Here is a 72,089-nt window from a genome sequence, read left to right as displayed (position 1 = left end):
GGCAAGTGCTTTAATAAGCACCTAGTAAGGCCAATGCGGCACACTAGAGGATGGGCCCCATAGCAATAGGTACTTGACACACCACATGATTACTCATTGGTTTTTTCGGTAAAGTCACGTATTTCTACATACGTTACTTTACCGAAAAAACCAATGAGTAATTTTATGCAGTCACGAAAGCTTTAATACTTTATTAACGCCACATTATTATTTAACGCTGTTGGCCTATGTCCATTTCAGGGATTCGTCAACACTCTTGGTGGTAAGCGGGAATCAAACTCGGGTCACGAGGTTGGTAGCACAGTTCACTAACCACTACGCTACCACTCCCCACGGTTCTCCCACAGGTGCAGGGCAGTGGTAATGCCTTGGCCCAGAAGTAGCACGTTTGCCTCCTGGTTCAAATCCAGCCACCCAGTTTTTACTTGCGATGTGTACAAACCGTAAACTACGACGTGCCGTCTGCTTTATTCGCAGTGGATGTAATGATCCCATGACGCTACTTGAAAGGAGTCGGCCATTGTATGCACGAGTTATGGTCTTGCAAGTGTGCTGGATGTAGCTTCAAGTAAAACCTAATTAATTTCTAAACTTGATTGGAAGAATTGTTCTTCAAATTACTGGTGGTGAGCCTAAACAGCAAGGAGCTGTTTAAGTTTGTGCGTGCACGACAATTTATTATGTTTGGCTGTGTCAGAAAATGGAGGTAAAAAATATTCCCAAATCATTACATGACCAAGAATCTATTATCATTCACGAGTGAAGTGCTGTGTGGGCAGTACCTCCATGCAGCACACTAACTGGTCATCAAAGTTCATGGGGTTGAAGATGGCTGTTCCGGTTGCCATCTCCGCCACGGTGCAACCCAGAGCCCACATGTCCGCTGAGCAGGTGGACGAGTAACCCAGGTGCCCCTCCGGAGCCATGAACATGAGGGTACCGAAGGACACGGAGGCTGAAAATCACAAAGACAACGATCCCCATTTAACCTTTAAAAGCATCAACTGACACGTCATTACCCACACACGGTCACATGTACATACGTGTGCGCAAACACAGACACGGGGGTTTACAAAGGCAAACAGTCCCCGTATAGCCTTTAACAGACTGTTGGGACAAGTGGTGTTAGCGAGTACTTATTAAGGCCGGCACGGTACACAGGATGGGTGGCTACCACCACGCACTACCGCCTTTCTCAGAAGGTGCTGTTTACACTTTGCTGCAGGTATTCATTTGATGCTGAGTTGGTGGTCGTGGCGGCTGTGGTGTCACTGCTGGGCCATGTCACTGCTGGGCCATGTCACAGTAGAGATGTGCTCATGTGGAATTGGAGGATGTCGAGCCGGTTGGACTTGGAAATGACTGTTACCAGCGGCGTTGAGATCAGTTTCGTGAAATACGACACAGGGCAGTGTCAGGCAAGGTGCACTTTGAGACTACTTGGCAGTTGATGGCAAGTCACCACTCAGGCCCAGGAGGAGTTCAGATAATCGTCACTGGTGTAGGTGGTTGTTAGCGGGAATGGAACCTGGGTCGCTAAGTTCATAGCGCAGTGTGGTAACCGCTACTAGCAATCTCAGGTAAGGGCACTCACTTTGACAGCCCTCAACGAAGCTGTGTCCAAAGTCTGTGACCTTCATGGTCCCTGCCACGCGGTCCTTGACCAATATGTTTTCCTAGATGAAGAACAAAAGAAGGCATTCACAGAGGGTGTAACAGCATTCATCCAGCAGTCCAGTGATCATATACCAAAATTGCAAAATATCTACGAAAGGTGAGTTAGACTTGGTGACTCTGTCATAAAGGTTAGTTGCAACGACAGGATATGTTTACCGACAGCTGCCACTGGGGGTGCCCTTTCAAATGTTAGATGAGATGCGATGTAAGTCGATTATTGCTTGTAAAAAGAGACCCTAAAGTAGCTAAAAGCTGCTCGTCCATGTTAACAAGTTGGGGAAAATCATGTACACGCTTGGATTGGGTAACACTTTCCATCACGCGTTTGTCTTGGAAATAATGTATTTAGTAGGATGGAGGCTGATGAGTCGCCCTAAAAAGGAGCTTAATAGCTCAATGGGCTTCATTTGGAAAATAAACTTCTGATTCTAAAATTAATTTGTATATTTGCAAATTGAGTAATACCCCAGGTTCCTTCGGGGATGCGTTCCAAAAAGGTGTAATGACGAATATCCAATCAATGTAAAAGGGGAAGACATAAATCAGAGAATTACTGGAGTTATTTCTTCTCCTGGTGTGTGTCCGCCAATTGTTTCTTTCTCAGCCAAGTCAGTAATAGCAACACACAACTTTGGCCAAAGTCTGCTTCACATTCGATCATCTTTATCAGAGTTACCATGACTCCCCCACCGCCCATCCCAGACAGATGAACATAGCTAATACATTAAAACCCTTTGATCAATGTGGCTGGGGCTTTCTCCAGGTTTACAGTGAGGTTCCGCCAAACACTGTGTCCACTCACAGGCTTGAGGTCACCGTGAATAATTTTCTTCGCGTGGAGGTGAGACAGGCACTTGAGGATCCCTTTTGTAAATATTTTCACCTCCTCCATCTGAAGGGGCTCGGCATTCTGGCGACGAATCAGGTCATCCAGGGTTCCGCTGTGAAAGAGGCAACAATACAAAGTCGGTGCCATTCGGTGATGTTCTGATTCATATAATAACAATAGATTATTATGCTTTAAACAGGACATCCTCACGCCTCTTTTTCAGGAGGGTCCTGCCAAGTTTTGACAGTAGAGGGGGCGATGTTGCTGCTATGCATTATCCCAATTTAGTAACGTGTCGGTAAAATTCAGCCATTGGGGTGATTGGCCAAGGACAGTCACGTTGGGTATTTATTAGAAACGATACACGTTTTATTTTACCAACTGATTGAGAGGATATGGCTATGTAAAAGTGAGCAGGGCTAGCAGAGAAACGAAAATGGCTTCCAGCTCGACATGTGTCCCAGTTTAGTCTTAAAACGACACATTGTCGCAAGAGCACGTCAACGCAACGATGCTACCTACAACGTGGTACGTACCTCAACAGCTCCAAGACGATGGTGTAGTGTTTTCTGAAATGAAACCAATCTAACATCTTGATGATGTTGCAGTCGTCGGTGTCCCCCGCCTGAACTTCGATCCCAATGTGTATCTCCCTCCTCTGGAGATTGTCATCATTGGCGCTGCAAATACATAGTCCACAATTAAATATTATTGATAATAATGTAGACTTATATACCATGTACACTCTCAAAGACAGAGACCTATTCAGATGCGTAAGCATCCGCATACAAGTGGGAAGGCAGCCAAGCAGTAAGCTGGCGCTTACAATTTCCCAAGCTCTGAGATCCTTTGTATGTTAAGATGAATCCGCCAATTAATATTCATGATAAAAGATTGGGTCGCGACTATGAATATGGCTCTCAAAATTCAAGGCTATCGCAAAGAGAGGTGCTATGATTCACAGACACAGCCTGCAGTAGTTTCAGGGTAGGGGCCTATGTTACTTTAAATTCGGTTGTAATTTTCAGCATTGGGATGTTTAGGTAAGCCTGCTTAAATTGTATGGGTTTTTTTTATCTTCGAGAGGAAACTGGAAAATCTGGAGTAAACCGATGCGAAACATGGAGATATAAACTCAGAAAGGCACTCGGGCCATTCATGCTGTGCGGCACAAATGTTACCACTGTGCCACCCTGCCTTCCCTTTTAGTCACGTTAATAACATCAGCCTGATTATGGCATGGGCCAGTGTGGAGTCTTACCTCAGTGGAATGCTCAGGATTTTCACCGCCACCAGGGTGTTTGTCTTGTGGTCAAGACACTTGATCACTATGCCTTGACCGCCCATCCCAATGATCTTCAGCACCTCATACCGAAAGTTGAGGTGCTCGTGTTTAACCTGCGCAACAATCACACAGTGGTTAAGTGCCGATTCAATTGAGGCTCATTCAATCAGTGCTCGTTAGACAATGCATAGAGAGACTTAATCCATGCAGTGACAAGGAGCACGAGTTACTGAAGTAGCCGAGCTTTGTCAATTCTAGTGAAGGGTGAAGACAAGACTTGATGTGCTCATTTGCCATGCTAGATAACCATTTTCAACACACTTTTGGCACACAGCACGAAGGGCCTGGGTTAAATGTGCAGCTCAGTCTCTTTTTGCGTGGAGTTATTTTCTACCCCTCTTTAGAAAATTGTGAGTGTGTAGAGTTTGTATGCTTTCCCCTTGTTCTGCATGGCTTACATGCTGGTTCTTTGAAATCTGCCCATTGGTAATAAACACTCACAATGTAACCGGTGATGACCAACCATGCTGAAAACGTACCTGCAAATTGATCAATTGGTTTTACACACAGCAACCTCGCTAAATACTGCAATAAATTGTCAGAACCGTCCTGAAAATTTAATGGCAATGTTGCTATCAGAATCAAAGTGTATTTCTAGAGTAAATACATTGACATCAAATACCAACTGCATATATGCAGGTAATTTTTCAGCATTGATATATTTGGCCAATACCAGTTACAACGAGTGTGTGACAACACCGTGGTGTGAGGACATTGTCGTTGATGATGGTGTACCTGATAACGCGATAATGATACCGTGTGCAGTTGATTATGCTGAATGTGATGACGATGCTTATGATGATGATGACACCCGAAGTAATAACCAGGGTGGCCTGCCGTATTTATTCCACAGACTTTTGCAACGAGCAGCAAGCCCACTACCACCGAGCCATGGCATCGCCTCCAAGGCGGGTATTTTGTGGAGTGCCTTACCGGAATATAATTGTCGTCTCCATCATCGTAACCATTATTGTAGAAGCCCCGAGCTTGATTTTGGAGCCCAAAGTACCATATCTCCTGCATGGCTAAGAGCTCTGTTCGCTCACTTTCTTTCAGGTAGCTGCCGTAGAGCTGCAAAATTTCTGCAGAAATGGCAACAAAAACAATAATTAATACATTATTATTACTATGCTTGTTTCTTATCTTAGATTCATATCGCGCCTTATTCCAATGTGCATTACACCAATTACAACATTGTGCATAAGATGATAATAGTTGAGACAAAAAGCAGGGTTATTAAAAGTGGTGGTGTAGGTATGGTGACAGCAGAACAGGCATGAGAGGTTAAGGAGGGGTGAGGGTAGGCCTGGTCTTGAATGAGGGTCGGGGGTTAGGGAGCAGCAGTAGAGGTAGTGATAGAAGTGATGATAGGGGTCGAGGTAGTGATATGGGTTGAGGTAGGCTTGATCGCAGCTGAGGGACAGAGTCAGAGAGTAGCAGTAGGATGGGCAAGGGAGAAGAGATGGCTTTTATTTAAGGGAGGAACGGAAGTAGGTTTTCCACGGACAGCCTTGTTCTTGCCGAGTTATTACAATAGGGGCTGATGGTGTAATCAGAACTGAATAGCTGCTGGTAATTGTTAAGTCTTTAAAGTTTGGCCAATGACTGTAACAGTTCGTTTTTTTACGTGAGGAAACTGGAGTCCCTGAAGGAATCTCGTGCGGAACAGGTCGAGAACATAAACTCAACATGCAGTGACATCCGAGTCAGGAATCAAACCCACGCCTTCTTGCTGTGTTACCACTGTAACACCTTGCTGTCCAAACTTTAGATGCCGTGTGAAAGCACATTGGGACATAGGAAATAAATTAATCATTTTGTCATAAGTCTGGTTGACAACGAAGGAGAAAACAGACTTACGTAAATATGTGAGTTGTATTTAAATGGTAACTCTCACTTTTATAAGCACGGTTGCTAGGTATTACAGCAACACTTTCACTACACAGGCCAATCAGCTGCCAATCAGCTGAAAGCAAAATTAAGCACCCATGCAATATGGCTGCCTTCACATCCCCCAACCAACATGGCTGACGCAATGTCCTCAATGTAAAAAATGGACAACTTGACATCACCCGTACAAGAAAACCAGCACGATGTCACCCATGCCATATGGCTCACTTAAAGTCACCTCTAGAATATGGCAACCAGGACATCTTCCATGAAACATTGCCGCCGTCACATCCGCACTCCACGATGTAGCATGGCCGATGTGACATCACCAATGCAACATGGCTGATATGATGTTCCCCATAATTGTTATTACCATGCGGGGTTTTGCACTGGATGGTGGCTCCGTCTTGTGAGTCTGAGAGTGCACTCCATCTCACGTCTTTCCTCTGTATCTTTCTCGATTGGCTTGACTACACACACAAAAACAAATGTCCACAATATAGCGTTTAACAAACTGTTGGAGCAAGTGCAGTTATTGAGTACTGAGCCAGCATTTCTGAAATCTTTGCTTCCAAATTCAGGAGGGTCCTTGCATGTTTTTTTAGCAGTGCGTAATGTTACTGGGTGTAATCCCAATGTATTCATTTGCAGATTGTTTTTGGAAGAGGAACACATGGAATAGAGAATATACGCAGGTGAATGACAACAGTCAAACTCTTAATAAAAAGGACACATTGTGGCAATAAGCGATGTTGACCAATGGTCAAGGAAAATAACAGTGACAGCCAAGTAATGGAGCACTTCCGAGAGATCGTCCAACTGGAGAAGGAGCGATAAAATCATCTCAGCTAGCAGGAGCTGAACGGAATATTATATCACAGGATATTTAGAGGTGTCATCGGCTTGGGGAGGCCTTCATTCAGCAGTGGAGAGATAAAAATGCTGTAGATGTTCTGGTTAAAATAGACATTCAGGTACACAGACAGGATCTCAGTCAGACACTGTTTGATACCTAGACACAGGCAGGTAGACACACAGCCAGGCAGAATTTGTGAGGAGAGAGAGTAGAGAACACAGGCACGTGAATCACATATTCGCCCATACATCACCACGCGAGTTGAGGAGCCGTACCTCCATGTTGGCGACGTACAGAGCAAGTTTCGTAGAGTGTTTGTGTCTCACACCTTCTGGGTTTCTGTGAGGAAAGCGGGAGACGAGTCTAGGGTCGTACACAGTCTACGATCATTTCTCAATAAGATTCACATCTCTATATCGTGAAATCCTGAACATTTATATAATTACTCATTTGGGATTGCACATCGCCCTCTACTGGCAGACTAATGGCCACTTGCAGACCAAGTTCTGAGCCACCTTGTGACCCACAGGGATAGCTATCACGAGAGGTTGAGAGGGGTGAGTATGGGGTGAGACAGAGCAGCAAAATCCATCATTGTACTGCACTTCTATGCTCCCCCATCCCATGATTTAACCACAGCTCCAACACAAACCCACATCGTCAAAACGGACATCCATCATCAACACGAACCCACATCATCGACACGGACTCACATCATCAACACGGACCAACATCATCAACACAAACACAGTTTAACACGTAGGCTTTCACGACTAATATCATCCATAATAGAGGGTTTTTTGGGTTAAATATATAAATGTGTCGTTAAAACCCGCCACCACCCGACACAGACAACTAGTAAGGGTTGTCACTTAAACAGAACATGCCAATTCGTCACTAGTACAGAACACCGGTGCGTTGCAGAGCCAAGCCACAACATTTACAATTTGAGCACGACGTTTAGCCACTAAGGGGCCGTCCATAAATGACGTCATGCGATTTTGGACGATTTTTGACCCCCCCCCCCCCCTCGTCAAACGGCATCACAAAAAGTCAGACCCCCCCTCAAATATGACATCACAAAGCTCTGCCCCCCCCCAAAAAATATATAAACATGCTTCAAATCGCTTTAAACTGTCATTGTAGTGCACTGATGTTGTAGGAGAAAACATGTATTAAAAAGTCTATTTAATTAAGTAGAATGTGTTGCCTATATTAAAAGTTTCGCATTTTAATGTGGCGTCACATTTCTGAAACCCCCTCCCGCCTCGTTACACATCGTCACAAATGTCTGACCCCCCCCCCCCTCCCCAAGGTGCGTGACCTCATTTATGGAAGGCCCATAATTACCACAAGTTTCATCAGGCGACATACATATTTGTGGAGAAGTCTAACTGTTCCGTTATTTATATACACACATTAACATGGACCCAAATCATCAGACCCACATCATCAATACAAACTCATATCGACAAAACGGACTCACATCATCAACACGGACTTGCATCATGAACACAAAATCACATCCTTAACACATGAAGCTGCCGAGTGTAACCAAGTCTCACTCTGATTCGTTCCAACTCTGCTGCTCTTTCCCCACACCTCTTCCACTCTCACCTGTTCGAGTATTCGCTCGGAGTGGCTTCAGCTGCTGTCTTCTGCGTCCGTCTCCTCCACGTGTCTCTCGAACATTGAGGGCACGTGGTCCGAGACCGGATGTCGTAGGATATTGCGTCACGGTGACGTCAAGACGGAGATCCCCGCCCCCTTTTACAACTTCCGGCGCCGCGCGGCCACGTGGGTGTGTGACGTTTTGGCAGCCCACGTTCCTCTTCCGGGTGTCGTGGCCGTCATTGGTGACGGTCCTGGGCCCCTAGCTCTGGGTCGACTCAGGCCGCGTGGCTGACGGGATGTGTACAAAATACTTCGTCACTAGAGGGGTGAAGGTGCAGCCCTGCAAGTGCTCGCTCTCGCCGCTGCTGGAGGACGGGTACGACGAGAGCAAGCTCTGGAGAAGCGCTTCTGGAGGTGTATTTATTGCTTTTGGCCTACTCTTCCACGTCGGCAAGTACATCCTTGGGTGAAGGTGAGAGAGTCCCGACACTTTACCCACCGCACAACGCGTGTTGGCAGAGTGGACTTGCAATGCAGTGCCTGAGTCGGCCCTTCAATTGCCTTTCTCATTCACCCACTGCGTTCACTCGGCCACAAGTTCTTTGACCTACGTAGAGACTCCTCGACTCGCATAGAGACCCGCAGTCCCCAACTGATCGACTTAATGTCCCTCACTTTGCAGGCCTGTGTTGTGTTTAACTTCGCTTAGATCCCAGGTTCCAATGCGGGAATCAAACTGCGCAACCGTGATTAATCCGGGTTCTCACGTGTGGCAATTTGATGGTCTCTGCGCTGATACCAATTACTGTACCTATTTAGAAACCCATAGACTCATAGAGACCCACATGCTGACCCAGATTATTTACGAGATGCTCAGACTCACAGAGATATCCCCAGACTCGCCTAGAGACCCATCGACTTGTGTGGACAGCCCTACACTTGCACGGAGACGCATTTAGACCAATAGCCTCACGCAGTCCGTTCCATTCTTGTGTCTGGCAATATGTTCAGGAACTAAATGCCGACGTCAACGTCTGCTCCTCGCGACGGGAGACTTTCAGCAGACAGAGTTCGTGTCGTTTTGCTGTTCCTCCGTTGACGGAGCGCAGACTTACAGTGAGTACACTGCACTCACTGTACATAGTCTGGGTTGCATTGGCCACAGTCGCACTGCTGTGGCTCGCGTTTTTAACTTTACATTGGCGAGGGAGATGGACGCAACGGCCTCCTGGTGATGTTCTGACTCGGCTGATGATCGCACCGCCAGTGTCTGCGAGGAGGAATGTTTGAGCCAGGAGGTGCGATGCTGTTGGTCTCGATCCAGGTGTTTATTCTTGGAGGCCCCTTCATCCCACTGCCATATTAAGGTTGTTCTCAGCGTTTAACACCAGTAGTAAGTTTTGTTATGAAGGTCGTCAGCTGTGATCTTGTCCGTTCCTTGCGTTGGATAACAACCTATTGCTATACAACAACCTATTGCTATACAAGCCCGTAAGTGTATAACTTGTGTAAAGCCCATTGAGCTCTACAGCTTTGTTCTCAGACATACCTCTCAAAGGCCATTATGGCCTCTAACCTGGCCATTATGAACCTGAGACACCCAGACCCAGGGCTTGAGGCCAGGATCTCAGCAGTGTTGGCTTAGTGTCTGACCTAGCCATTATGAACCTGAGAGAGACACCCAGACCCAGGACTTGAACCCATGATCTCAGCAGTGTTGGCTTAGTGTCTCTGACCAAACCATTATGAACCTGAATGAGACACCCACACCTAGGGTTTGAATCTAGGATCTCAGAAGTGTTGCCTCAGTTTCTCTGATCCAGCCATTATGAACATGAGATAGACATCCAGACCCAGGGATTGAACGCAGGATCTCAGCAGTGTTGTCTCAGTGTATCTGACCCAGGCATTATGAACCTGAGAGACACAGCCAGACCCAGGGCTTGAACCCAGGATCTCAGCAGTGTTGCTTCAGTGTCTCTGACCCAGCCATTATGAACCTGAGAGAGACACCCAGACCCAGAGCTTGAACCCAGGATCTCAGCAGTGTTGGCTCAGTGTCTCCGACTCAGCCATTATGAACCTGAGAGATACAGCCAGACTCTTTGATTCTATTCGGTAAAGTCACGTAGGTATAAAATAAAACAACAAAAATCACGACGTTTCGGCCACAACACAAGTGGCCTTCATCAGGTGAAGGGGACCAGACTGTCTCGAAGACTGCACTGGAGTGAAACAGAGCCAAGCTCAGACCACGGCTTTTCAGCTTTGTTAGAGGGATTAAGGTGCCTTGACAAAGGAATTAGCATAAAAATTAGCATTTAATTGGCGGACCTAGCATGATGAAAGGTGTGGAGAGGGTGAACATGCGGGTGCACATGCACCCGCATGTGCTGCGAAAGTTTGGGGTACCACTACTTGAAAAAATATACTGTGCCATTGAAAATTAGTTTAATGTTTGGTTCGATTTAGAACATCTTTCCAATGGTTGCTTAATTTGAAACCATCTTCTCGTTTGAAATTGTGTCTGTGTTTGTAGATCTGAATTGCCTCGTGAACAAATCTCTAATAAAAACCCGTGAGTTTGCAAAGAACCTTGGTATCAGTGATAGCCAATGTTTTCATGGAGAAATTTGAATCGGACGCCATCCAGACTTCCACCCTCAGACCTTATTTTTTCCTACGTGACTTTACCGAATAGAACCAAAGAGTGTGGATCCTTGCAGTCACGAAAGCTTCAAATCTAGAATAGATACAGCCAGACCCAGGTCTAGAACCCAGGTTCTCAGTGCTGCTGGCACTGAGCATGCACACATTCAAATACACATCAATTTTTGCTATAGATTCAACGTAAAAAATATACAGGAAAACAATACAGTACTTGCAAATTGAACTTAACCTATTTTGGCAGAGTCTGGCAGTGCTGAGACATCAGAGTTCAGTTCTCGAGTACTGTTGCGAAATGGAATAGGCTACGTACAGAGACTGATGTCGTGGGGAAGAGTTGGTGAGGTCATGATGGGGTCACTCCTACAGCATTGTTAGTATCCCGAACGTGCTAGCAACGAATATGCACACGTCAACTTCTCCACCTCACGATTGTATTAGAACTTCCTCTACCGGATCCTTTAGCAAATAATATTTTCATTTTACGCAATTGCCATCCCACAATGCTGCAACATCAAATTAGGCGATCCTTTATGCAGATGATACAAAAACAAAAGCACCACTTCGCAAATCATAAAACTAAAAGATGAATAGATAAATAACTAGAGAAAAAATGGCCAAGAGAAAATGATCATCACATACTCTCATTTACAGGAAAAATAATTCATTTTTTAAATTAATTTTTTAACGTATCAAACATCGGAGTCCCGGTAGACTCTCCTTGGATCTCTCCCGGGCAGCACGTCCCACTCGGCAAAGACCCCAGGGCTGCCCAGGACAAGCTGGTGGGACAATGTCGCTCGGCTGGCCTGGGAATGCCTGGAAATTCTCGAGGAAGAGCTAGAGTCTGTGTATAAAAGTGTCGTGTATAGTTGTTTAGTGTAGTAGTGTAGAGTAATGTAGTGCTGGAGTCTATCACCAGGGAAAAGGAGTCTGGACCACCCTACTCAACATGCTGCCGCCGCGACCCTCACCAAAACAAGCGGATTGAGAAACGAACGAACATTGGGTTACATTGGTGGCATAAAATGCCGATAATGACATTTAAAAAAAAAAGCTAAATATCGACCGATGTATATGTCGGGCTCTAGTTTTGAGGATTTCGCCAGCTTTCCAGATGCACCAGGGCACTTTACCTTCCCGTGTAATTTTCATTATTTGCCAAATTAATATAATTTTCATTTGGGATTAATTTCAGGTATTCCAAAACAGCCCTTGCACTCTACCAAAGTGCCCACCGTTTCGTTCTAATTATAACTCACGTTTCTTCCCCTGTGCTTTAAAATGGTAGTTTAACTATTCATGAAATTGAAACGTTTATTGCGTGTAATGCCTTTTGTTTAAATTTCACAGAGAGTAGAGAGAATGTTTCATAATTGCTGGAAAGCACAGACACGCTGGAAGGGCAGGCAGAAGCACTGCCAACAATTTCCCAAGCGCTATGGCCCGACAGTAGGATGTTTCGCCAACTCCATTAATGGGTGTTTATTGTGCTCCTGTAAGCGAGTGTGTGTGTTATCAGGCTCATGTGGAAGAGGCTCGTGATGGACACTACTGGGCAGTTGGATGCAGCGTCCAAGGATAGCGGAGGGCGCAGGAGTGACGCTCACAACAACGAGAGGCTCTCCAGGTGGCTAAAACTGAACGAGTTGGCACAGTGGGGAGCATAGGTGGTTCATCTGCCTGCCATCTCAGTCAGTTAACTCACAGCATCTTGGTCTGTTTCATGACCTGTCAGTGGGCCTTCGGCACGTCACGTGGCTACAACATGCACGTAGCCTGGCACAAGCACTGCGGTGATCTCACTGCCACATAGTCGTGAATGGTGGCTGTAGTTTTGTAAGAATATTTGTATAACTTGCATTGGATGCGTCTTATAATTCAGGTGAGGTGTGTTATAATGTGCGTTATTACAAGGTATGGAGGTGTATTGGTTAACTCAGATCTTTGAACCCTGTGACCCGAGTTAGATACCCGCTCACAGCCAACAGCAGTGATGATTATCTGAACTGATGCCTGGCCTTTCCCTAGGTCAACTCAGCCTCCAATGAGTACCTGGTGCAGTGTGTAAACATCGCGACTGGGGAGACAAATGTGGTTGGGCGTGGTGCTTGCCACCCATCTCGTGTGCTGTGCGAGCCATCATAGGCGCTTGCGAACAGCACCTGCCCCAACTGTCAGTTAAGGCTCTACAGGGGATATTTGTCTTCGTATTACAATGATTGGAGGTTTAATTACATATGTAAAGCTTAATGCAGCTGTGTAATAAATATTTTAATTGCCAAAGGTTTGACGGATATTTTTTGATATATTGATGAACTGTAGTACTGCCTTCCCATCGTTGGGAAACGAATTGATTCCTGCAAGATGAAAAAAGAAATTACTATATATTTTTTACATTTTAATATATGCATAACGTGAATCAAATCAGAAATGTGGACACTGACGAAGCACAGAGAATAAAAGCTGAAGGGCACGGAGATGGTCCGGAGTCTCAGCTCCGTGAGGGATTCCTGGGTAACCCAGCGTAATCATATTCATTCCAAAATGACGCTCCCGTCTGGTTATGTGAGACCGATGGAACGAATGGGATGAGATTGGGGGATATTGATGCACACATACACACAAAGATGCCCCATATAGCCCTTACAGACTTGGGACAAGTGCTATTAGCGAGCAGCACCTATATGGAGGCTGGCATGGCACACAGCGGGGAAGGAGGGGGGGTGTTGGCCAGCACGACCCAAAAATCCCCATCATGGTGGTGAATGCCGTGCAGTTGTCATCCTCAGGCAGTTCGCGTGCACGTGGTGATGGTTGCTCGTGGTGGTCGTGAACAATGGTGTGGCTTTGCTGAGTGATGGGAGTCGATGTATGAGTTGAAGCAGTCTACGCGGGGGTGAGAGTCTTAGTTCATATTTAATACGAGAATGCCTTCGTGTTAAACTTTTACAGTTCTCCCTAGCCCATCATACTGTTGCTACTCCGGCGCACCAGCTACGACCAGGCCTACCCCAACCCCTATCACTACCCCAACCCCAACTCCTATAACCACCCGTATCACCACCCTTACCCCTATCACTACCCCAACTTCTATCACTACCCCAACCCCTATCACTACCCCAACTCCTATCACTACCCCAACTCCTATCACTACCCCTCCTTAACAGCTCCCGCCTGTTCTTGTCACAATAACTACACCACAAATTTTAATAACCCCGCTATTTATCTAAACCACTATCATGGTACGCACAATTTTATAATAGCCATCAATTGTTTATGAATAAGGCGCTGTATAAATTTATATAATATAAGATAGTACATTTTCTCTAAGCTTCATACAATTGCATCTCAAAGAGCTGTACAATGACAGAAACAAAAACCCTCCTTCCCTTCAGCCTCCCCTTCCTCCACCAACTCCGTCCTCTCCTCCATGCTCTCCTCCACAACCTCTGTCTTCTCCAAGACACTTCACACAAGCCAAGACACATTGAACCCAGGCTGCACCAGCAAACGAGGCAACATTGTTTAATGTATATTTACAAGTAAATTTTACAACGTATATTACAATAACAATCATAATGTATGGTGTGTGTGTGTGTGGGGTGTAGTGTCTTCGCTGCAATTGTCCCCTGGTCCATCGCTGGCGTCCGCGGATGAGCATTGTGTCACTGCTGGTTCGGCGCTGACTGCTGCCAAGGATCGTCTGCGCCATTTTGCAACGTTCAGGGTGTCCTGCCTGTGATCCATCCTGGGATTAACCAGGCGGGATTACAGTTCCAGGAACTCACAGATCCTTGAAAGTTCTGGACATTGGTGAGTTCCTCTGGCAAGCGAGGCTGGGTTGGCTGGGTTGTGAAACCCGGACGACCAGCCATGGCAAGGCCTAGCAGCCCATGTGTGTGTAGTATGTGTGTGTGTTGTGTATGTGGGCGTGCGGTGTGTATGTGGGCAGGCGGTGTGTATGTGTGTGTTGTGTGTATGTATATCTTGGGATGGGAAGAGGGTGAACTGTGTGTATGGGGGGATAGTGGTGGTGATGATACTAATACACATCTATCATCACCACCCCTTGCGTCGTCATGGCTATTCTGCGGTGGACACTCCACCACAAAGCAGCCGGCGGCCGAAGAAAGAGCAGATTGCTCGTCCCACGCGAGCAAGTCGCGACCGCTTCTTCTTCTTCTGCTCTCTCGTCTCCTGCACCAGCAACTCCGTCTTGGCCTCCGTCTTCCCCAGCTTCTTCTCGAGCTTCTCCTCCTTCCCCTCTTCCTCCACCTTCCCCTCAACCTCCCCTTCCTCCTCCACCAACTCCGTCTTCTCCTCCATGCTCTCCTCCGCAATCTCCGTCTTCTCTGCAGAGGCCAGGGTGAGTGAGGGCTGCGCAGGAGTTGACCTGTGAAGGGACAGACACGACACCATTTCATATCCCGTCTATCGTTTGTTATTACTCTACAAGGTCACAACTCCCGGTCATCCGTGCGTGAAATATCCCCGTTGCATTTTCACCTTGCTTTGCAACATTCACAGCATCTTAAGACACAGTAGGGCTTTCCTTGGTAATTAACGAAAGTGCTAAGAAGTAATAATATAAACACACAGGACACACACGCAGAGCGGCTTACGGTTGCACAGCGGCTGCAGAGGTTCTGTCGCTCTCCCTGTCGCACAGCGAGACCAGTCCCAGGTCAGCGGTGGCGACGACCGTGATGGTGGTTGCAGCGGTGGTGGTGGAGGCGGCCGTGGTGGCCGTGATGGATGCAGTGGCGATGGTGGTGTATGTGGTGGTGATGCCGGCAACAGCGGTTGTGATGGTTGTAGTGGTGATAGTGGTGGCAGCGGCGGTGACGGTGATGCTGGCCGCCGTGGTTTTAACTGCAGCTGCTCCGGGTTGCCCGGGTTCACCCGTGCCGATATCCTGCAGCCATTTATGTGCCAGCGCCTGCTCCGGTGTCATCCGAAAAGCCGGGCTCCATCTGTTGAGACACACAGACAGACGCGGCACACGCCGTGAGTGATGATGATTGGAGGGTTTACATTCGTGTCCTCCCACCGGGTCCTAGAACTAATGTCAGCAGTAGTAGCAGTCATCCACTTTTGGTGATGATCACCAAAATCATCATCATTGAACATTTGCTGCTGTGATCAATGGCAGATGCACCACCTGTGCTCCCAACTCTGCCACTTTGCTGCGTATTAGACGCTCGGTGCTCTGCTCGTTGTGAGCGTTGCTCCTCCACCCTCTGTTGTTGCTGAGTGGCGACTTCCGTCCAACTGCCAATTAGCCTCAAAGTGCACCTTGCCTGGCATTTCCCTGTGTCGTATTTATCGAAACTGAACTCGACGCCGCTGGTAACATTAATTGCCAAGTCCAACCAGCTCCACATCCTCCAATGCCACGTAAGCTCATCTCTACTTTGACATGGCCCAGCAGTGACATGGCCCAGCAGTGACAGGGCCCAGAATGAGCGCGTTGTTTACCGTGTGTTGCAGAGGGTCACAGTGCACATCCAGTGGCCGTCCCGGTTAATGCAGCGGGTGTGTGAACCGTAAAAATACTCACTGTTTGCTTCATAGAGAATGTTAAAGATCCTGTCATGTAATTTGCAAGAGAAGGCCATTGTATGCTGACATCACGGTCAAAATTATACTAAAGAATGTACTCCTTGTAAGCAGGGCCGTCCATAGGGGGTGTGGGTCCACGGCCAATCTCACCGTGTGGGCCCACCGACACCTTCAAACTAAAGCGGAAGTGTTACATCTGACACCACCGTGACATTGAAGCATGGCACCCCTCAAGTTACTCGACTTGAATGTACAGTGGTACCTCGATATACGTCGTTAATTCGTTCCAAAAGGTCGAACTTATACTGAAAATTACGTCTTCCAAACGAATGTTTCCCATAAGAAATAAAGGGAAATGAAATAATCCGCTCCAGAGTATAATAAATTATATTTTATATGGCATATTATACGTTCATTTGGGTTGTATTAAATAATTTAGACACTACTTATTATTAAAATGCATACATAAATCAAAATAAATGCATAAATAAATTGAAATAAATTGAAATGAAAATAAAATTTTACATCACTTTACCTTGCTGAGAGGAGTTGAATGAATGTACAAAAAATTCACGTTAAAATGATAAAAAAAACACGTGAAAATGCACATGGATCTACTGTACAGGCGGACTGAGGAGTGGCGCTTTGTTTAAGTCATGAATCGGGTATACGCGGGTACGCGGTGACTTATCCCGACCCATACAAGTTCTAGCAAGCGCGTCGTATCCCAAGCAAGACGTCGTATCCCAAGACATTTTTTTCTCGTCAAAACACGACGTATACCAAATTCGACATATACCACAGCGGTCGTATACCGAGGTATGACTGTACGTAGAAATCATCGCCCCCCACTACACAAACTTGGCAGGACCCTCCTGAAAAAGAGTCTTGAGGCTCACTGAAGCTTTCCGAGGTAACCAAACGTCAGTAAAATAATAAAAGCAGTGGTCTACATTCCCCAATTCTATCTATTATCCTTGTTCGACCTTGAAATCATTATTGCATTGCACAGGGCGCTCGCCTAAATTCTACGGCAATGCAAACCACCGTATATCACATTTCATCCATTCCCGTGCGCTTTTGCGGTCTAACCAAGAGGAAAAAGCCAAGGGACGTGGTTGCGGACATGAGCAATTGTGGACTTTTGACTTCGAAGATGATAAGAGTCTAGGTCTCTGTGTAAGTATATGGATCATGTAAGTATATGCAATGATAGGGCTTCTGATTTTGCTTGAGAGGGATGGAGCTATTTGCTGGAGGAGAGCGGTCGCTCATCATTTAGAGCAGAGTGACCGATGCGAGAATCCTCGTGGGGTAGAGGGACCCTTACTGGAGGCAGCTGCTGATGAAGTCCACAAACTCCGGGCCGTAGTTTGCGAGCAGCATGCAGAGCGGGCGTCTCCCTGGCACTCGATGGCAACCAAACATCCTTGGCTGCTTGTCGGATTCTACAGGTAGCATGCACAGACAGGAGAAACAGTCACAACCTACGTAGCCCTTGCACACCGGCAGCGATGCCGCAACAGTGCGATGTTGTAGCACTATGCCATGGCCCAGCGGTAGCAATTTTGCTGCTTGTTATAGAAGTTTGTAGGGTGTATTAACCATACCAAAATTCACATTGTTTGCTTCACAGTGGACGTTCCAGATCCCACGACGTCATTAGAAAATAGTCGGCCATTGCGTCCCAATGTGAAAAATGAAACTGAAAATTACTCCATGAGAAGTGTAATGGAACATCGCCAAATACTGTGAAACTACAGCAAACTGTCTAAAATACAGCAGCACCTTAATTCTAGCTCATCTCATGCTAAAATAATGGCACACAAAATGTAATAATCATAATATTTATTATGAATTACTATTAATTATTGTAATAAACCATACATTTTAAATCGAATGTTTGGCATCATCTGGCATGGGTGTTGGTACGACAAAGGAGCATATGCATGATTCATTATCGATATTTGGGTCAGGCCGCTTAATGACTGAGCCACATTTTCTGCTCCAGGACCCGAATGTCAGATGGACAAGCATTTCAAGGCTAACTGCCTGGATTTCAGTCCGACTTCTTGCATCCTGCCCTGATGATGCTTGACGCAGTTTCAAGTGAAAAGTTGCATCTAATTACGAAAGTTGGTTGTAAAAATCGAAGTTGAAATATTTATGGGTGGTTAAGCTTAAAGAAGAACAGTTGGCTCGTGAAACACTTTACACATTCAACTTTCATTTGTTTGCCTATGTCGGGTGTCGGAGGATCTTAAGGACCTAAATGGTCATATCATTACGTGGTTTTGCCAGAAAATCTATTACGAACCATGTGCAAACATAGCCCCCCTAAAATATAACAGTTCTGGGGCACCCCCTCAAACGTAATCCAGTCAGCCTGTCCCTTCAACTTACTAAAGTATTTGTTTCTTCTAGGAGCAGCTTTCACCAAGTCGTCCGGAGGCAGCCCCAGGACCTACGCACGGTTCACACAAAAAACAAAGATGCCGCATATAAATGTAACTGACTGTTGTGGCAAGTGCTTTAATAAGCACCTAGTAAGGCCAATGCGGCACACTAGAGGATGGGCCCCATAGCAATAGGTACTTGACACACCACATGATTACTCATTGGTTTTTTCGGTAAAGTCACGTATTTCTACATACGTTACTTTACCGAAAAAACCAATGAGTAATTTTATGCAGTCACGAAAGCTTTAATACTTTATTAACGCCACATTATTATTTAACGCTGTTGGCCTATGTCCATTTCAGGGATTCGTCAACACTCTTGGTGGTAAGCGGGAATCAAACTCGGGTCACGAGGTTGGTAGCACAGTTCACTAACCACTACGCTACCACTCCCCACGGTTCTCCCACAGGTGCAGGGCAGTGGTAATGCCTTGGCCCAGAAGTAGCACGTTTGCCTCCTGGTTCAAATCCAGCCACCCAGTTTTTACTTGCGATGTGTACAAACCGTAAACTACGACGTGCCGTCTGCTTTATTCGCAGTGGATGTAATGATCCCATGACGCTACTTGAAAGGAGTCGGCCATTGTATGCACGAGTTATGGTCTTGCAAGTGTGCTGGATGTAGCTTCAAGTAAACCCTAATTAATTTCTAAACTTGATTGGAAGAATTGTTCTTCAAATTACTGGTGGTGAGCCTAAACAGCAAGGAGCTGTTTAAGTTTGTGCGTGCACGACAATTTATTATGTTTGGCTGTGTCAGAAAATGGAGGTAAAAAATATTCCCAAATCATTACATGACCAAGAATCTATTATCATTCACGAGTGAAGTGCTGTGTGGGCAGTACCTCCATGCAGCACACTAACTGGTCATCAAAGTTCATGGGGTTGAAGATGGCTGTTCCGGTTGCCATCTCCGCCACGGTGCAACCCAGAGCCCATATGTCCGCTGAGCAGGTGGACGAGTAACCCAGGTGCCCCTCAGGAGCCATGAACATGAGGGTACCGAAGGACACGGAGGCTGAAAATCACAAAGACAACGATCCCCATTTAACCTTTAAAAGCATCAACTGACACGTCATTACCCACACACGGTCACATGTACATACGTGTGCGCAAACACAGACACGGGGGTTTACAAAGGCAAACAGTCCCCGTATAGCCTTTAACAGACTGTTGGGACAAGTGGTGTTAGCGAGTACTTATTAAGGCCGGCACGGTACACAGGATGGGTGGCTACCACCACGCACTACCGCCTTTCTCAGAAGGTGCTGTTTACACTTTGCTGCAGGTATTCATTTGATGCTGAGTTGGTGGTCGTGGCGGCTGTGGTGTCACTGCTGGGCCATGTCACTGCTGGGCCATGTCACAGTAGAGATGTGCTCATGTGGAATTGGAGGATGTCGAGCCGGTTGGACTTGGAAATGACTGTTACCAGCGGCGTTGAGATCAGTTTCGTGAAATACGACACAGGGCAGTGTCAGGCAAGGTGCACTTTGAGACTACTTGGCAGTTGATGGCAAGTCGCCACTCAGGCCCAGGAGGAGTTCAGATAATCGTCACTGGTGTAGGTGGTTGTTAGCGGGAATGGAACCTGGGTCGCTAAGTTCATAGCGCAGTGTGGTAACCGCTACTAGCAATCTCAGGTAAGGGCACTCACTTTGACAGCCCTCAACGAAGCTGTGTCCAAAGTCTGTGACCTTCATGGTCCCTGCCACGCGGTCCTTGACCAATATGTTTTCCTAGATGAAGAACAAAAGAAGGCATTCACAGAGGGTGTAACAGCATTCATCCAGCAGTCCAGTGATCATATACCAAAATTGCAAAATATCTACGAAAGGTGAGTTAGACTTGGTGACTCTGTCATAAAGGTTAGTTGCAACGACAGGATATGTTTACCGACAGCTGCCACTGGGGGTGCCCTTTCAAATGTTAGATGAGATGCGATGTAAGTCGATTATTGCTTGTAAAAAGAGACCCTAAAGTAGCTAAAAGCTGCTCGTCCATGTTAACAAGTTGGGGAAAATCATGTACACGCTTGGATTGGGTAACACTTTCCATCACGCGTTTGTCTTGGAAATAATGTATTTAGTAGGATGGAGGCTGATGAGTCGCCCTAAAAAGGAGCTTAATAGCTCAATGGGCTTAATTTGGAAAATAAACTTCTGATTCTAAAATTAATTTGTATATTTGCAAATTGAGTAATACCCCAGGTTCCTTCGGGGATGCGTTCCAAAAAGGTGTAATGACGAATATCCAATCAATGTAAAAGGGGAAGACATAAATCAGAGAATTACTGAAGTTATTTCTTCTCCTGGTGTGTGTCCGCCAATTGTTTCTTTCTCAGCCAAGTCAGTAATAGCAACACACAACTTTGGCCAAAGTCTGCTTCACATTCGATCATCTTTATCAGAGTTACCATGACTCCCCCACCGCCCATCCCAGACAGATGAACATAGCTAATACATTAAAACCCTTTGATCAATGTGGCTGGGGCTTTCTCCAGGTTTACAGTGAGGTTCCGCCAAACACTGTGTCCACTCACAGGCTTGAGGTCACCGTGAATAATTTTCTTCGCGTGGAGGTGAGACAGGCACTTGAGGATCCCCTTTGTAAATATTTTCACCTCCTCCATCTGAAGGGGCTCGGCATTCTGGCGACGAATCAGGTCATCCAGGGTTCCGCTGTGAAAGAGGCAACAATACAAAGTCGGTGCCATTCGGTGATGTTCTGATTCATATAATAACAATAGATTATTATGCTTTAAACAGGACATCCTCACGCCTCTTTTTCAGGAGGGTCCTGCCAAGTTTTGACAGTAGAGGGGGCGATGTTGCTGCTATGCATTATCCCAATTTAGTAACGTGTCGGTAAAATTCAGCCATTGGGGTGATTAGCCAAGGACAGTCACGTTGGGTATTTATTAGAAACGATACACGTTTTATTTTACCAACTGATTGAGAGGATATGGCTATGTAAAAGTGAGCAGGGCTAGCAGAGAAACGAAAATGGCTTCCAGCTCGACATGTGTCCCAGTTTAGTCTTAAAACGACACATTGTCGCAAGAGCACGTCAACGCAACGATGCTACCTGACACGTGGTACGTACCTCAACAGCTCCAAGACGATGGTGTAGTGTTTTCTGAACTGAAACCAATCTAACATCTTGATGATGTTGCAGTCGTCGGTGTCCCCCGCCTGAACTTGGATCCCAATGTGTATCTCCCTCCTCTGGAGATTGTCATCATTGGCGCTGCAAATACATAGTCCACAATTAAATATTATTGATAATAATGTAGACTTATATACCATGTACACTCTCAAAGACAGAGACCTATTCAGATGCGTAAGCATCCACATACAAGTGGGAAGGCAGCCAAGCAGTAAGCTGGCGCTTACAATTTCCCAAGCTCTGAGATCCTTTGTATGTTAAGATGAATCCGCCAATTAATATTCATGATAAAAGATTGGGTCGCGACTATGAATATGGCTCTCAAAATTCAAGGCTATCGCAAAGAGAGGTGCTATGATTCACAGACACAGCCTGCAGTAGTTTCAGGGTAGGGGCCTATGTTACTTTAAATTTGGTTGTAATTTTCAGCATTGGGATGTTTAGGTAAGCCTGCTTAAATTGTATGGGTTTTTTTTATCTTCGAGAGGAAACTGGAAAATCTGGAGTAAACCGATGCGAAACATGGAGATATAAACTCAGAAAGGCACTCGGGCCATTCATGCTGTGCGGCACAAATGTTACCACTGTGCCACCCTGCCTTCCCTTTTAGTCACGTTAATAACATCAGCCTGATTATGGCATGGGCCAGTGTGGAGTCTTACCTCAGTGGAATGCTCAGGATTTTCACCGCCACCAGGGTGTTTGTCTTGTGGTCAAGACACTTGATCACTATGCCTTGACCGCCCATCCCAATGATCTTCAGCACCTCATACCGAAAGTTGAGGTGCTCGTGTTTAACCTGCGCAACAATCACACAGTGGTTAAGTGCCGATTCAATTGAGGCTCATTCAATCAGTGCTCGTTAGACAATGCATAGAGAGACTTAATCCATGCAGTGACAAGGAGCACGAGTTACTGAAGTAGCCGAGCTTTGTCAATTCTAGTGAAGGGTGAAGACAAGACTTGATGTGCTCATTTGCCATGCTAGATAACCATTTTCAACACACTTTTGGCACACAGCACGAAGGGCCTGGGTTAAATGTGCAGCTCAGTCTCTTTTTGCGTGGAGTTATTTTCTACCCCTCTTTAGAAAATTGTGAGTGTGTAGAGTTTGTATGCTTTCCCCTTGTTCTGCATGGCTTACATGCTGGTTCTTTGAAATCTGCCCATTGGTAATAAACACTCACAATGTAACCGGTGATGACCAACCATGCTGAAAACGTACCTGCAAATTGATCAATTGGTTTTACACACAGCAACCTCGCTAAATACTGCAATAAATTGTCAGAACCGTCCTGAAAATTTAATGGCAATGTTGCTATCAGAATCAAAGTGTATTTCTAGAGTAAATACATTGACATCAAATACCAACTGCATATATGCAGGTAATTTTTCAGCATTGATATATTTGGCCAATACCAGTTACAACGAGTGTGTGACAACACCGTGGTGTGAGGACATTGTCGTTGATGATGGTGTACCTGATAACGCGATAATGATACCGTGTGCAGTTGATTATGCTGAATGTGATGACGATGTTTATGATGATGATGACACCCGAAGTAATAACCAGGGTGGCCTGCCGTATTTATTCCACAGACTTTTGCAACGAGCAGCAAGCCCACTACCACCGAGCCATGGCATCGCCTCCAAGGCGGGTATTTTGCGGAGTGCCTTACCGGAATATAATTGTCGTCTTCATCATCGTAACCATTATTGTAGAAGCCCCGAGCTTGATTTTGGAGCCCAAAGTACCATATCTCCTGCATGGCTAAGAGCTCTGTTCGCTCACTTTCTTTCAGGTAGCTGCCGTAGAGCTGCAAAATTTCTGCAGAAATGGCAACAAAAACAATAATTAATACATTATTATTACTATGCTTGTTTCTTATCTTAGATTCATATCGCGCCTTATTCCAATGTGCATTACACCAATTACAACATTGTGCATAAGATGATAATAGTTGAGACAAAGCAGGGTTATTAAAAGTGGTGGTGTAGGTATGGTGACAGCAGAACAGGCATGAGAGGTTAAGGAGGGGTGAGGGTAGGCCTGGTCTTGAATGAGGGTCGGGGGTTAGGGAGCAGCAGTAGAGGTAGTGATAGAAGTGATGATAGGGGTCGAGGTAGTGATATGGGTTGAGGTAGGCTTGATCGCAGCTGAGGGACAGAGTCAGAGAGTAGCAGTAGGATGGGCAAGGGAGAAGAGATGGCTTTTATTTAAGGGAGGAACGGAAGTAGGTTTTCCACGGACAGCCTTGTTCTTGCCGAGTTATTACAATAGGGGCTGATGGTGTAATCAGAACTGAATAGCTGCTGGTAATTGTTAAGTCTTTAAAGTTTGGCCAATGACTGTAACAGTTTGTTTTTTTACGTGAGGAAACTGGAGTCCCTGAAGGAATCTCGTGCGGAACAGGTCGAGAACATAAACTCAACATGCAGTGACATCCGAGTCAGGAATCAAACCCACGCCTTCTTGCTGTGTTACCACTGTAACACCTTGCTGTCCAAACTTTAGATGCCGTGTGAAAGCACATTGGAACATAGGAAATAAATTAATCATTTTGTCATAAGTCTGGTTGACAACGAAGGAGAAAACAGACTTACGTAAATATGTGAGTTGTATTTAAATGGTAACTCTCACTTTCATAAGCACGGTTGCTAGGTATTACAGCAACACTTCCACTACACAGGCCAATCAGCTGCCAATCAGCTGAAAGCAAAATTAAGCACCCATGCAATATGGCTACCTTCACATCCCCCAACCAACATGGCTGACGCAATGTCCTCCATGTAGAAAATGGACAACTTGACATCACCCGTACAAGAAAACCAGCACGATGTCACCCATGCCATATGGCTCACTTAAAGTCACCTCTAGAATATGGCAACCAGGACATCTTCCATGAAACATTGCCGCCGTCACATCCGCACTCCACGATGTAGCATGGCCGATGTGACATCACCAATGCAACATGGCTGATATGATGTTCCCCATAATTGTTATTACCATGCGGGGTTTTGCACTGGATGGTGGCTCCGTCTTGTGAGTCTGAGAGTGCACTCCATCTCACGTCTTTCCTCTGTATCTTTCTCGATTGGCTTGACTACACACACAAAAACAAATGTCCACAATATAGCGTTTAACAAACTGTTGGAGCAAGTGCAGTTATTGAGCACTGAGCCAGCATTTCTGAAATCTTCGCTTCCAAATTCAGGAGGGTCCTGGCATGTTTTTTTAGCAGTGCGTAATGTTACTGGGTGTAATCCCAATGTATTAATATGCACATTGTTTTTGGAAGAGGAACACATGGAATAGAGAATATACGCAGGTGAATGACAACAGTCAAACTCTTAATAAAAAGGACACATTGTGGCAATAAGCGATGTTGACCAATGGTCAAGGAAAATAACAGTGACAGCCAAGTAATGGAGCACTTCCGAGAGATCGTCCAACTGGAGAAGGAGCGATAAAATCATCTCAGCTAGCAGGAGCTCAACGGAATATTATATCACAGGATATTTAGAGGTGTCATCGGCTTGGGGAGGCCTTCATTCAGCAGTGGAGAGATAAAAATGCTGTAGATGTTCTGGTTAAAATAGACATTCAGGTACACAGACAGGATCTCAGTCAGACACTGTTTGATACCTAGACACAGGCAGGTAGACACACAGCCAGGCAGAATTTGTGAGGAGAGAGAGTAGAGAACACAGGCACGTGAATCACATATTCGCCCATACATCACCACGCGAGTTGAGGAGCCGTACCTCCATGTTGGCGACGTGCAGAGCAAGTTTCGTAGAGTGTTTGTGTCTCACACCTTCTGGGTTTCTGTGAGGAAAGCGGGAGACGAGTCTAGGGTCGTACACAGTCTACGATCATTTCTCAATAAGATTCACATCTCTATATCGTGAAATCCTGAACATTTATATAATTATTCATTTGGGATTGCACATCGCCCTCTACTGGCAGACTAATGGCCACTTGCAGACCAAGTTCTGAGCCACCTTGTGACCCACAGGGATAGCTATCACGAGAGGTTGAGAGGGGTGAGTATGGGGTGAGACAGAGCAGCAAAATCCATCATTGTACTGCACTTCTATGCTCCCCCATCCCATGATTTAACCACAGCTCCAACACAAACCCACATCGTCAAAACGGACATCCATCATCAACACGAACCCATATCATCGACACGGACTCACATCATCAACACGGACCAACATCATCAACACAAACACAGTTTAACACGTAGGCTTTCACGACTAATATCATCCATAATAGAGGGTTTTTTGGGTTAAATATATAAATGTGTCGTTAAAACCCGCCACCACCCGACACAGACAACTAGTAAGGGTTGTCACTTAAACAGAACATGCCAATTCGTCACTAGTACAGAACACCGGTGCGTTGCAGAGCCAAGCCACAACATTTACAATTTGAGCACGACGTTTAGCCACTAAGGGGCCGTCCATAAATGACGTCATGCGATTTTGGACGATTTTTGACCCCCCCCCCCCCCGTCAAACGGCATCACAAAAAGTCAGACCCCCCCCTCAAATATGACGTCACAAAGCTCTGCCCCCCCCCCAAAAAATATATAAACATGCTTCAAATCGCTTTAAACTGTCATTGTAGTGCACTGATGTAGGAGAAAACATGTATTAAAAAGTCTATTTAATTAAGTAGAATGTGTTGCCTATATTAAAAGTTTCGCATTTTAATGTGGCGTCACATTTCTCAAACCCCCTCCCGCCTCGTTACACATCGTCACAAATGTCTGACCCCCCCCCCCCCCTCCCCAAGGTGCGTGACCTCATTTATGGAAGGCCCATAATTACCACAAGTTTCATCAGGCGACATACATATTTGTGGAGAAGTCTAACTGTTCCGTTATTTATATACACACATTAACATGGACCCAAATCATCAGACCCACATCATCAATACAAACTCATATCAACAAAACGGACTCACATCATCAACACGGACTTGCATCATGAACACAAAATCACATCCTTAACACATGAAGCTGCCGAGTGAAACCAAGTCTCACTCTGATTCTTTCCCACTCTGCTGCTCTTTCCCCACACCTCTTCCACTCTCACCTGTTCGAGTATTCGCTCGGAGTGGCTTCAGCTGCTGTCTTCTGCGTCCGTCTCCTCCACGTGTCTCTCGAACATTGAGGGCACGTGGTCCGAGACCGGATGTCGTAGGATATTGCGTCACGGTGACGTCAAGACGGTTGATCTCCGCCCCCTTTTACAACTTCCGGCGCCGCGCGGCCACGTGGGTGAGTGACGTCATGGCAGCCCACGTTCCTCTTCCGGGTGTCGTGGCCGTCAATGGTGACGGTCCTGGGCCCCTAGCTCTGGGTCGACTCAGGCCGCGTGGCTGACGGGATGTGTACAAAATACTTCGTCACTAGAAGGGTGAAGGTGCAGCCCTGCAAGTGCTCGCTCTCGCCGCTGCTGGAGGACGGGTACGACGAGAGCAAGCTCTGGAGAAGCGCTTCTGGAGGTGTATTTATTGCTTTTGGCCTACTCTTCCACGTCGGCAAGTACATCCTTGGGTAAAGGTGAGAGAGTCCCGACACTTTACCCACCGCACAACGCGTGTTGGCAGAGTGGACTTGCAATGCAGTGCCTGAGTCGGCCCTTCAATTGCCTTTCTCATTCACCCACTGCGTTCACTCGGCCACAAGTTCTTTGACCTACGTAGAGACTCCTCGACTCGCATAGAGACCCGCAGTCCCCAACTGATCGACTTAATGTCCCTCACTTTGCAGGCCTGTGTTGTGTTTAACTTCGCTTAGATCCCAGGTTCCAATGCGGGAATCAAACTGCGCAACCGTGATTAATCCGGGTTCTCACGTGTGGCAATTTGATGGTCTCTGCGCTGATACCAATTACTGTACCTATTTAGAAACCCATAGACTCATAGAGACCCACATGCTGACCCAGATCATTTTTTAGATGCTCAGACTCACAGAGATATCCCCAGACTCGCCTAGAGACCCATCGACTTGTGTGGACAGCCCTACACTTGCACGGAGACGCATTTAGACCAATAGCCTCACGCAGTCCGTTCCATTCTTGTGTCTGGCAATATGTTCAGGAACTAAATGCCGACGTCAACGTCTGCTCCTCGCGACGGGAGACCTTCAGCAGACAGAGTTCGTGTCGTTTTGCTGTTCCTCCGTTGACGGAGCGCAGACTTACAGTGAGTACACTGCACTCACTGTACATAGTCTGGGTTGCATTGGCCACAGTCGCACTGCTGTGGCTCGCGTTTTTAACTTCACATTGGCGAGGGAGATGGACGCAACGGCCTCCTGGCGATGTTCTGACTCGGCTGATGATCGCACCGCCAGTGTCTGCGAGGAGGAATGTTTGAGCCACGAGGTGCGATGCTGTTGGTCTCGATCCAGGTGTTTATTCTTGGAGGCCCCTTCATCCCACTGCCATATTAAGGTTGTTCTCAGCGTTTAACACCAGTAGTAAGTTTTGTTATGAAGGTCGTCAGCTGTGATCTTGTCCGTTCCTTGCGTTGGATAACAACCTATTGCTATACAACAACCTATTGCTATACAAGCCGTAAGTGTATAACTTGTGTAAAGCCCATTGAGCTCTACAGCTTTGTTCTCAGACATACCTCTTAAAGGCCATTATGGCCTCTAACCTGGCCATTATGAACCTGAGACACCCAGACCCAGGGCTTGAGGCCAGGATCTCAGCAGTGTTGGCTTAGTGTCTGACCTAGCCATTATGAACCTGAGAGAGACACCCAGACCCAGGACTTGAACCCATGATCTCAGCAGTGTTGGCTTAGTGTCTCTGACCAAGCCATTATGAACCTGAATGAGATACCCACACCTAGGGTTTGAATCTAGGATCTCAGAAGTGTTGCCTCAGTTTCTCTGATCCAGCCATTATGAACATGAGATAGACATCCAGACCCAGGGATTGAACGCAGGATCTCAGCAGTGTTGGCTCAGTGTATCTGACCCAGACATTATGAACCTGAGAGACACAGCCAGACCCAGGGCTTGAACCCAGGATCTCAGCAGTGTTGCTTCAGTGTCTCTGACCCAGGTATTATGAACCTGAGAGAGACACCCAGACCCAGAGCTTGAACCCAGGATCTCAGCAGTGTTGGCTCAGTGTCTCCGACTCAGCCATTATGAACCTGAGAGATACAGCCAGACTCTTTTGTTCTATTCGGTAAAGTCACGTAGGTATAAAATAAAACAACAAAAATCACGACGTTTCGGCCACAACACAAGTGGCCTTCATCAGGTGAAGGGGACCAGACTGTCTCGAAGACTGCACTGGAGTGAAACAGAGCCAAGCTCAGACCACGACTTTTAAGCTGTGTTAGAGGGATTAAGGTGCCTTGAGAAAGGAATTAACATAAAAAATAGCATTTAATTGGCGGACCTAGCATGATGAAAGGTGTAGAGAGGGTGAACATGCGGGTGCACATGCACTCGCATGTGCTGCGAAAGTTTGGGGTACCACTACTTGAAAAAATACACTGTGCCATTGAAAATTAGTTTAATGTTTGGTTCGATTTAGAACATCTTTCCAATGGTTGCTTAATTTGAAACCATCTTCTCGTTTGAAATTGTGTCTTGTGTTTGTAGATCTGAATTGCCTCGTGAACAAATCTCTAATAAAAACCCGTGAGTTTGCAAAGATCCTTGGTATCAGTGATAGCCAATGTTTTCATGGAGAAATTTGAATCGGACGCCATCCAGACTTCCACCCTCAAACCTTATTTTTTCCTACGTGACTTTACCGAATAGAACCAAAGAGTGTGGATCCTTGCAGTCACGAAAGCTTCAAATCTAGAATAGATACAGCCAGACCCAGGTCTAGAACCCAGGTTCTCAGTGCTGCTGGCACTGAGCATGCACACATTCAAATACACATCAATTTTTGCCATAGATTCAACGTAAAAAATATACAGGAAAACAATACAGTACTTGCAAATTGAACTTAACCTATTTTGGCAGAGTCTGGCAGTGCTGAGACATCAGAGTTCAGTTCTCGAGTACTGTTGCGAAATGGAATAGGCTACGTACAGAGACTGATGTCGTGGGGAAGAGTTGGTGAGGTCATGATGGGGTCACTCCTACAGCATTGTTAGTATCCCAAACGTGCTAGCAACGAATGTGCACGCGTCAACTTCTCCACCTCACGATTGTATTAGAACTTCCTCTACCGGATCCTTTAGCAAATAACATTTTCATTTTACGCAATTGCCATCCCACAACGCTGCAACATCAAATTAGGCGATCCTTTATGCAGATGATACAAAAACAAAAGCACCACTTCGCAAATCATAAAACTAAAAGATGAATAGATAAATAACTAGAGAAAAAATGGCCAAGAGAAAATGATCATCACATACTCTCATTTACAGGAAAAATAATTAATTTTTTAAATTAATTTTTTAACGTATCAAACATCGGAGTCCCGGTAGACTCTCCTTGGATCTCTTCCGGGCAGCACGTCCCACTCGGCAAAGACCCCAGGGCTGCCCAGGACAAGCTGGTGGGACAATGTCGCTCGGCTGGCCTGGGAATGCCTGGAAATTCTCCAGGAAGAGCTAGAGTCTGTGTATAAAAGTGTCGTGTATAGTTGTTTAGTGTATAGTGTAGTAGTGTAGAGTAATGTAGTGCTGGAGTCTATCACCAGGGAAAAGGAGTCTGGACCGCCCTACTAAACATGCTGCCGCCGCGACCCTCACCAAAACAAGCGGACTGAGAAACAAACGAACATTGGGGCACATTGGTGGCATAAAATGCCGATAATGACGTTTAAAAAAAAAGCTAAATATCCACCGATGTATATGTCGGGCTCTAGTTTTGAGGATTTCGCCAGCTTTCCAGATGCACCGGGGCACTTTACCTTCCCGTGTAATTTTCATTATTTGCCAAATTAATATAATTTTCACTTGGGATGAATTTCAAGTATTCCAAAACAGCCCTTGCACTCTGCAAAAGTGCCCACTGTATCGTTCTAATTATAACTCACGTTTCTTCCCCTGTGCTTTAAAATGGTAGTTTAACTATTCATGAAATTGAAACGTTTATTGCGTGTAATGCCTTTTGTTTAAATTTCACAGAGAGTAGAGAGAATGTTTCAGAATTGCTGGAAAGCACAGACACGCTGGAAGGGCAGGCAGAAGCACTGCCAACAATTTCCCAAGCGCTATGGCCCGACAGTAAGATGTTTCGCCAACTCCATTAATGGGTGTTTATTGTGCTCCTGTAAGCGAGTGTGTGTGTTATCAGGCTCATGTGGAAGAAGCTCGTGATGGACACTACTGGGCAGTTGGATGCAGCGTCCAAGGATAGCGGAGGGCGCAGGAGTGACGCTCACAACAACGAGAGGCTCTCCAGGTGGCTAAAACTGAACGAGTTGGCACAGTGGGGAGCACAGGTGGTTCATCTGCCTGCCATCTCAGTCAGTTAACTCACAGCATCTTGGTCTGTTTCATGACCTGTCAGTGGGCCTTCGGCACGTCACGTGACTACAACGTGCACGTAGCCTGGCACAAGCACTGCGGTGATCTCACTGCCACATAGTCGTGAATGGTGGCTGTAGTTGTGTAAGAATATTTGTATAACTTGCATTGGATGCGTCTTATAATTCAGTTGAGGTGTGTTATAATGTGCGTTATTACAAGGTATCGGGGAGCGGTGGTGCATTGGTTAACTCAGATCTATGAACCCGGTGACCCGAGTTAGATACCCGCTCACAGCCAACAGCAGTGATGATTATCTAAACTGATGCTAGGCCTCTCTCTAGGTCAACTCAGCCTCAAATGAGTACCTGGTGCAGTGTGTAAACATCGCCATTGGGGAGACAAATGTGGTTGGGCGTGGTGCTTGCCACCCATCTCGTGTGCTGTGCGGGCCATCATAGGCGCTTGCGAACAGCACCTCCCCCAACTGTCAGTTAAGGCTCTACAGGGGATATTTGTCTTCGTATTACAATGATTGGAGGTTTAATTACACATGTAAAGCTTATTGCAGCTGTGTAACAAATATTTTAATTGCCAAAGGTTTGACGGATATTTTTTGATATATTGATGAACTGTAGTACTGCCTTCCCATCGTTGGGAAACGAATTGATTCCTGCAAGATGAAAAAAGAAATTACTAATTTTTTTTTTACATTTTGAGATCTGCATAACGTGAATCAAATCAGAAATGTGGACACTGACGAAGCACAGAGAAAAAAGCTGAAGGGCACGGAAATGGTCCAGAGTCTCAGCTCCGTGAGGGATTCCTGGGTAACCCAGCGTAATCATATCGCATTCCAAAATGACGCTCCCGTCTGGTTACGTGAGACCGATGGAACGATCGGGATGAGATTGGGGGATATTGATGCACACATACACACAAAGATGCCCCGTATAGCCCTTACAGACTTGGGACAAGTGCTATTAGTGAGCAGCACCTATATGGAGGCTGGCATGGCACACGGGGGGGAAGGAGGGGGGGTGTTGGCCAGCACGACCCAAAAATCCCCATCATGGTGGTGAATGCCGTGCAGTTGTCATCCTCAGGCAGTTCGCGTGCGTGTGGTGATGGTTGCGCGTGGTTGTCGTGCTGAGTGATGGGAGTCGATGTATGAGTTGAAGCAGTCTACGCGGGGGTGAGAGTCTTAGTTCATATTTAACACGAGAATGCCTTCGTGTTAAACTTTTACAGTTCTCCCGAGCCCATCATACTGTTGCTACTCCGGCGCACCAGCTACGACCAGGCGTACCCCAACCCCTATCACTACCCCAACCCCAACTCCTATAACCACCCGTATCACCACCCTTACCCCTATCACTACCCCAACTTCTATCACTACCCCAACCCCTATCACTACCCCAACTCCTATCACTACCCCAACTCCTATCACTACCCCTCCTTAACTGCTTCCGCCTGTTCTTGTCACAATAACTACACCACAAATTTTAATAACCCCGCTATTTATCTAAACCACTATCATGGTACGCACAATTTTATAATAGCCACCAATTGTTTATGAATAAGGCGCTGTATAGATTTATATAATATCAGATAGTACATTTTCTCTAAGCTTTATACAATTGCATCTCCAAAAGCTGTACAATGACAAAAACAAAAACCCTCCTTCCCTTCAGCCTCCCCTTCCTCCACCAACTCCGTCCTCTCCTCCATGCTCTCCTCCACAACCTCTGTCTTCTCCAAGACACTTCACACAAGCCAAGATACTTTGAACCCAGGCCGCACCAGCAAACGAGGCAACATTGTTTAATGTATATTTACAAGTTAATTTTACAACGTATATTACAATGATAATCATAACGTATGGTGTGTGTGGGGTCTAGTGTCTTGGCTGCAATTGTCCCCTGGTCCATCGCTTGCGTCCGCTGATGAGCATTGTGCCACTGCTGGTTCGGCGCTGGCTGCTCCCAAGGATCGTCTGCGCCATTTTGCAACGTTCAGGGTGTCCTGCCTTTGATCCATCCTGGGATTTACCAGGCCGGATTACAGTTCCAGGAACTCACAGATCCTTGAAATTCTGGACATTGGTGAGTTCCTCTGGCAAGCGAGGTTGGTTTGGCTGGGTTGTGAAACCCGGATGACCAGCCATGGCAAGGTCTAGCAGTCCATGTGTGTGTAGTGCGTGTGTGTGTTGTGTATGTGGGCGTGTGGTGTGTATGTGGGCATGCGGTGTGTATGTGTGTGTTGTGTGTATGTATATCTTGGGATGGGAAGAGGGTGAAGTGTGTGTATGTGGTGATAGTGGTGGTGATGATACTAATACACATCTATCATCACCACCCCTTGCGTCGTCATGGCTACTCTGCGGTGGACACTCCACCACAAAGCAGCCGGCGGCAGAAGAAAAAGCAGATTGCTTGTCCCACGCGAGCAAGTCGCGACCGCTTCTTCTTCTTCTGCTCTCTCGTCTCCTGCACCACCAACTCTGTCTTCTCATCCATGCTCTCCTCCGCAATATCCGTCTTCTCTGCAGAGGCCAGGGTGAGTGAGGGCTGCGCAGGAGTTGACCTGTGAAGGGACAGACACGACACCATTTCATATCCCGTCTATCGTTCGTTATTACTCTACAAGGTCACAACTCCCGATCATCCGTGCGTGAAATATCCCCGTTGCATTTTCACCTTGCTTCGCAACATTCACAACATCTTAAGACACAGTAGGGCTTTCCTTGGTAATTAAGGACAGTGATAAGAAGTAATAATATAAACACACAGGACACACACGCAGAGCGGCTTACCGTTGCACAGCGGCTGCAGAGGTTCTGTCGCTCTCCCTGTCGCACAGCGAGACTAGTCCCAGGTCAGCGGTGGCGACGACCGTGATGGTGGCAGTGGCGGTGGTGGTGTATGTGGTGGTTATGCCGGCAACAATGGTTGTGATGGTTGTAGTGGTCATAGTGGTGGCAGCGGCGGTGGCGGTGATGGTGGCGGCCGTTGTTTTAACTGCAGCTGCTCCGGGTTGCCCGGGTTCACCCGTGCCGATATCCTGCAGCCATTTATGTGCCAGCGCCTGCTCCGGTGTCATCCGAAAAACCGGGATCCATCTGTTGAGACACACAGACAGACGGGGCACATGCCGTGAATGATGATGATTGGAGGGTTTACATTCGTCTCCTCCCACCGGGTCCTAGAACTAATGTCAGCAGTAGTAGCAGTCATCCACTTTTGGTGATGATCACCAAAATCATCATCATTAACCATTTGCTGCTGTGATCAATGGCAGATACACCACCTGTGCTCCCAACTCTGCCACTTTGCTGCGTATTAGCCGCTCGGTGCTCTGCCCGTTGTGAGCGTTGCTCCTCCACCTTCTGTTGTTGCTGAGTGACGACTTCCGTCCACCTGCCAAATAGCCTCAAAGTGCACCTTGCCTGACATTTCCCTCTGTCGTATTTATCGAAACTAAACTCAACGCCGCTTGTAACATTCATCGCCAAATCCAACCAGGTCCACTTCCTCCAATGCCACATGAGCTCATCTCTACTTTGACATGACCCAGCAGTAACATGGCCCAGCAGTGACGGGGCTCAGCATTAGCACGTTGTTTGCTGTGTGTTGCAGAGGGTTACAGTGCAAATTCAGTGGCCGTCCTGGTGAATGCAGCGGGTGTATGAACCCTAAAAATACTCGCTGTTTGCTTCATAGAGAATGTTAAAGATCCTGTCATGTAATTTGCAAGATTAGGCCATTGTGTGCTGACATCACGGTCAAAATTAGACGAAAGAATGTACTGCTTGTTAGCAGGGCCGTCCATAGGGGGTGTGGGGCCCACGGCCAATCTCACCGTGTGGGCCCACCGACGCCTTCAAACTAAAGCGGAAGTGTTACATCTGACACCACCGTGACATCGAAGCATGGCACCCCTCAAGTTACTCGACTTGAATGTACAGTGTGCCTCGATATACGTCGTTAATTCGTTCCAGAAGGTTGGACTTATACCGAAAATGAGGTATACCAAACGAATGTTTCCCATAAGAAATAAAGGGAAAGGAAATAATCCGTTCCAGAGTATAAGAAATGATATTTTATATGGCATATTATTTTCAGCCCGGGCTTCGGTCTTCGTGTTGGCAGAGAACTCCCTGCGCTTTGCGCGGTCACCCTTATACCCGTTTGTGGCCAGGTGTAATCAATCCCATTATGAACATGAGAGAGACACCCAGCCCCAGGGTTTGAACCCAGGATCTCAGCAGTGTAGGTTCAGTCTCTCTGACCCAGCCATTATGAACCCAAGAAAGACACCCAGCCCCAGGGTTTGAACCTAGCATCTCCAAAGTGTTGGTTCAGTGTCTCGGACCCAGCCATTATGAACTTGAGAGAGACATCCAGATCCAGGGCTTGAACCCTGGATCTCAGCAGTATTGGCTCAGTGTCTCTGACCCAGCCATTATGAACCTGAGAGAAACACCCAGACCCAGGGCTTGAACCCAGGTTCTCAGCAGTGTTGGCTCAGTGTTTCTGACCCAGCCGTTATGAACCTGAGAGACACAGCCAGACCCAGGGCTTGAACCCAGGTTCTCAGTGCTGCTGGCTCAGTATCACGGAGCTGGCCATTACGACCCCTCAGCCTCATGGTTACAACTAAACATCTTCACCATCGTGGTATATTAATCGCTCATTCAGCATTATACAATGTTTTCTCTCCCCAGATTAAACATTTTCACGTAATTCATAAAAAAATAACCGGATTACAAGAGCCCGAATTATGCCAGCTGTTTTGGGTTCGATGTCGATACCGATCGGAGAGTCCCAGTCCACTGATTGCCAATATATCAACTGATGTTTTGTATTTTAAAAAATGCTAAATGTTTTAATCAACATGAAAACCTCTTATTTTATTAAACGTTCCATATTTGAGAACATTTCACTTAAATTATTATATGAATGAGCATGCACACAAATTAAAATACACACATCAATTATTTTTCAATGGATTCAATGTTAAAAATAGTTGAAAAACAATACAGTAAATTTTGTTTTAAAGCTTTCTTGACTGCAGGGATTCATATTCTTGGTTCTTTCGGTAAAGTCACGTAGAAGGGAAACAATAAAATAATAAAAATATAATTGTTTTATATAATATATAATTGTTTTAATTGTTTTATGTAAAAATTTAATTGGTTTATATTTTTATTGTATTGTTTCCCTTCTACGTGACTTTACCGAAAGAACCAAAAATAACAATACAGTACTTGCAAATTGAACTTAATCTATTTTGGCAGAGTCTGGCAGTGCTCAGACATCAGAGTTCAGTTCTCGAGTACTGTTGCAAAATGGAATAGGCTACGTACAGAGACTGATGTCGTGGGGAAGAGTTGGTGAGGTCATGATGGGGTCACTCCTACAGCATTGTTAGTATCCCGAACGTGCTAGCAACGAATGTGCACGCATCAACTTCTCCACCTCACGATTGTATTAGAACTTCCTCTACCGGATCCTTTAGCAAATAATATTTTCATTTTACACAATTGCCATCCCACAGCGCTGAAACATCAAATTAAGCGATCCTTTATGCGGACGATACAAAAACAAAACCAACACTTAGCAAATCATGAAACTAAAAGATGAATAGATAAATAACTAGAGAAAAAATGGCCAAGAGAAAATGATCATCACGTACTGTCATTTACAGGAAAAAGAATATATTTCTTTCATTCATTTTTTTAACGTATCAAACATCGTGGTCCCAGTAGACTCTCCTCGGATCTCTCCCGGGCAGCACGTCCCACAAGGCAAAGACCCCAGGGCTGCCCAGGACAAGCTGGTGGGACAATGTCGCTCGGCTGGCCTGGGAACGCCTGGAAATTCCCCAGGAAGAGCTAGAGTCTGTGTATAAAAGTGTCGTGTATAGTTTAGTGTATAGTGTAGTAGTGTAGAGTAATGTAGTGCTGTAGTCTATCACCAGGGAAAAGGAGTCTGGACCGCCCTACTCAACATGCTGCCGTCGCGACCCTCACCAAAACAAGCGGACTGAGAAACGAACGAACATCGTGGCACATTGGTGGCATAAAATGCCGATAATGACGTTCAAAAAAATATATAACGACCGATGTATATGTCGGGCTCTAGTTTTGAGGATTTCGCCAGACATCCAGATGCACCAGGGCACTTTACCTTCCCGTGTAATTTTCATTATTTGCCAAATTAATATAATTTTCACTTGGGGTGAATTTCAAGTATTCCAAAACAGCCCTTGCACTCTGCCAAAGTGCCCACCGTATAGTTCTAATTAGAACTCACGTTTCTTCCCCTGTGCTTTAAAATGGTAGTTTAACTATTAATGAAATTGAAACTTTTTTTGCATGTAATGCCTTTTGTTTATATTTCACAGAGAGCAGAGAGAATGATTCAGAATTGCTGGAAAGCACAGACACTCTGGAAGGGCAGGCAGAACCACTGCCAACAATTCCCAAGCTCTACGGTCCTACAGTAGGATGTTTCGCCAACTCCATTAATGGGTGTTTATTGTGCTACTGTAAGCGAGTGTGTGTCTTATCAGGCTCATGAGGAGGAAGCTCTTGATGGACGCTACTGGGCAGTTGGAAGCAGCGTCCAAGAATAGCGGAGGGCGCAAAAGTGACGCTCTCAACAACGAGAGGCTCTCCAGGCGGCTAAAACTGAACGAGTTGGCACAGTGGGGAGCACAGGTGGTTCATCTGCCTGCCATCTCAGTCAGTTAACCCACAACACCTTGGTCTGTTTCATGATCTGTCAGTGGGCCTTCGGCACGTCAAGTGGCTACAACGTGCACGTAGCCTGCCACAGGCGCTGCGGTGATCTCACTGCCACATAGTCGTGAATGGGGGCTGTAGTTGTGTCAGAATTTGTACAACTTGCATTGGCAGCGTCTTATAATTCAGTTGAGGTGTGTTATAATGTGCGTTATTACAAGGTATGGGGGAGCAGTGGTGCAGTGGTTAACTCGGATCTAAGAACCCGGCGACCCGAGTTAGATACCCGTTCACAGCCAACAGCAGTGATGATTATCTGAACTGATGCTAGGCCTCTCTCTAGGTCAACTCAGCCTCAAATGAGTACCTGGTGCTGTGTGTAAACATCGCCACTGGGGAGACAAAGGCGGTCGGGCGTGATGCTTGCCACCCATCTCGTGTGCTGTGCGGGCCATCATAGGTGCTTGCTAACAGCACCTGCCCCAACTGTCTCTTAAGGCTCTACAGGGGATATTGTCTTTGTATTACAATGATTGGAGGTGTAATTACACATGTAAAGCTTAATGCAGCTGTGTAATCAATATTTTCATTGCCAAAGGTTTGACGGATATTTTTTGATATATTGATGAACTGTAGTACTGCCTTCCCATCGTTGGGAAACTAATTGATTCCTGCAAGATGAAATAAAATTTTACCAGGTTTTTTTTTACATTTTGAGATCTGCATAACGTGAATCAAATCAGAAATGCGGACACTGACGAAGCACAGAGAATAAAAGCTGAAGGGCACGGAGATGGTCCGGAGTCTCAGCTCCGTGAGGGATTCCTGGGTAACCCAGCATAATCATATCGAATTCCCAAATGACACTCCCGTCTGGTTACGTGAGACCGATGGAACGATCGGGATGAGATTGGAGGATATTGATGCACACATACACACAAAGATGCCCCGTATAGCCCTTACAGACTTGGGACAAGTGCTATTAGCGAGCAGCACCTATATGGAGGCTGGCATGGCACACGGGGGGGAAAGAGGGGGGGTGTTGGCCAGCATGACCCAAAAATCCCAATCATGGTGGTGAATGCCGTGCAGTTGTCATCCTCATGCAGTTCGCGTGCGCGTGGTGATGGTTGCCCGTGGTGGTCGTGAACAATGGTGTGGCTTTGCTGAGTGATGGGAGTCGATGTACGAGTTGAAGCAGTCTACGCGGGGGTGGGAGTCTTAGTTCATATTTAACATGAGAGTGCCTTCGTGTGAAACTTTTACAGTTCTCCCGAGCCCATCATACTGTTGCTACTCCGGCGCACCAGCTACGACCAGGCGTACCCCAACCCCAACTTCTATAAACACCCGTATCACCACCCTTACCCCTGTCACTACCCCAACCTCTGTCACTACCCCAACCTCTATCACTACCCCAACTCCTATCACTACCCCTCCTTAACCGCTCCCGCCTGTTCTTGTCACAATAACTACACCACAAATTTTAATAACCCCGCTATTTATCTAAACCACTATCATGGTACGCACAATTTTATAATAGCCATCAATTCTTTATGAATAAGGCGCTGTATAAATTTATATAATATAAGATAGTACATTTTCTCTAAGCTTTATACAATTGCATCTCCAAGAGCTGTACAATGACAAAAACAGACACCCTCCTTCCCTTCAGCCTCCCCTTCCTCCACCAACTCCGTCCTCTCCTCCATGCTCTCCTCCACAACCTGTCTTCTCCAAGACACTTCACACAAGCCAAGACACATTGAACCCAGGCCACACCAGCAAACGAGGCAACATTGTTCAATGTATATTTACAAGTAAATTTTACAACGTATATTACAATAACAATCATAATGTATGGTGTGTGCATGTGTGGGGTGTAGTGTCTTGGGTGCAATTGTCCCCTGGTCCATCGCTTGCATCCGCTGATGAGCATTGTGCCACCGCTGGTTCGGCGCTGGCTGCTCCCAAGGATCGTCTGCGCCATTTTGCAACGTTCAGGGTGTCCTGCCTGTGATCCATCCTGGGATTAACCAGGCCGGATTACAGTTCCAGGAACTCACAGATCCTTGAAAGTTCTTGACATTCATGAGTTCCTCTGGCAAGCGAGGCTGGGTTGGCTGGGTTGTGAAACCCGGATGACCAGCCATGGCAAGGCCTAGCAGCCCATGTGTGTGTAGTATGTGTGTGTGTTGTGTATGTGGGCGTGTGGTGTGTATGTGGGCATGCGGTGTGTATGTGTGTGTTGTGTGTATATATATCTTGGGATGGGAAGAGGGTGGAGTGTGTGTATGTGGTGATCGTGGTGGTGATGATACTAATACACATCTATCATCACCACCCCTTGCGTCGTCATGGCTACTCTGCAGTGGACACTCCACCGCAAAGCAGCCGGCGGCGGAAGAAAGAGCAGATTGCTCGTCCCACGCGAGCAAGTCGCGACCGCTTCTTCTTCTGCTCTCTCGTCTCCTGCACCAGCAACTCCGTCTTGGCCTCCGTCTTCTCCAGCTTCTTCTCGAGCTTTTCCTCCTTCCCCTCTTCCTCCTCTTCCTCCACCTTCCCCTCAACCTCCCCTTCCTCCTCCACCAACTCCGTCTTCTCCTCCATGCTCTGCTCCGCAATCTCCGTCTTCTCTGCAGAGGCCAGGGTGAGTGAGGGCTGCGCAGGAGTTGACCTGTGAAGGGACAGACACGACACCATTTCATATCCCGTCTATCGTTTGTTATTACTCTACAAGGTCACAACTCCCGGTCATCCGTGCGTGAAATATCCCCGTTGCATTTTCACCTTGCTTTGCAACATTCACAGAATCTTAAGACACAGTAGGGCTTTCCTTGGTAATTAAGGAAAGTGCTAAGAAGTAATAATATAAACACACAGGACACACACGCAGAGCGGCTTACGGTTGCACAGCGGCTGCAGAGGTTCTGTCGCTTTCCCTGTCGCACAGCGAGACCAGTCCCAGGTCAGTGGTGGCGACGACCGTGATGGTGGTTGCAGCGGTGGTGGTGGAGGCGGCCGTGGTGGCCGTGATGGATGCAGGGGCGATGGTGGTGTATGTGGTGGTGATGCCGGCAACAGTGGTTGTGATGGATGTAGTGGTGATAGTGGTGGCAGCGGCGGTGACGGTGATGGTGGCCGCCGTGGTTTTAACTGCAGCTGCTCCGGGTTGCCCGGGTTCACCCGTGCCGATATCCTGCAGCCATTTATGTGCCAGCGCCTGCTCCGGTGTCATCCGAAAAGCCGGGCTCCATCTGTTGAGACACACAGTCAGACGCGGCACACGCCGTGAGTGATGATGATTGGAGGGTTTACATTCGTATCCTCTCACCGGGTCCAAGAACTAATTTCAGCAGTAGTAGCAGTCATCCACTTTTGGTGATGATCACCAAAATCATCATCATTGACCATTTGCTGCTGTGATCAATGGCAGATGCACCACCTGTGCTCCCAACTCTGCCACTTTGCTGCGTATTAGACGCTCGGTGCTCTGCTCGTTGTGAGCGTTGCTCCTCCACCCTCTGTTGTTGCTGAGTGGCGACTTCCGTCCAACTGCCAATTAGCCTGAAAGTGCACCTTGCCTGGCATTTCCCTGTGTCGTATTTATCGAAACTGAACTCAACGCCGCTGGTAACATTAATCGCCAAGTCCAACCAGCTCCACATCCTCCAATGCCACGTAAGCTCATCTCTACTTTGACATGGCCCAGCAGTGACATGGCCCAGCAGTGACGGGGCCCAGCATGAGCGTGTTGTTTACCGTGTGTTGCAGAGGGTCACAGTGCACATCCAGTGGCCGTCCTGGTTAATGCAGCGGGTGTGTGAACCGTAAAAATACTCACTGTTTGCTTCATAGAGAATGTTAAAGATCCTGTCATGTAATTTGCAAGAGAAGGCCATTGTATGCTGACATCACGGTCAAAATTATACTAAAGAATGTACTGCTTGTAAGCAGGGCCGTCCATAGGGGGGTGTGGGTCCACGGCCAATCTCACCGTGTGGGCCCACCGACACCTTCAAACTAAAGCGGAAGTGTTACATCTGACACCACCGTGACATTGAAGTATGGCACCCCTCAAGTTACTCGACTTGAATGTACAGTGGTACCTCGATATACGTCGTTAATTCGTTCCAGAAGGTCGAACTTATACTGAAAATTACGTCTACCAAACGAATGTTTCCCATAATAAATAAAGGGAAATGAAATAATCCGCTCCAGAGTATAATAAATTATATTTTATATGGCATATTATACGTTAATTTGGGTTGTATTAAATAATTTAGACACTACTTATTATTAAAATGCATACATAAATCAAAATAAATGCATACATAAATTGAAATAAATTGAAATGAAAATAAAATTTAACATCACTTTACCTTGCTGAGAGGAGTTGAATGAATGTACAAAAAATTCACGTTAAAATGATAAAAAAAACACGTGAAAATGCACAGGGATCTACTGTACAGGTACAGGCTGACTGAGGAGTGGCGCTTTGTTTAAGTCATGAATCGGGTATACGCGGTGACTTATCCCGACCCATACAAGTTCTAGCAAGCGCGTCGTATCCCAAGCAAGACGTCGTATCCCAAGGCATTTTTTTCTCGTCAAAACACGACGTATACCAAATTCGACATTCCACAGCGGTCGTATACCGAGGTATGACTGTACGTAGAAATCATCGCCCCCCACTACACAAACTTGGCAGGACCCTCCTGAAAAAGAGTCTTGAGGCTCACTGAAGCTTTCCGAGGTAAGCAAACGTCAGTAAAATAATAAAAGCAGTGGTCTACATTCCCCAATTCTATCTATTATCCTTGTTCGACCTTGAAATCATTATTGCATTGCACAGGGCGCTCGCCTAAATTCTACGGCAACGCAAACCACCGTACGTCACATTTCATCCATTCCCGTGCGCTTTTGCGGTCTAGCCAAGAGGAAAACGCCAAGGGACGTGGTTGCGGACATGAGCAATTGTGGACTTTTGACTTCGAAGATGATAAGAGTCTAGGTCTCTGTGTAAGTATATGGATCATGTAAGTATATGCAATGATAGGGATTCTGATTTTGCTTGAGAGGGATGGAGCTATTTGCTGGAGGAGAGCGGTCGCTCATCATTTAGAGCAGAGTGACCGATGCGAGAATCCTCGTGGGGGAGAGGGGCCCTTACTGGAGGCAGCTGCTGATGAAGTCCACAAACTCCGGGCCGTAGTTTGCAAGCAGCATGCAGAGCGGGCGTCTCCCTGGCACTCGATGGCAACCAAACATCCTTGGCTGCTTGTCGGATTCTACAGGTAGCATGCACAGACAGGAGAAACAGTCACACAACCTACGTAGCCCTTGCACACCGGCAGCGATGCCGCAACAGTGCGATGTTGTAGCACTATGCCATGGCCCAGCGGTAGCAATTTTGCTGCTTGTTATAGAAGTTTGTAGGGTGTATTAACCATACCAAAATTCGCATTGTTTGCTTCACAGTGGACGTTCCAGATCCCGCGACGTCATTAGAAAATAGTCGGCCATTGCGTCCCAATGTGAAAAATGAAACTGAAAATTACTCCATGAGAAGTGTAATGGAACATCGCCCAATACTGTGAAACTACAGCAAACTGTCTAAAATACAGCAGCACCTTAATTCTAGCTCATCTCATGCTAAAATAATGGCACACAAAATGTAATAATCATAATATTTATTATGAATTACTATTAATTATTGTAATAAACCATACATTTTAAATCGAATGTTTGGCATCATCTGGCATGGGTGTTGGTACGACAAAGGAGCATATGCACGATTCATTATCGATATTTGGGTCAGGCCGCTTAATGACTGAGCCACATTTTCTGCTGCAGGACCCGAATGTCAGATGTACAAGCATTTCAAGGCTAACTGCCTGGATTTCAGTCCGACTTCTTGCATCCTGCCCTGATGATGCTTGACGCATTTTCAAGTGAAAAGTTGCATCTAATTGCGAAAGTTGGTTGTAAAAATCGAAGTTGAAATATTTATGGGTGGTTAAGCTAAAAGAAGAACAGTTGGCTCGTGAAACACTTTACACATTCAACTTTCATTTGTTTGCCTATGTCGGGTGTCGGAGGATCTTAAGGACCTAAATGGTCATATCATTACGTGGTTTTGCCAGAAAATCTATTTCGAACCATGTGCAAACATAGCCCCCCTAAAATATAACAGTTCTGGGGCACCCCATCAAACGTAATCCAGTCAGCCTGTCCCTTCAACTTACTAAAGTATTTGTTTCTTCTAGGAGCAGCTTTCACCAAGTCGTCCGGAGGCAGCCCCAGGACCTACGCACGGTTCACACAAAAAACAAAGATGCCGCATATAAATGTAACTGACTGTTGTGGCAAGTGCTTTAATAAGCACCTATTAAGGCCAATGCAGCACACTAGAGGATGGGCCCCATAGCAATAGGTACTTGACACACCACATGATTACTCACGAAAATACTTTATTAACGCCACATGATTATTTAACGCTGTTGGCTTATGTCCATTTCAGGGATTCATCAACACTCTTGGTGGTAAGCGGGAATCAAACTCGGGTCACGAGGTTGGTAGCACAGTTCACTAACCACTACGCTACCACTCCCCACGGTTCTCCCACAGGTGCAGGGCAGTGGTAATGCCTTGGCCCAGAAGTAGCACGTTTGCCTCCTGGTTCAAATCCAGCCACCCAGTTTTTACTTGCGATGTGTACAAACCGTAAACTACGACGTGCCGTCTGCTTTATTCGCAGTGGATGTAATGATCCCATGACGCTACTTGAAAGGAGTCGGCCATTGTATGCACGAGTTATGGTCTTGCAAGTGTGCTGGATGTAGCTTCAAGTAAAACCTAATTAATTTCTAAACTTGATTGGAAGAATTGTTCTTCAAATTACTGGTGGTGAGCCTAAACAGCAAGGAGCTGTTTAAGTTTGTGCGTGCACGACAATTTATTATGTTTGGCTGTGTCAGAAAATGGAGGTAAAAAATATTCCCAAATCATTACATGACCAAGAATCTATTATCATTCACGAGTGAAGTGCTGTGTGGGCAGTACCTCCATGCAGCACACTAACTGGTCATCGAAGTTCATGGGGTTGAAGATGGCTGTTCCGGTTGCCATCTCCGCCACGGTGCAACCCAGAGCCCACATGTCCGCTGAGCAGGTGGACGAGTAACCCAGGTGCCCCTCCGGAGCCATGAACATGAGGGTACCGAAGGACACGGAGGCTGAAAATCACAAAGACAACGATCCCCATTTAACCTTTAAAAGCATCAACTGACACGTCATTACCCACACACGGTCACATGTACATACGTGTGCGCAAACACAGACACGGGGGTTTACAAAGGCAAACAGTCCCCGTATAGCCTTTAACAGACTGTTGGGACAAGTGGTGTTAGTGAGTACTTATTAAGGCCGGCACGGTACACAGGATGGGTGGCTACCACCACGCACTACCGCCTTTCTCAGAAGGTGCTGTTTACACTTTGCTGCAGGTATTCATTTGATGCTGAGTTGGTGGTCGTGGCGGCTGTGGTGTCACTGCTGGGCCATGTCACTGCTGGGCCATGTCACAGTAGAGATGTGCTCATGTGGAATTGGAGGATGTCGAGCCGGTTGGACTTGGAAATGACTGTTACCAGCGGCGTTGAGATCAGTTTCGTGAAATACGACACAGGGCAGTGTCAGGCAAGGTACACTTTGAGACTACTTGGCAGTTGATGGCAAGTCGCCACTCAGGCCCAGGAGGAGTTCAGATAATCGTCACTGGTGTAGGTGGTTGTTAGCGGGAATGGAACCTGGGTCGCTAAGTTCATAGCGCAGTGTGGTAACCGCTACTAGCAATCTCAGGTAAGGGCACTCACTTTGACAGCCCTCAACGAAGCTGTGTCCAAAGTCTGTGACCTTCATGGTCCCTGCCACGCGGTCCTTGACCAATATGTTTTCCTAGATGAAGAACAAAAGAAGGCATTCACAGAGGGTGTAACAGCATTCATCCAGCAGTCCAGTGATCATATACCAAAATTGCAAAATATCTACGAAAGGTGAGTTAGACTTGGTGACTCTGTCATAAAGGTTAGTTGCAACGACAGGATATGTTTACCGACAGCTGCCACTGGGGGTGCCCTTTCAAATGTTAGATGAGATGCGATGTAAGTCGATTATTGCTTGTAAAAAGAGACCCTAAAGTAGCTAAAAGCTGCTCGTCCATGTTAACAAGTTGGGGAAAATCATGTACACGCTTGGATTGGGTAACACTTTCCATCACGCGTTTGTCTTGGAAATAATGTATTTAGTAGGATGGAGGCTGATGAGTCGCCCTAAAAAGGAGCTTAATAGCTCAATGGGCTTAATTTGGAAAATAAACTTCTGATTCTAAAATTAATTTGTATATTTGCAAATTGAGTAATACCCCAGGTTCCTTCGGGGATGCGTTCCAAAAAGGTGTAATGACGAATATCCAATCAATGTAAAAGGGGAAGACATAAATCAGAGAATTACTGGAGTTATTTCTTCTCCTGGTTTGTGTCCGCCAATTGTTTCTTTCTCAGCCAAGTCACTAATAGCAACACAACTTTGGCCAAAGTCTGCTTCACATTCGATCATCTTTTTCAGAGTTACCATGACTCCCCCACCGCCCATCCCAGACAGATGAACATAGCTAATACATTAAAACCCTTTGATCAATGTGGCTGGGGCTTTCTCCAGGTTTACAGTGAGGTTCCGCCAAACACTGTGTCCACTCACAGGCTTGAGGTCACCGTGAATAATTTTCTTCGCGTGGAGGTGAGACAGGCACTTGAGGATCCCCTTTGTAAATATTTTCACCTCCTCCATCTGAAGGGGCTCGGCATTCTGATGACGAATCAGGTCATCAAGGGTTCCGCTGTGAAAGAGGCAACAATACAAAGTCGGTGCCATTCGGTGATGTTCTGATTCATATAATAACAATAGATTATTATGCTTTAAACAGGACATCCTCACGCCTCTTTTTCAGGAGGGTCCTGCCAAGTTTTGACAGTAGAGGGGGCGATGTTGCTGCTATGCATTATCCCAATTTAGTAACGTGTCGGTAAAATTCAGCCATTGGGGTGATTAGCCAAGGACAGTCACGTTGGGTATTTATTAGAAACGATACACGTTTTATTTTACCAACTGATTGAGAGGATATGGCTATGTAAAAGTGAGCAGGGCTAGCAGAGAAACGAAAATGGCTTCCAGCTCGACATGTGTCCCAGTTTAGTCTTAAAACGACACATTGTCGCAAGAGCACGTCAACTCAACGATGCTACCTGACACGTGGTACGTACCTCAACAGCTCCAAGACGATGGTGTAGTGTTTTCTGAACTGAAACCAATCCAACATCTTGATGATGTTGCAGTCGTCGGTGTCCCCCGCCTGAACTTGGATCCCAATGTGTATCTCCCTCCTCTGGAGATTGTCATCATTGGCGCTGCAAATACATAGTCCACAATTAAATATTGATAATAATGTAGACTTATATACCATGCACACTCTCAAAGACAGAGACCTATTCAGATGCGTGAGCATCCACATACAAGTGGGAAGGCAGCCAAGCAGTAAGCTGGCGCTTACAATTTCCCAAGCTCTGAGATCCTTTGTATGTTAAGATGAATCCGCCAATTAATATTCATGGTAAAAGATTGGGTCGCGACTATGAATATGGCTCTCAAAATTCAAGGCTATCGCAAATAGAGGTGCTATGATTCACAGACACAGCCTGCAGTGGTTTCAGGGTAGGGGCCTATGTTACTTTAAATTCGGTTGTAATTTTCAGCATTGGGATGTTTAGGTAAGCCTGCTTAAATTGTATGGGTTTTTTTTAGCTTCGAGAGGAAACTGGAAAATCTGGAGTAAACCGATGCGAAACATGGAGATATAAACTCAGAAAGGCACTCGGGCCATTCATGCTGTGAGGCACAAATGTTACCACTGTGCCACCCTGCCTTCCCTTATAGTCACGTTAATAACATCAGCCTGATTATGGCATGGGCCAGTGTGGAGTCTTACCTCAGTGGAATGCTCAGGATTTTTACCGCCACCAGGGTGTTTGTCTTGTGGTCAAGACACTTGATCACTATGCCTTGACCGCCCATCCCAATGATCTTCAGCACCTCATACCGAAAGTTGAGGTGCTCGTGTTTAACCTGCGCAACAATCACACAGTGGTTAAGTGCCGATTCAATTGAGGCTCATTCAATCAGTGCTCGTTAGACAACGCATAGAGAGACTTAATCCATGCAGTGACAAGGAGCACGAGTTACTGAAGTAGCCGAGCTTTGTCAATTCTAGTGAAGGGTGAAGACAAGACTTGATGTGCTCATTTGCCATGCTATTTAACCATTTTCAACACACTTTTGGCACACAGCACGAAGGGCCTGGGTTAAATGTGCAGCTCAGTCTCTTTTTGCGTGGAGTTATTTTCTACCCCTCTTTAGAAAATTGTGAGTGTGTAGAGTTTGTATGCTTTCGCCTTGTTCTGCATGGCTTACATCCTGGTTCTTTGGAATCTGCCCATTGGTAATAAACACTCACAATGTAACCGGTGATGACCAACCATGCTGAAAACGTACCTGCAAATTGATCAATTGGTTTTACACACAGCAACCTCGCTAAATACTGCAATAAATTGTCAGAACCGTCCTGAAAATTTAATGGCAATGTTGCTATCAGAATCAAAGTGTATTTCCAGAGTAAATACATTGACCTCAAATACCAACTGCATATATGCAGGTAATTTTTCAGCATTGATATATTTGGCCAATACCAGTTACAACGAGTGTGTGACAACACCGTGGTGTGAGGACATTGTCGTTGATGATGGTGTACCTGATAACGCGATGATGATACCGTGTGCAGTTGATTATGCTGAATGTGATGACGATGTTTATGATGATGATGACACCCGAAGTAATAACCAGGGTGGCCTGCCGTATTTATTCCACAGACTTTTGCAACGAGCAGCAAGCCCACTACCACCGAGCCATGGCATCGCCTCCAAGGCGGGTATTTTGTGGAGTGCCTTACCGGAATATAATTGTCATCTTCATCATCGTAACCATTATTGTAGAAACCCCGAGCTTGATTTTGGAGCCCAAAGTACCATATCTCCTGCATGGCTAAGAGCTCTGTTCGCTCACTTTCTTTCAGGTAGCTGCCGTAGAGCTGCAGAATTTCTGCAGATATGGCAACAAAAACAATAATTAATACATTATTATTACTATGCTTGTTTCTTATCTTAGATACATATCGCGCCTTATTCCAATGTGCATTACACCAATTACAACATTGTGCATAAGATGATAATAGTTGAGACAAAGCAGGGTTATTAAAAGTGGTGGTGTAGGTATGGTGACAGCAGAACAGGCATGAGAGGTTAAGGAGGGGTGAGGGTAGGCCTGGTCTTGAATGAGGGTCGGGGGTTAGGGAGCAGCAGTAGAGGTAGTGATAGAAGTGATGATAGGGGTCGAGGTAGTGATATGGGTTGAGGTAGGCTTGATCGCAGCTGAGGGACAGAGTCAGAGAGTAGCAGTAGGATGGGCAAGGGAGAAGAGATGGCTTTTATTTAAGGGAGGAACGGAAGTAGGTTTTCCACGGACAGCCTTGTTCTTGCCGAGTTATTACAATAGGGGCTGATGGTGTAATCAGAACTGAATAGCTGCTGGTAATTGTTAAGTCTTTAAAGTTTGGCCAATGACAGTAACAGTTTGTTTTTTTACGTGAGGAAACTGGAGTCCCTGAAGGAATCTCGTGCGGAACAGGTCGAGAACATAAACTCAACATGCAGTGACATCCGAGTCAGGAATCAAACCCACGCCTTCTTGCTGTGGTACCACTGTAACACCTTGCTGTCCAAACTTTAGATGCCGTGTGAAAGCACATTGGGACATAGGAAATAAATTAATCATTTTGTCATAAGTCTGGTTGACAACGAAGGAGAAAACAGACTTACGTAAATATGTGAGTTGTATTTAAATGGTAACTCTCACTTTTATAAGCACGGTTGCTAGGTATTACAGCAACACTTCCACTACACAGGCCAATCAGCTGCCAATCAGCTGAAAGCAAAATTAAGCACCCATGCAATATGGATGCCTTCACATCCCCCAACCAACATGGCTGACGCAATGTCCTCCATGTAAAAAATGGACAACTTGACATCACCCGTACAAGAAAACCAGCACGATGTCACCCATGCCATATGGCTCACTTAAAGTCACCTCTAGAATATGGCAACCAGGACATCTTCCATGAAACATTGCCGCCATCACATCCGCACTCCACGATGTAGCATGGCCGATGTGACATCACCAATGCAACATGGCTGATATGATGTTCCCCATAATTGTTATTACCATGCGGGGTTTTGCACTGGATGGTGGCTCCGTCTTGTGAGTCTGAGAGTGCACTCCATCTCACGTCTTTCCTCTGTATCTTTCTCGATTGGCTTGACTACACACACAAAAACAAATGTCCACAATATAGCGTTTAACAAACTGTTGGAGCAAGTGCAGTTATTGAGCACTGAGCCAGCATTTCTGAAATCTTCGCTTCCAAATTCAGGAGGGTCCTGGCATGTTTTTTTAGCAGTGCGTAATGTTACTGGGTGTAATCCCAATGTATTAATTTGCAGAATTTTTTTGGAAGAGGAACACATGGAATAGAGAATATACGCAGGTGAATGACAACAGTCAAACTCTTAATAAAAAGGACACATTGTGGCAATAAGCGATGTTGACCAATGGTCAAGGAAAATAACAATGACAGCCAAGTAATGGAGCACTTCCGAGAGATCGTCCAACTGGAGAAGGAGCGATAAAATCATCTCAGCTAGCAGGAGCTGAACGGAATATTATATCACAGGATATTTAGAGGTGTCATCGGCTTGGGGAGGCCTTCATTCAGCAGTGGAGAGATAAAAATGCTGTAGATGTTCTGGTTAAAATAGACATTCAGGTACACAGACAGGATCTCAGTCAGACACTGTTTGATACCTAGACACAGGCAGGTAGACACACAGCCAGGCAGAATTTGTGAGGAGAGAGAGTAGAGAACACAGGCACGTGAATCACATTCGCCCATACATCAACACGCGAGTTGAGGAGCCGTACCTCCATGTTGGCGACGTGCAGAGCAAGTTTCGTAGAGTGTTTGTGTCTCACACCTTCTGGGTTTCTGTGAGGAAAGCGGGAGACGAGTCTAGGGTCGTACACAGTCTACGATCATTTCTCAATAATATTCACATCTCTATATCGTGAAATCCTGAACATTTATATAATTACTCATTTGGGATTGCACATCGCCCTCTACTGGCAGACTAATGGCCACTTGCAGACCAAGTTCTGAGCCACCTTGTGACCCACAGGGATAGCTATCACGAGAGGTTGAGAGGGGTGAGTATGGGGTGAGACAGCAGCAAAATCCATCATTGTACTGCACTTCTATGCTCCCCCATCCCATGATTTAACCACAGCTCCAACACAAACCCACATCGTCAAAACGGACATCCATCATCAACACGAACCCACATCATCGACACAGACTCACATCATCAACACGGACCAACATCATCAACACAAACACAGTTTAACACGTAGGCTTTCATGACTAATATCATCCATAATAGAGGGTTTTTGGGTTAAATATATAAATGTGTCATTAAAACCCGCCACCACCCGACACAGACAACTAGTAAGGGTTGTCACTTAAACAGAACATGCCAATTCGTCACTAGTACAGAACACCGGTGCGTTGCAGAGCCAAGCCACAACATTTACAATTTGAGCACGACGTTTAGCCACTAAGGGGCCGTCCATAAATGACGTCATGCGATTTTGGACGATTTTTGACCCCCCCCCCCTCGTCAAACGGCATCACAAAAAGTCAGACCCCCCCTCAAATATGACGTCACAAAGCTCTGCCCCCCCCCCCCCAAAAAAAATATATAAACATGCTTCAAATCGCTTTAAACTGTCATTGTAGTGCACTGATGTTGTAGGAGAAAACATGTATTAAAAAGTCTATTTAATTAAGTAGAATGTGTTGCCTATATTAAAAGTTGCGCATTTTAATGTGGCGTCACATTTCTCAAACCCCCTCCCGCCTCGTTACACATCGTCACAAATGTCTGACCCCCCCCCCTCCCCAAGGTGCCTGACGTCATTTATGGAAGGCCCATAATTACCACAAGTTTCATCAGGCGACATACATATTTGTGAAGAAGTCTAACAGTTCCGTTATTTATATACACACATTAACATGGACCCAAATCATCAGACCCACATCATCAATACAAACTCATATCAACAAAACGGACTCACATCATCAACACGGACTTGCATCATGAACACAAAATCACATCCTTAACACATGAAGCTGCCGAGTGTAACCAAGTCTCACTCTGATTCGTTCCCACTCTGCTGCTCTTTCCCCACACCTCTTCCACTCTCACCTGTTCGAGTATTCGCTCGGAGTGGCTTCAGCTGCTGTCTTCTGCGTCCGTCTCCTCCACGTGTCTCTCGAACATTGAGGGCACGTGGTCCGAGACCGGATGTCGTAGGATATTGCGTCACGGTGACGTCAAGACGGTTGATCCCCGCCCCCTTTTACAACTTCCGGCGCCGCGCGGCCACGTGGGTGAGTGACGTCATGGCAGCCCACGTTCCTCTTCCGGGTGTCGTGGCCGTCAATGGTGACGGTCCTGGGCCCCTAGCTCTGGGTCGACTCAGGCCGCGTGGCTGACGGGATGTGTACAAAATACTTCGTCACTAGAAGGGTGAAGGTGCAGCCCTGCAAGTGCTCGCTCTCGCCGCTGCTGGAGGACGGGTACGACGAGAGCAAGCTCTGGAGAAGCACTTCTGGAGGTGTATTTATTGCTTTTGGCCTACTCTTCCACGTCGGCAAGTACATCCTTGGGTAAAGGTGAGAGAGTCCCGACACTTTACCCACCGCACAACGCGTGTTGGCAGAGTGGACTTGCAATGCAGTGCCTGAGTCGGCCCTTCAATTGCCTTTCTCATTCACCCACTGCGTTCACTCGGCCACAAGTTCTTTGACCTACGTAGAGACTCCTCGACTCGCATAGAGACCCGCAGTCCCCAACTGATCGACTTAATGTCCCTCACTTTGCAGGCCTGTGTTGTGTTTAACTTCGCTTAGATCCCAGGTTCCAATGCGGGAATCAAACTGCGCAACCGTGATTAATCCGGGTTCTCACGTGTGGCAATTTGATGGTCTCTGCGCTGATACCAATTACTGTACCTATTTAGAAACCCATAGACTCATAGAGACCCACATGCTGACCCAGATTATTTTTTAGATGCTCAGACTCACAGAGATATCCCCAGACTCGCCTAGAGACCCATCGACTTGTGTGGACAGCCCTACACTTGCACGGAGACGCATTTAGACCAATAGCCTCACGCAGTCCGTTCCATTCTTGTGTCTGGCAATATGTTCAGGAACTAAATGCCGACGTCAACGTCTGCTCCTCGCGACGGGAGACCTTCAGCAGACAGAGTTCGTGTCGTTTTGCTGTTCCTCCGTTGACGGAGCGCAGACTTACAGTGAGTACACTGCACTCACTGTACATAGTCTGGGTTGCATTGGCCACAGTTGCACTGCTGTGGCTCGCGTTTTTAACTTTACATTGGCGAGGGAGATGGACGCAACGGCCTCCTGGCGATGTTCTGACTCGGCTGATGATCGCACCGCCAGTGTCTGCGAGGAGGAATGTTTGAGCCAGGAGGTGCGATGCTGTTCGTCTCGATCGAGGTGTTTTTTTCTGGGAGGCCGCTTTAATCTGGCCATGATGAACCTGAGAGAGACACCCAGACCCAGGGCTTGAACCCAGGATCTCAGCAGTGTTGGCTCACTATCTTAGACCCAGCCATTATGAACACGAGTGAGACACCCAGACCCAGGGCTTGAACCCAGGATTTCAGCAGTCTTGGCTCAGTGTTTCTGACCCAGTCATTATGAACCTTCAGAGAGAGCCAGACCCAGGGCTTGAAGCCAGGGTCTCAGCGCTCCTGGCTCAGTATTAACCTGACCATTACGAACCCTCAGCCTCATGGCTGCAACTAATCATCTCAACCATCGTGGAATGTTAATCTCTCATTCAGGATTAAACAATATTTTTTTTCCCAGATTAATAATTTTCACGTAATTCATGCCAAAACAACTATCACAAGAGCCCGAACGATGCCAGATGTTTTGGGTTCGATGCCGATACCGATTTCAGAAAGTCCCAGTCAATCAATTGGCAATATTTCGACCGATATTTGACATAACAAAAAAAATTACATTTTATAATCAGTTTGAAAAATCTTTTTTATTCAACTTTAAAAACTTGAGAACATTTCACTTAAATGATCATATGAACGAGCACACCAACAAATAAGAATACACACATCAGGAACTTTTTTTTACGGATTTAACATAAAAATATATCATAAAACAATACTTCCAAATTGAACTTAAACTATTTCGGGAGAGTCTGGCGGTACTCAGACATCAGGGTTCAGTTCCCGAGTCCTGTAGCGAAATGGAATAGGCTACGTGCAGAGATTGATGTCCTGGGGAAGAGTTGGTGAGGTCATGATGGGTACACGCACTCCTACAGCGTTTCTAGATTTGAAGCTTTCGTAACTGCAAGGATCCATACTCTTTGGTTCTATTCGGTAAAGTCACGTCGGTAAAGTCACGTAGGTAAAAAATAAAACAACAAAAATCGAGGACAGCGCTCGAGACAGTCTGGTCCCTTCACCTGATGAAGGCCGCTTGTGTTGTGGCCGAAACGTCGTGATTTTTGTTTTCTTTTTTCCTACAGCGTTGTTAGCACCCCGAACGTGCTACATCGAATGTGCACGCGTCAACTGCTCCACCTCACGCTTGTATTAGAGCTCCCTCTACCGGATCCTTTAGTAAATAATAATTTCATTTTACAGAGCGTCATTCATGCAATTGCCATCCCACAATGGTGCAACGTAAAATTAGCAGGTTTCTTACGCAGACGATACAAAAACAAAACCACCACTTACTTAGCAAATCATAACACTTAAATCTAAATATGTAAATGAGAGAAAAAAATTGCCATAACAAGAAAATGATCATCATGTACTGTCAAACATACATTTACGGGAACAAGAATCAATGTTTTTATTTGTTCATTATGTATGATGTATTAAACATCTGGGTCCCGGTAGACTCCACATCGAACTCGTCTCACTGGGCAAAGACGCCAGGGCAGGCCCAGGGCACACTGTCGGAACGATGTCGCTTGGCTGGCCTGGGAACGCCTGGGAACGCCTGGGAATTCCCCATGAAGAGCTCGAGTCTGTGTATAGTGTAGTAGTGTAATATAGTGTAGTGTATAGTAGTGTAGTGCATAGTGTATAGTAATGTAGTGCTGGAGACTTATCACCAGGAAAAGGGAGGTGTGGACAGCCACTACTCAACATGCTGCCGCCACGACCATCACCGGGAGAAGCGGACTGAGAAACAAACCAACATTGGTGGCGTAAAATGCCGATAACGATGTTAAAACAAAAAGCCAAATATCGACCGATGTTTTTGTCGGGCTCCAGTTGTCACATAGAGACCCATAGACGTAATGGAACTAGCTTTGAGGATTTCGCCAGATGCACCAGAGCACTTACCTTATCGTGTAATTTTATTTATTTGCCAAATTAATATAATCTTCATTTGGGGTGAATTTCAAGTATTCCAAAACAGCGGTTGCACTCTGCCAAAGTGCCCACCATATCATCAGCTTTAGAACGGAAGTTTGGGGTGCATCATGTTATTTAATAGTTAATTGTGTGTAATGCGTTTTGTTTTCATCTCACAGAGAGTAGAGAGAATGATTCAGAAGTGATGGAAACCACAGACACACTGGAAGGGCAGGCAGAACCAGTGCCAACAATTTCCCAAGCTCTGCGGTCCTACAGTAGGATGTTTGGACAACTCCATTAATGGGTGTTTATTGTGCTCCTGTAAGCGGTTGTGTGTGTAACCAGGCTCTTGTGGAGGAGGCTCGTGATGGACGCTACTGGGCAGTTGGATGCAGCGTTCAAAAATAGCGGAGGGCGCAGGAGTGACGCTCAAAACAACGAGCTCTCCAGGTGGCTAAAACTGAGCGAGTTGGCACAATGGGGAGCACAGGTGGTTCATCTGCCTGCCATCTCAGTTAACCCACAACACCTTGGTCTGTTTCATGACCTGTCAGTGGGCCTTCGGCACGTCACGTGGCTACAACGTGCACATGGCCTGGCACAAGCGTTGTGGTGACGTCACCGCCACTTAGTGGCGAATGGCGGTTGTTATTACAAGGTATGGAGGAGTGGTTGCCTCAAATGAGTTCCTAGTGCAGTATGTAAACTTCGCCACTGGGGAGACAAAAGCGGTCCGGCGTGGTGCTGGCCACCCATCTCCTCATGTGCCGTACGGGCCATTATAGGTGCTTGCTAACAGCACCTTCCCCAACAGTCTCTTAAGGCTATACGAGGAATATTTGTCTTTGTATTACAATATCATGATTGAAAGTTTAATTACATATTTAAAGCTTTATGCAGCTGTGTAATAAAGATTTTCATTGCCAAAGGTTTGACGGATCATTTTTGATATATTCATAAACCCTAGTGCTGCCTTGCCATCGTCTGGGAAACGAATTGATTTCTACAGGATACATTTTTAAAATATTATTTTTTTAATCATGAGATCTGCATTACATGAATCAAATCAGAAATGTGGACAATGACGAAGCACAGAAAATAAAATCTTAAGGGCACGGAAAGAGTCCGGAGTCTCAGCTCCGTGAGGCATTCCTGGGTATTCTTGGTTCTTTCGGTAAAGTCACGTAAATAGAAAATAAAATCAAAATAACAGATGATAAAATTAAATAAGATAAAATAAAAAATAAATGTAATAAATTCAAAATAAAAGCAAAAAGCCCATGACGTTTCGATCGCAACACAAGTGGTCTTCATCCGCCTGATGAAGACCGCTTGCGTTGCGATCTTCGTCCGCCTGATGAAGACCGCTTGTGTTGCGATCTTCGTCCGCCTGATGAAGACCGCTTGTGTTGCGATCTTCATCCGCCTGATGAAGACCGTTTGTGTTGTGATCTTCATCCGCCTGATGAAGACCGCTTGTGTTGTGATCTTCATCCGCTTGATGAAGACCGCTTGTGTTGTGATCTTCATCCGCATGATGAAGACCGCTTGTGTTGCGATCTTCATCCACTTGATGAAGACCGCTTGTGTTGCGATCTTCAGCCGCTTGATGAAGACCGCTTGTGTTGCGATCTTCATCCGCCTGATGAAGACCGCTTGTGTTGTGATCTTCATCCGCCTGATGAAGACCGCTTGTGTTGCGATCTTCATCCGTTTGATGAAGACCGCTTATGTTGCGATCTTCAGCCGCTTGATGAAGACCGCTTGTGTTGCGATCTTCATCCGCCTGATGAAGACCGCATGTGTTGTGATCTTGATCCGCCTGATGAAGACCGCTTGTGTTGCGATCTTCAGCCGCTTGATGAAGACGGCTTGTGTTGCAATCTTCATCTGCCTGATGAAGACCGCTTGTGTTGCGATCTTCATCCGCTTGATGAAGACCGCTTGTGTTGTGATCTTCATCCGCCTGATGAAGACTGCTTGTGTTGCGATCTTCATCCGCCTGATGAAGACCGCTTGTGTTGCGATCTTCATCCGCTTGATGAAGACCGCTTGTGTTGTGATCTTCATCCGCCTGATGACGACTGCTTGTGTTGCAATCTTCATCCGCCTGATGAAGACCGCGTGTGTTGTGATCTTCATCCGCCTGATGAAGACCGCTTGTGTTGCGATCTTCATCCGCCTGATGAAGACCGCTTGTGTTGCGATCTTCATCCACTTGATGAAGACCGCTTGTGTTGCGATCTTCATCCGCCTGATGAAGACCGCTTGTGTTGTGATCTTCATCCGCCTGATGAAGACTGCTTGTGTTGTGATCTTCATCCGCTTGATGAAGACCGCTTGTGTTGCGATCTTCATCCGCCTGATGAAGACCGCTTGTGTTACGATCTTCATCCGCCTGATGAAGAACGCTTGTGTTGCGATCTTCATCCGCCTGATGAAGACCGCTTGTGTTGTGATCTTCATCCGCCTGATGAAGACCGCTTGTGTTGTGATCTTCATCCGCTTGATGAAGACCGCTTGTGTTGTGATCTTCATCCGCATGATGAAGACCGCTTGTGTTGCGATCTTCATCCACTTGATGAAGACCGCTTGTGTTGCGATCTTCAGCCGCTTGATGAAGACCGCTTGTGTTGCGATCTTCATCCGCCTGATGAAGACCGCTTGTGTTGTGATCTTCATCCGCCTGATGAAGACCGCTTGTGTTGCGATCTTCATCCGTTTGATGAAGACCGCTTATGTTGCGATCTTCAGCCGCTTGATGAAGACCGCTTGTGTTGCGATCTTCATCCGCCTGATGAAGACCGCATGTGTTGTGATCTTGATCCGCCTGATGAAGACCGCTTGTGTTGCGATCTTCAGCCGCTTGATGAAGACGGCTTGTGTTGCAATCTTCATCTGCCTGATGAAGACCGCTTGTGTTGCGATGTTCATCCGCTTGATGAAGACCGCTTGTGTTGTGATCTTCATCCGCCTGATGAAGACTGCTTGTGTTGCGATCTTCATCCGCCTGATGAAGACCGCTTGTGTTGCGATCTTCATCCGCTTGATGAAGACCGCTTGTGTTGTGATCTTCATCTGCCTGATGACGACTGCTTGTGTTGCAATCTTCATCCGCCTGATGAAGACCGCTTGTGTTGTGATCTTCATCCGCCTGATGAAGACCGCTTGTGTTGCGATCTTCATCCGCCTGATGAAGACCGCTTGTGTTGCGATCTTCATCCACTTGATGAAGACCGCTTGTGTTGCGATCTTCATCCGCCTGATGAAGACCGCTTGTGTTGTGATCTTCATCCACCTGATGAAGACCGCTTGTGTTGTGATCTTCATCCGCTTGATGAAGACCGCTTGTGTTGCGATCTTCATCCGCCTGATGAAGACCGCTTGTGTTACGATCTTCATCCGCCTGATGAAGAACGCTTGTGTTGCGATCTTCATCCGCCTGATGAAGACCGCTTGTGTTGTGATCTTCATCCACCTGATGAAGACCGCTTGTGTTGCGATCTTCAGCCGCTTGATGAAGACCGCTTGTGTTGTGATCTTCATCCGCCTGATGAAGACCGCTTGTGTTGCGATCTTCAGCCGCTTGATGAAGACCGCTTGTGTTGCGATCTTCATCCGCCTGATGAAGACCGCTTGTGTTGCGATCTTCATCCGCCTGATGAAGACCGCTTGTGTTGCGATCTTCATCCTCCTGATGAAGACCGCTTGTGTTACGATCTTCATCCGCCTGATGAAGACCGCTTGTGTTGCGATCTTCAGCCGCCTGATGAAGACCGCTTGTGTTGCGATCTTCAGCCGCCCGATGAAGACTGCTTGTGTTGCAATCTTCAGCCGCCTGATGAAGACTGCTTGTGTTGCGATCTTCATCTGCCTGATGAAGACCGCTTGTGTTGCAATCTTCAGCCGCCTGATGAAGACTGCTTGTGTTGCGATCTTCATCCACCTGTTGAAGACCGCTTGTGTTGCGATCTTCAGCCGCCTGATGAAGACCGCTTGTGTTGCGATCTTCATCTGCCTGATGAAGACCGCTTGTGTTGCAATCTTCAGCCGCTTGATGAAGACCGCTTGTGTTGTGATCTTCATCCGCTTGATGAAGACCGCTTGTGTTACGATCTTCAGCCACCTGATGAAGACCGCTTGTGTTGTGATCTTCATCTGCCTGTTGAAGACCACTTGTGTTGCGATCTTCATCTGCCTGATGAAGACCGCTTGTGTTGCGATCTTCATCTGCCTGATGAAGACCGCTTGTGTTGCGATCTTCAGCCGCCTGATGAAAACCGCTTGTGTTGCGATCTTCAGCCGCCTGATGAAGACCGCTTGTGTTGCGATCTTCAGCCGCCTGATGCGATCGAAACGTCGTGGGTTTTTTGCTTTTGTTATTTTCAATTTTTTATTTTATCTTGATAAATTTAATTATGTTATTTTTATTAAATTTTCTATCTACGTGACTTTCCCGAAAGAACCAAGAATATGAATTCCTGCAGGCATGAAAGTTTTAAGTCAGCATTCCTGGGTAACCCAGCGGAATCATAACGCATTCAAAATTGAGGCTCCCGTCGGCTTCCGTGGGGCCGATGGAACTATCGGGATGAGATTGGGGGATATTCATGCACACATACACACAAAGATCCCCCGTCTAGCCCTAACAGACTGTTGGGCCAAGTCCTGTTAGCGAGCAGCACTTATGAGACAAAGACAAAAATACCCCCTGTAGCCCTATCAGACTGTTGGGACAAGTGTTGTTAGCAAGCAGCACCTATATGAAGGCCGGCATGGCACATGGTGGGTGGCGGGGGTGGGGGGGTTGGTGGCCAGCATCGCGCACACACTGCAACAACAACCGCCGTTCACCACTAAGTGGAGGTGACGTCACCACGGCGCTTGTGCCATGCTAGGTGCACACACACTTTTTTAATTGGCACAAGCCTCCCGACAGATCCCCAGCTTGCGCCCCGTGTTTCCGGCCTCGCTGTGACTACGTGGAGCGAGGCATCGCACAGAGATAGAGACTCCGCGTCCCGGAATACGTAATGAATCGCTCCGACTACATCTCCCAGGGGAGCTCATTATGCCGCCGCAATGCATCATCACAGAGACTGCTCCACCGCCCAGCCATCCTGGGCTGAGGCAGCTTTCATCTCTCCCGCTTGCCTCTCTCTCGCTCTCTCTCAGCAGGCTCTGACCCACATCAAAACAAAGTTAATCCAAAGCTCGACAGCTCTGAGACCGGACCTGCTCATTCTGTTCAAAATGGCGTCATGTTTGCGCGTGCACTGGTGCCGTGCAGACCTTCATAGGTGCTCGCTAAAAGCACTTGCCCCAACAGTCTGTTCGGGCTATGTACGTATGTTGAACCTCTTTCGCGTCGTACGTAGCCTACCGTGATAATTGGAGGTGCATGACAGTCAAACCGATATGCGGTTATGGAGAATGGCCCATTGTAATTGTGGCTATTCTAGATGTATTATATAAGAAGATTCAAACAAAAATGCACAATCATTTCCCGAAACGTCACCTGTTATATATGGCCACATTATTTTTGACGAATGTGTTCAGTGTATTGTTCATTGTGCTTGTGCATCGTTACCAATGCAGTCTCTCCAAATAATGATGTGTCGCGGCATCAAAAGCATAGGGAGGCCTTCATCCAACAGCAGATTGACCATAGCCGATGATGAAAATGTAACAATGCAGTGCCGTGTTTATGGGAGCGGCGGCGACCCGGCCAACGTTCGTGGCGAGTGATATCTGAACCGCGCCCATTTGTGGTGAAGTATGGTCAAAACCCCCATTTTGGGTGAAGCTTTAATCCAGCAGTGGATCCACGAAGGGCCATACATTATCTACTCGGTGATGACACTCCTGTAAATGGCTCCTAAAACTCAGTCCTATAATTGCTTGCCCCGCCACTGCTGGCATGAAGGCAGCCACTACAAGTCAGCTCGAGATCGGCGGTTCTTCTTCTTAATCTGGGGTGCATCACGCACCCCCTGGGGATGCAAGATGTCCTTACTGGGGGGTCGCGAGACATGGCCAGATTTGTTTTAGAAGGTAAATCATCGAAACAAAAATTAAGCACGTAAGTACAACTTTCATAATGCAGGTTTTTTTTGGGTTAGATCGCGTAAATATATAAATGTGTCATTAAACCCGCCACGACCCGACACATCTAATTAGTAAGGGTTTGTCACGTAAACAGAACATGGCAATTTAACATTTATATATTTATGCAATCTAACCCACGTATTAAACAACTTAGTTTCATCAAAACCTGATGTATTTATTAACATTTTAATTTTTTTAACGATTGAGAATCAAAAGAGGTGCACGGCTTCATTATAGGTAAAGAAACACCGCTCTGGATTGTAATCTTACTCTCGTGTCCTGACGTGACGTGTTCGAAGAAGAGATGGGAGTACCCACACTTTACCCCACTGCACGCAGTAACCTCCCAGTCATAAGACTCGGTGTGGTGGAACCCATTTGTACCGCTGGGGTGGGCAGAGGCGCCGGTGGCGGAGGTGGTGGAGGGGAGGGATTCAAGAAACTATTGTTTAAACTGCCGCTCCGGGAGATGGAGTCGAACTGGCGCAAAGTGCAGCGCGCTGACCCTCACCATCACACCCACCACAGTGGCAGCTCCCCCAATTATTCAACGACTGATTGAAGTTATATTTGCTGTATTGACGTGTGAAGGGTTGGCAATGTGATAATTAAGAACATTGATCTCTGCAGAACACGCACACATACATTTCAATTATTGGGGCTTTAATAAATAATTTGCCGGTTTGGTGTCAACACGCCGGTATTTTTGGAAACGCCTAAAATTTGTTTTGAAGATTGGTTATCGGTTCGTTTTGCGAGTGCCCAGGAGGGCTCCTTGCAGAGGTTTAGCGGTTCGGTTCAGGCAGGCCACCCCGGTAACACTTCACGCTGTCTGCTTCACTGGCACGAGGTCAAAAGATCCCCGCAACGTCGTTCAAAACGAGTCCTCCATTGAGCACCGGCCGGCATCACGGCCCAAACTTGGAGAATGACTCCGCGAACGTACCCAATGGGGGATTACAGGGACAGCAGCGACATCGCACCCCACTAAGCGACAGCCGACTGTGGTGGCTGTGCCACATGGCTGCCTGTAATCCGGCGCCATGGAGGCAGCAGCGGGGGTTGGTGAATCACTGCACACATGGGCTGTGAAACTCCCCGTCGGTGTCGAGGTGTCCGTATACCCTGGCTTACCAGAAGGCGCCACAGCAAGTGTGGACTAATCTCCATCTGTTTTCATCTGTATGGGGATTCAAACGTTATCTCCCCACTCTCACACGCATGAGTTGTCTCAGGGTAGCCTCGGTTCCCTCCCACGTGAATGTTTAAATTATTTCGCACTGTACGTAGCCAGTCGTGCTAATCAGTGGAGCGGGGGGGGGTAGGACAACAAACTAAACACAAGTAGTTCTAAAGAAATTCGTTCTCAATGTTGTAGAGTGATGTAGTGTATAGACGTGTAGTATATAGTGGTGTAGTGTATCGTAGTGTAGTGTTGTAATGTATAGTGTAGTGTACAGTAGTTTAATGTATAGTTTAGTATATAGTAATGTAGTGTATTGTATAGTTTAATGTAGTAGTTTAGTGTATAGTAGTGTCGTGTATAGTAGGTTGTATTTTGCATTTCTTTCGCACCGTACGTAGCCAACCGTGCTAATCGGAGGTGCGGGGAAGCACACCTAAATGCAAAAATAATAACACAATGATTAGCTAAAAAACATCTTACAATGTAGCAGGGAAACTCCTGACAAAGAGTGCTTGTGTGGGCCCTCTCCTCGACACACCCCTGATTATTAGGTCAATATATATGTACGAGTCACAGCGCCGACAGGAAGTGCGTTTGCGATTTTGGTTTGGAGCTATGCTGGGTTCCGCATGGATCTCGCTTGGGGAGTGCACTACGCGAGGATGACACGGAAAAAACGCCGCTCATTGAAATCACCTTTATTGTGCATTCATGTGTTTTTATGTCACAAATACCGACTTATTTTATTAACCACAACGAAAACTGCTCTCCTCGTGCCAAGTCCCAAGACACTGAGACCCGGTCTCCTGGAGCCAATTCTCAAGACACTGAGACCCAGTCTCCTGGAGCCAAGTCTCCAAGTCCCCAAGTCTCAAGACCCTGAGACCCGGTCTCCTGCAACATTCTCAAGACACTGTGACCCGATCTCCTGGAGCCGAGCCTCAAGACACTGAAAACTGGTCTCCTGGAGCCGATTCGGATGGAAGAACTTGTGGTGGAATCTGTGCTTCTGAGTTAGCTTGGCATCGTAAAATTGTGCTGCAGTTACTTTGCATCGGTCTGAAAGAAAAAGCAAATAATTTATTTCACACACAAGACAAATTAAACGAAGCCGTACGGTCCTCTCTTACAGGGTTCATGACGTCCTTTGAGCCAGCACTGCCTATAAATTCCCGGATTCGGATCCAGGTTTCAACCACCCATGACTAAACTGGGTCATAAATCTGGGAACCCTTGAGCTCCGAAGGGCCATCGCCTTTAAATAATTACAATTGTAATTCAGGGTTTGTAACGTGCACAGATTACGTTCACTCTCAGCGAGTGATTCAGGGGCACGGGAAACCACACCCAAGTGATGGCGGACGGGACCAGCGCAAACTATTGCACAACCTCAGCGGTCCTACATCGGAAAGGTTGGCCAACATCCACGAAAATATTTTCGCTGGTTTTACGCGTGGGATTAACTGTGGACTTCGAGAGAAAACCCACACACACTAGGGTGCCGCGGGGGAGGGAGGGGGGGTTAACACTCATCATCAGCAGAGAGATGGGGATGAACCCACTTGCTGCACTACCGTCCCAATGGCAAGCTGAGAGATGGCGACCTCAGCGCCAGCGTGGTAGGGAGGGAGTTTCACGAGTGTGCGTGATCTACCGACCCTCACTGCTTCCACAGTGCCTGCGTCATCGGCCACGTGCAGGGTGGCAACGCAGCGGTAACACTCGTGCCTCACAGCAAGAAGGACCTGGATTCGATTCCTGATTCGGGCGACTTTCTGTGTGGAGTACTCCTCTTTGTTCTGCTGCATGTGCTCCGGGTTCTCCGTTTTTTTCTCTGTTCGCTAAAACATATACATACAACGTAACTTGGTATCGGCCAAACCAAGTCAATGGTGGCAACAACAAAGTACCTACAAATTACTCAATTTGGAGTACACACAGTGCAGCAGCAACATCGCCCCCTACTGCAACAACTTGGCAGGGCCCTCCCTGTACAAGAGTCTTGAGACTCGGTGAGGCTCTCTGTGGGTAAACAAGCGTAATGATATACAGTAATATCACACTCGGCTGTCCTGTCATAGCCTAGCACGCCAGTAGATGGCGACATTAACACTCTGCGAGGCCTGTACATTTGCACTCGGCCTTTCAGCTTTTATGCAAAAATAACCATCGGCAGTTCCTGAAGAACTGCATTCTGGTCCTCTGTTAGAAGCTTCTGAGTTTTCCCAACCTGCACTATTTTTGCCACATTTGTCAATAACTCCATGGCCTTAAAAGGAAGAATATTTAACAGCCAATGTGTTCCCGCAATGACCCTCTCTTCAAAGCATATGAACAGCGAGGTCAAGTGGATAATAAAGGGTTGGAGACTGCACTTCACACCATGGGGCAAGATTAAAAAAAAAATTGCAATTTTATTAATGTTTTCTGATGACCAATTTTCAAAAGGGCATATGAATGGTTTACCTATTTTACCCAGCCGCTGATGAGACTGTTTCAAAGCCGGTCCAGAGTTTCCTTGTCTTCAAACAATGCTGATGAAATGATGCACTCCCAGAAGGCGGCGTGGCTGATTGTGAAATCAAGTTTTATTTTTCATGAGAAGAGACGGACGTGTGAAGGAGACATATCATGTGCCTATTTGTGTTATTAAATATTCTCCACAACGACGAGAACGATTACTTTTGGTTTGTATCGCAATATAATTTAGCGTTGAACTAAAAACCCATGACAGGAAGAGAGAGAGGTAATTGTCTGTACAATCGGCTGTTCACCAGCAAGTCTGACTCTGCTCACGAGACGCTGAGCGTCGAAACTCCTCCGGAGTTTTGCTCGTCTCGAAACAAAGCTGGTGAAATTATGCCGTGCGGGCCGATATATATTGTCAGATTTCTGCGGACACATTATTTGGTTTATTATTTTCTTATTTTGCCGCAGCTTCATAGCCCTTCGGATTCCGCCAGCCTGAATAAAGACTCCGGTTCTTTCGAGCGCAGCCCACGCGCGTTCACGGCGGCGGGGGGCTCACCTTGAGGCCGACGGCGTTGCGGCATCGCGAGCGCAGCTTCTGAACCTGTGACTCGGCCATGTCCGCGCGCTCCTCCGCCGAGCCCAGCTGCTGCTGCACCTTGCGGCACTTGGCGAGACTCGTGTTGATTTGCGCTTCCTGCACGGAAGGACGGGACGGGACCGGGGTTGTCGGCGATTTACAGGGGGCGATTTACAGGGGGCGATTTACAGGGGGTGACCAGGCCAAGCGATTGTCCGCCAAAACATAGCGACACCCTCCACCACCCCGTCACGGCCAAGTAAATAAAATGTGACTCGGAATTATATATGGGTGAAGCCGTGCAATGATCTGATCGTAAAGCGCCGCGGTTTAGTTCGGAGAGGCCGCCCATGGTTAACACAGCATGCTTATCAACCGTCGAATACTACATGCCATTTTCCTCGCACCAGACGTTAATATATCCCCCGGACGTCATTGGAAAAGCACAGCTGTCAACCCATACGGTTTATCCCGTATTCTTATACGGGGGAAATTGAGTTTTAAGGTCTATACGGGGTACAGCCGTTTAAATTCGGGCAAAAATGTCTTTGTTTATCTGTTTGTGTTTCTCCCTTGTGATGGGACTTTGTAGGATGAACGTTGAGAATTATAAGGGCACGGAGTGACCAATAATGTCTGAATTGGTCTGTAATAAGGTAGGGCACTAAGGGGTTGACAGGTATTTGAAAAAAGTTGGCCATTGTGTGCGGGCATCAGGGTCCAAATTTAACACAGTTGGCTACGTACGCTGCGAAATAAGTTCCAACGTACGTACAAGCGGAACAAAAATGAAAGCTGCCAACTACGCAATCAGGACTGCACACGGTGACATCACTCCCGAGCGCCATGCACAGCAGTGCCCTCCCCCCCGGTGGTGGCGGCAGAGCGACGGCCCCGCGCGAAATCCCCAAACGCTCTCGACGGCAATCGTCCACACCATGATCAGAACCGTGTCGCACTCACGGCCTCTTCGCTCTGCTTCTTGAACGACTTCACTTGCATCTGGAGTTTCTCGACGAGATCCTGTTGGCGGACAGCTGTCTTCCTGTCCTCCTCCGCCTGGCCCCGGCACAGCACCACACGCTCAGTCCCATCGCCGCCATCATCATCACCATCATCATCAGCCATGGCCTACCCACTGCCGGATGAAGGCCTCCCCGTACCAGTGCCACGTTTTGGACTAAGTACGGTGAACCCATTTGCGCTGCTGCTGCTGCTGCTACTGCGGTGGAATGTCGGGGAATGTAATAAACTCTGGCCCCCCCATTGTTTTCTCTGCCAAGCCAGGAGATGGAATTGAACCGGCGACCCCTGGATTTCAAGTACCACGTGATATCCATTACGCCATCGCGGCAGCGTGGCTTGTATGATTGTACGAACATATGTATTACGGGCGAGGTGCGGTTTTTAAACGTATAAGATTTGATGCTTTTCTACAATTTAAGGACAATTTCTCAATGTTTTATGATTTAAAATTAATTTACATTGTGTAATAATTCGGCATATATCTATTTGCAAAATTTGCTTGTGGGAATTTGTTTTTCAACTCACCGGTGAGCTGAAACAATAACATTTGGCTCGTTTTTCAACGCTTGTACACGTAACACTACCACTCTGTGCGCATGTGCGTGAGTGTGCGCGTGTCCCAGGGCACGTGTCACCAGTATCGTGAGCTCCTTGACTCTGCGCTCGTGTTTCCGAGCCACCTTCACAGTCTCCGCGCTCCTCCTCTGCTCCTCGTCCAGATCTGACTGCAGCTCTCGCATCTGAGACACAGCAGCAGCAACAGCGGTAGCAGCAGCATGAGCGGTGAGAACAGCCTGCCCAAGATCCATCCTGGGTTGAACCACACCCGGATTGTGTGAGGAGTTCACAGATCCTCGGGAGATCTGGTCAGTTTCATGGGTGAGCTCCTCCGACAGGCGAGGCTCCATTGGCTGGGTCATGTAGCCCGCATGCCCAGCCAAGCGCAAGCAGCTATTAACTGTTTTGTTTGGCCAGGACGGCCCATAATGGCCGTGTCTCTGGTGTCTTTTTCTTAGAATCAGATTTCAACATTTTCTGGCCTCATGTTGCGGGGCTACCCGAGCAGTGGGAGGGGCTACCTGAGCAGTGGGAGGAGCTACCTCAGCAGTGGGCGGGACTACCAGCTCACCACGATGTGTCCCGGTTGGAGCTCTCACCATCATCCACTGCTGCATGAAGGCTTCCCCAAGCCACCGCATCCGACCTCATACTACCTGTGTGGGGGCGTCTTTGTGAAAATGAGCGCGCGGGCACCTACCCGCGCCTCCATCTTGAGCAGCTGCTTCTTGCCGCCCTTCATGGCCTCCTCCTCGGCCTCCTGCAGGCGAGCCTGGAGGTCATGCGCCGCGTCCTCCATGTTGGCCTTGACGCGCTCCATGTGGGAAAGCACGTCCCGCGACGCCTGGAGCTCATCGGACACCATGCACAGCTGTGCGACCACCGCACGGAGACACGGGGACATGCAGAGATGCACACGTGCAGAGACACACAGGGAGACAAAAGCAAAAGAACTTTGAAACAATGAAGCGAATCGAAATCGAAGCAAAAACCACCAAATACAATTCAGAGTGGTTATATCGGGTATCAATTGTGGTGTGTGTCGTGTCGTCGTGTCGTGCGTCGTGTCAAGCATTGTGTGTTTTGTGTCATTCGTCATGTGTGTCGTATCATGCATTGTGTGTCGTGTCGAGCGTCATGTGTGTCGTGTCATGCATCGTGTGTCGTGTCGAGCGTCATGTGTGTAGTGTCGAGCGTTGCGTGTATTGTGTTGACCGTTGCATGTGTCGTATCGAGCATTGTGTGTGATATCGAGCATTGTGTGTGTCGTGTCGAGCGTCATGTGTGTCGTGTTGAGCATTGTGGGTGTCGTGTCGAGCGTCATGTGTGTCGTGTTGAGCATTGTGTGTGTAGTATCGAGCATCATGTGTGTCGCATCGAGCATTGTGTGTGTCGTGTCGAGCGTCATGTGTGTCGTGTCGAGCATTGTGTGTGTCGTATAGAGCGTCATGTGTGTCGTGTCGAGCATTGTGTGTGTCGTGTCGAGCGTCATGTGTGTCGTGTTGAGCATTGTGTGTGTCGTATAGAGCGTCATGTGTGTCGTATCGAGCATTGCGTGTGTCGTGTCGAGCGTCATGTGTGTCGTGTTGAGCATTGTGTGTGTCGTATAGAGCGTCATGTGTGTTATATCGAGCATTGCGTGTGTCGTGTCGAGCGTCATGTGTGTCGTGTCGAGCGTCATGTGTGTCGTGTTGAGCATTGTGGGTGTCGTGTCGAGCGTCATGTGTGTCGTGTTGAGCATTGTGTGTGTCGTGTCGAGCGTCATGTGTGTCGTATCGAGCATTGTGTGTGTCGTATCGAGCGTCATGTGTGTCGTGTTGAGCATTGTGTGTGTCGTGTCGAGCGTCATGTGTGTCGTGTTGAGCATTGTGTGTGTCGTATCGAGCGTCATGTATGTCGTGTCGAGCATTGCGTGTGTCGTGTCGAGCATCATGTGTGTCGTGTTGAGCATTGTGTGTGTCGTGTCGAGCGTCATGTGTGTCGTGTCGAGCATTGTGTGTGTCGTGCATCGTGCCCTCACGTCAGACGTCGCCTTGGCGGCCCTCTCCTCCACGATGCTGTTCTGCTGCACAGATTTCTCCAGCGCGGCGCTCGCTTCGGCCAGATCGCTCTCCAGTTTCTTCTTCTGAGAGATAAGACTTGTGTTCTGCTCCCAACAGAGGCAAACACACCACAGCAAAGACAGTCGATACCCCGGTCTCCTCGAGCCAAGTCTCAAGACCCTGAGACCCGGTTTCCTGGAGCAGAGGCTCAAGACCCTGAGACCTGGTCTCCTGGAGCCGAGTCTCAAGACCCTGAGACCCGGTCTCCTGGAGCCGAGTCTCAAGACCCTGAGACCCGGTCTCCTGGAGCCGAGTCTCAAGACCCTGAGACCCGGTCTCCTGGAGCCGAGTCTCAAGACCCTGAGACCCGGTCTCCTGGAGCCGAGTCTCAAGACCCTGAGACCCGGTCTCCTGGAGCCGAGTCTCAAGACCCTGAGACCCGGTCTCCTGGAGCCGAGTCTCAAGACCCGGTCTTCTGGAGCCGAGTCTCAAGACCCTGAGACCCGGTCTCCTGGAGCCGAGTCTCAAGACCCTGAGACCCGGTCTCCTGGAGCCTCAAGATACTGACCCTGAGACCCTCGAGTGTGCCAGTGGAAAAAGGGGACGAGAGAGAGCGAGTGATGGCGAGAGACCTGCGTGAGCAGCAGCTGCACCCTCTGCGACACGTCTTGTGCCTCCTGTTCGCTAGCGCGACGGCAGCGCTCCGCCTGCTCCAGTGCTGCCGCCGCCTCCTGGAGTTCCTCCTGGAGCACCCCGCAGCGGCGCTCCAGCTCCACGCACTGCTCGGCACGCTCACGCGACCCGCGCTCCTCTTCGTCCAGCTGCAGCTGCAGCGCCTGCTCGCCCCCACAACGCGCGTAGCAGCCTGTGACGTCGCCTGGGAGACTCGACCATCATGACACGCGGTGGCGAGCCGGGTCCCATCCACCTTGGCGTGGCCATGCCAACTCAACCGCGGGCGGACGGACCGCTATCTGGAAGGGTCTCGAGACGATGATAGACAGATCTGGGTGTGAAGGAGTCCGAGCGACGTTCTCACCTTTATCTGGGCCTGCAGGCCCTTGAGGTGCTCCTGGGCCTCTGAGGCCTGGCGCAAGGCCTGAGCCAGCGCTGTCTGTTTCTCAATCAGCTCCGTCTCAATCTTCTTGCTGAGCCTCACAGCCTCCGCCTTGGCCTTCATCTCGGCCTCCAGGGAAAACTGGAGGCTCTCAACGTTCCGCTGGTGGAGCCTCACCATCACCTGCACCTCCTCGTCCTTCTCCGAGAGCCTGCGAGCCATCTCCGCCTTGGCCTGCATGATCTCCAATTTGATGCGCATCACTCGGCCCTCCGAATACTCCAGCGTTGTCTGGGGAGGGGTTAGACACAGATGCGCTTGATTGTTATGACCCGGTCTCCTGGAGCCGAGTGTCAAGATCCTGAGACCCGGTCTCTTGGATCTGAGTCTCAACACCCTGAGACCCGGTCTCCTGGAGCCGTGTCTCAAGACCCTGAGACCCGGTCTCCTGGAGCCGAGTCTCAAGACCCTGAGACCCGGTCTCCTGGATCTGAGTCTCAACACCCTGAGACCCGGTCTCCTGGAGCCGAGTCTCAAGACTCTGAGACCCGGTCTCCTGGAGCCGAGTCTCAAGACCCTGAGACCTGGTCTCCTGGAGCAGAGTCTCAAGACCCTGAGACCCGGTCTCCTGGAGCCGAGTCTCAAGACTCTGAGACCCGGGCTCCTGGAGCCGAGTCTCAAGACCCTGAGACCCGGTCTCCTGGAGCCGAGTCTCAAGACCCTGAGACCCGGTCTCCTGGAGCCGAGTTTCAAGACCCTGAGACCCGGTCTCCTGGAGCCGAGTCTCAAGACTCTGAGACCCGGTCTCCTGGAGCCGAGGTGAAGTATCTTACAAATGAAAACTGAACCACTGACCTCAAGCTCCTCCAGCGAAGCCACGGCCTCCATCTTCTCAGTCTCCAGTTGCTTTCTGGACTTCTCCAAACCTCGCATGATGTCCTCACGATCGGCCAGCTGTTCCGCCAGATCCTGCACCTCTCCTGGTTATCAACAACAACAAAGATGCAGAGGTGGCCCAGGTGGCCAATACCGGTGTCTCAGAGACACTGAGCGAGATAATATTA

At 47.2% G+C, this 72,089-nt stretch overlaps 1 protein-coding gene and 4 long non-coding RNA genes across 5 annotated transcripts in view; 2 read left to right on the top strand and 3 right to left on the bottom strand.

Annotated features, from left to right (window-relative positions):
* Positions 1–8,240: 8,240 nt before the first annotated feature.
* On the top strand, positions 8,241–12,517 carry LOC142905713 (uncharacterized). Its single transcript, XR_012929730.1, has 3 exons — positions 8,241–8,683; positions 9,223–9,327; positions 12,401–12,517. It is a non-coding gene; the product is annotated as an uncharacterized LOC142905713 (long non-coding RNA).
* A 12,579-nt stretch (positions 12,518–25,096) lies between these two features.
* Positions 25,097–27,237, bottom strand: LOC142905743 (uncharacterized). The gene is made up of 3 exons (XR_012929771.1): positions 27,177–27,237; positions 25,836–25,899; positions 25,097–25,174 (listed from the first exon to the last, which is right to left on the bottom strand). It is a non-coding gene; the product is annotated as an uncharacterized LOC142905743 (long non-coding RNA).
* Positions 26,892–31,608, top strand: LOC142905742 (uncharacterized). The gene is made up of 3 exons (XR_012929770.1): positions 26,892–27,646; positions 28,186–28,290; positions 31,370–31,608. It is a non-coding gene; the product is annotated as an uncharacterized LOC142905742 (long non-coding RNA).
* Positions 31,609–50,646: 19,038 nt separating this feature from the next.
* LOC142905741 (uncharacterized) lies at positions 50,647–52,920 on the bottom strand. Its single transcript, XR_012929769.1, has 3 exons — positions 52,777–52,920; positions 51,437–51,500; positions 50,647–50,777 (listed from the first exon to the last, which is right to left on the bottom strand). It is a non-coding gene; the product is annotated as an uncharacterized LOC142905741 (long non-coding RNA).
* Positions 52,921–63,968: 11,048 nt separating this feature from the next.
* Positions 63,969–72,089, bottom strand: part of LOC116955068 (myosin heavy chain, skeletal muscle-like) — a 42,150-nt gene continuing 34,029 nt past the window's right edge. Inside the window, exons 16-24 of the mRNA XM_032976023.2 lie at positions 71,881–72,005; positions 71,008–71,316; positions 70,601–70,804; positions 69,947–70,072; positions 68,627–68,797; positions 68,004–68,108; positions 67,306–67,401; positions 66,322–66,459; positions 63,969–64,352 (exon numbers count right to left, since the gene is read on the bottom strand). Coding sequence (XP_032831914.2) covers positions 64,338–64,352; positions 66,322–66,459; positions 67,306–67,401; positions 68,004–68,108; positions 68,627–68,797; positions 69,947–70,072; positions 70,601–70,804; positions 71,008–71,316; positions 71,881–72,005 — 1,289 coding nt within the window. The 3' untranslated portion in view covers positions 63,969–64,337. The remainder of the gene's footprint in view (positions 64,353–66,321; positions 66,460–67,305; positions 67,402–68,003; positions 68,109–68,626; positions 68,798–69,946; positions 70,073–70,600; positions 70,805–71,007; positions 71,317–71,880; positions 72,006–72,089) is intronic.

Source organism: Petromyzon marinus, chromosome 58 (assembly GCF_048934315.1).
Source record: "Petromyzon marinus isolate PM22_M1 ecotype Great Lakes invasive population chromosome 58, UKy_Petmar_22M1.pri1.0, whole genome shotgun sequence".
Lineage (NCBI taxonomy): Eukaryota > Metazoa > Chordata > Hyperoartia > Petromyzontiformes > Petromyzontidae > Petromyzon > Petromyzon marinus.
This window is presented reverse-complemented; position numbering and strand designations above follow the sequence as displayed.